The sequence below is a fragment of the Hemibagrus wyckioides genome, linkage group LG12 (assembly GCF_019097595.1).
Source record: "Hemibagrus wyckioides isolate EC202008001 linkage group LG12, SWU_Hwy_1.0, whole genome shotgun sequence".
In the NCBI taxonomy this organism is placed as follows: domain Eukaryota; kingdom Metazoa; phylum Chordata; class Actinopteri; order Siluriformes; family Bagridae; genus Hemibagrus; species Hemibagrus wyckioides.
In genome coordinates this window covers 11,327,553-11,391,049 of record NC_080721.1, presented here as the reverse complement: position 1 = coordinate 11,391,049, position 63,497 = coordinate 11,327,553, and the positions used below count along the sequence as shown (strand labels likewise).

Genomic DNA, 63,497 nt, shown 5'->3' with positions numbered 1-63,497 from the left:
GTGAATGAGTGAATGAGTGAGTGAGTGCGTGATGAGTGTATGAGTGAGTGGTGAGTGAATGAGTGTATGAGTGAGTGGTGAGTGAATGAGTGAGTGAGTGGTGAGTGTGTGAGTGAGTGATGAGAGAGTGAGTGATGAGTGAGTGAGTGATGAGTGTGTGAGTGAGTGAGTGATGAGTGTGTGAGTGAGTGAGTGATGAGTGTGTGAGTGATGAGTGAGTGAGTGATGAGTGTGTGAGTGAGTGATGAGTGTGTGAGTGATTTAGTGATGAGTGAGTGAGTGATGAGTGTGTGAGTGAGTGAGTGTGAGTGAGTGAGTGATGAGTGTGTGAGTGAGTGAGTGATGAGTGTGTGAGTGAGGAGTGAGTGATGAGTGTGTGAGTGAGTGAGTGATGAGTGAGTGAGTGATGAGTGTGTGAGTGATGAGTGTGTGAGTGAGTGATGAGTGTGTGAGTGATTTAGTGATGAGTGAGTGAGTGAATGATGAGTGTGTGAGTGAGTGATGAGTGTGTGAGTGATTTAGTGATGAGTGAATGAATGATGAGTGTGTGAGTGAGTGATGAGTGTGTGAGTGAGTGATGAGTGTGTGAGTGATTTAGTGATGAGTGAATGAGTGATGAGTGTGTGAGTGAGTGAGTGAGCAAGATCTTTCTTCCAGCACCACCTGACTGTGTGAAATTTGCCATGAGCCATTGCTTCACCACAAGTCCCAACAAGCTGTAGACCTGACAGGGGAAAAAATATTGATGGGAAAAACAAACACCAGGTCTTGATGAACTGCTCTGAATTAATGCTAGAACTTGTGAAACTCAGTAAGGAAGAAGTTCAAGGTTGCAGAGATGACATGGTGGGGCTTTTTAATAAGATGTGGCCAAGAATTAATTTATTAGCAATTTAAATATCTGGAGATCTACTTTGTGGTCATAAATGTGGGAAATGTTTTATTCTAAAAGAAGAAAGATGCAGAAATATTGACCGACTGGCCACAAGAACATAAAGACACTGGAGTTATTGGGCATGTCCATGGATATATTATTATCACAGTTCACCATAAGCAAATAAGACAGATAAGATAGAAGCCTATTATTAAAAAGATATTTAATTAATGATTTCACCCCCAGAATATTATTACAAAATGTGATTTGCTGAAAAATGCCAGATTTGTTTGAAACCACAGAATCTCTGTTTTCAGTGCATCAGCCATTTTTAAACACCGCCCCTTATGCATATGCATATCAGTTTCAGCCTATTAGTGGGAACACCATGCGCATATATAAACAAAGTCTAGAGCGTACGACTCGTGAAATTCTATCTTCTTTTCTGGCATGAAGATGAGCGTGATGACTCACCAGCATTTAAAATATCTCAGGGAGAAACATCCATTTAAGAAAACAGCATACGCTTCTGAAAATAAATAAATAAAGATAGAATACGTTTCAGGTTTTTTTCATGGCACCCTAGCAGCCTAGCTGGTTCTGTGTCAGCCGAGGGCGTGGCCACCGGGCCGACTCTTTATGTGACTCAGCTGTTCAGACATCTAGGGGAAGTTTACATTTAAAATTCTGGCATTTAGCAGACACCATTATCCACATGACTTACAGTTTACACAACTAAGCAGTTAAGGGCCATACTCAAGAGCGACATCTTGGTGGACCTGGGATTCAAACTTTCCTATCAGCGATCCAAGACCTTAACCACTAAGCTACCACATCTCCCAGTTTGTTCCACCACCTCGGTGCCAGAACAGAAAAGAATCTTGATACCTACCTCTGAACCTGAGAGACAGTGGGACCAGTCAAGCAGTGCTAGTAGATCTGACAAAGCATGGTGCAATACAGGGAGTAATAAATGCTTAGGGTAAGAGGGAGCTGGTCCATTAATAGCTTTGTAGGCAAGCATCAGTGTTTTGAATCTCTACTGGAAGCCAGTGGAGGGAGAGCTACATGTTGTGCTAGTAAAAGTCTTCGGGATGAGTAGGAGGAAGTTACTCAGCGTTCAGTGTCTAATGTTCTTGACACATTCCTCTACGTTGTTGAGTCATCTAGCTGGGTGTTATTGACACCTAAGCTGTGAGCCAGGAGAGAGCTGTTCCTTTAACAATAACAACGTTTTAATATATCTAGAACTGTGGTACAAAAAGCTGATCAAGTTCAAACAACATATGCAAGAAGAAACAGCCCTGAACAGAGGCCAGTCATTGGTCATTTATCACTTTATCCAGCGCTATTTGAATACAGTGAAGAGGCCTAAATCCTGACTGATAAATTTTATGAATGTTTTATATATATATATATATAAAAGAGAGAGAGAGGGCTAGAGACAGGGCTACAGGGCTAGAGACAGGGCTAGAGACAGAGCTACAGGGCTATAGACAGGGCTAGAGACAGAGCTACAGGGCTAGAGACAGAGCTACAGGGCTAGAGACAGGGCTACAGGGCTAGAGACAGGGCTACAGGGCTAGAGACAGGGCTACAGGGCTAGAGACAGGGCTACAGGGCTAGAGACAGAGCTACAGGGCTAGAGACAGGGCTAGAGATAGAGCTACAGGGCTAGAGACAGGGCTAGAGACAGAGCTACATGGCTAGAGACAGATCTACAGGGCTAGAGACAGAGCTACATGGCTAGAGAGAGGGTTAGAGACAGAGCTACAGGGCTATAGACAGGGCTAGAGACAGAGCTACAGGGCTACAGGGCTATAGACAGGGCTAGAGACAGAGCTACAGGGCTAGAGACAGAGCTACAGGGCTAGAGAGAGGGTTAGAGACAGAGCTACAGGGCTAGAGACAGGGCTACAGGGCTAGAGACAGGGCTAGAGACAGAGCTACAGGGCTAGAGACAGGGCTACAGGGCTAGAGACAGGGCTACAGGGCTAGAGACAGGGCTACAGGGCTAGAGACAGGGCTAGAGACAGGGTTAGAGACAGAGCTACAAGGCTAGAGACAGGGCTAGAGACAGGGTTAGAGACAGAGCTACAAGGCTAGAGACAGAGCTACAGGACTATAGACAGGGCTAGAGACAGATCTACAGGGCTAGAGACAGGGTTAGAGACAGAGCTACAGGGCTAGAGACAGATCTACAGGGCTAGAGACAGGGTTAGAGACAGAGCTACATGGCTAGAGACAGATCTACAGGGCTAGAGACAGGGTTAGAGACAGAGCTACAGGGCTAGAGACAGAGCTACATGGCTAGAGAGAGGGTTAGAGACAGAGCTACAGGGCTATAGACAGGGCTAGAGACAGAGCTACAGGGCTAGAGACAGGGCTACAGGGCTAGAGACAGGGCTACAGGGCTAGAGACAGGGCTACAGGGCTAGAGACAGGGCTAGAGACAGGGCTAGAGACAGGGCTAGAGACAGAGCTACAGGGCTAGAGACAGGGTTAGAGACAGAGCTACAGGGCTAGAGACAGAGCTACATGGCTAGAGACAGGGCTAGAGACAGAGCGACAGGGCTAGAGACAGAGCTACAGGGCTAGAGACAGGGTTAGAGACAGAGCTACAGGGCTATAGACAGGGTTAGAGACAGAGCTACAGGGCTAGAGACAGAGCTACAGGGCTAGAGACAGAGCTACAGGGCTAGAGACAGGGTTAGAGACAGAGCTACAGGGCTAGAGACAGAGCTACAGGGTTAGAGACAGAGCTACAGGGTTAGAGACAGGGCTAGAGACAGATCTACATGGCTAGAGACAGGGTTAGAGACAGAGCTACAGGGCTATAGACAGGGCTACAGGGCTAGAGACAGGGCTACAGGGTTAGAGACAGAGCTACAGGGTTAGAGACAGAGCTACAGGGCTAGAGACAGAGCTACAGGGCTAGAGACAGGGCTACAGGGTTAGAGACAGGGCTACAGGGCTAGAGACAGGGCTACATGGCTAGAGACAGGGCTAGAGACAGGGCTAGAGACAGGGCTAGAGACAGGGCTAGAGACAGAGCTACAGGGCTAGAGACAGAGCTACAGGGCTAGAGACAGAGACTGAACTGAATGTGTCTGAACATTACAATACACTGATTGGGCATAACATTATGACCAGGGCCAGGTGTCGTGAATAAGACTGATTATCTCCTCATCATGGCACCTGTTAGTGGGTGGTATATATTAGGCAGTGTATGGATCCATGAACAGGAAGTTCATTGATAAGAGCAATGCAGTGAAAGGGTTCTGGGTTATAGCAGCATCATTAGTAGGGTCAAAAACACCATTGATTAGAATAATAAACAAGTATAAAGGGCTAGACAGGGTGAAAACTGAGACTAAGCATGATTGTACACAAATACAGACCCCAGAGGAAACACAACCTCACAGTGACAAAGCATCCAGAGACTGTTTATCTACAATCAGACCCAAAGACATGACTGACATCGAGCGCCGGAGACTAGATCCACATCAGTGACATGACAGAGATGAGAAACGCTGAGAAAGACATTAGATGATCCACACTGCTTCTCCCTCCAGAATGTTCCACTTTAGCCGCAAAGACACTGATATGGAATGCTAGTCACTCCACGTACTGATAAACGGCAACCAGAAGTGGAGTAGGAACAACTACTGAGGACCCTTACAGTACAGTGACTGAAGGTCCATGTGTTTATATAACGAAGGAACAGGAAATGACCTCAACTCTGAAGCGAGAGCGCCCTCTAGCGGCTCGGAGGAAGTATAAGCCGTGATGGATGTTACAGACCGTACAAAATGCTCCACAGCAGCTTTATAATGTAATCAGGTACACAGATGTCATGGTGGTGTACCATCAAACCAGTACATTGTCTCATCGCCCTGTGGAAGAGAAGATAGTCAATATGTCTGAATGGGTGGAAAAATAACAGAGACATGCAAACACATCAAAGAGCTTAACAACAGCCTGACTCACAATCCACTGACTCACATCCTGCACAAGACATTTTCACACAATGAGCATTTCTCCCTCTGTGTGTGTGTGTGTGTGTGTGTGTGCAAACATGCTTAGGCATTGAGAGAGAGAGAGAGAGAGAGAGAGAGAGAGAGAGAGAGAGAGAAAGAGAGAGAGAGAGAGAGATTTAACAACAATAACAACTCGTCCCTGTGGTAATAAGTGAAGTTTTCCGAGTGTAATTACAGCTACTCGTTTTTCACATGCTGTAAATATGCACATAAACTAAAAACAGTACTTATTATACAGCATGCCCACACTGCACCCTGCACCCTGAACCAGGAGCAGCAGGAGATATTCGGACCTTCACTCTTATAAAGATATTTATTTTTCTCGCATTGGGAAAACATTAGCAGCATTTTAACGCTGCTTTAAGAAAACAAATATGTCTGGAGTTCCTGTGAATGTTCTCACGTCTCGTGTTTCCAGGGTGTTTCCTCTGCGTCCTTTCCGGTTTCCTCACACCTCCCAACAACATGCCGTTCAGTAGAGACTCCAGATTGCTCCTGGGTGTGAACGTGTCTCATCCAGGGTGGATTACAATATACAACGAGATTCCAGTCGAACCCACAGCCAGGATCCTGAAAGATGTGACAGAACCACAGAGCAGTCTCTCTTTGCTGCATTTGAAACTGGCCAATTGTGAGGTCAGGCATGAGGAAGATAACAAGATAGAGGTTTCCTCCGAGTGCGTTACACTAACCTGAGACCCAGCAGGAGCAGCAGCTGGATAAGAGGTGATTGGCTGGATTCAGGTGTCTCAGAGGAAGTAGGTGGCCTTCGTCTTCCCCATGGTGTAAAGCTGTGGAGGTTAATATGAAGCTCATATGAAAGCAGACACTCAGGACTTTATCACTTGTAATTGAAAGAGACAAAATTAGAGTTGGAGAAACAGAAACGAAGGAAGGAAGGAAGGAAGGAAGGAAGAAAGAAAGAAAGAAAGAAAGAAAGAAAGAAAGAAAGAAAGAAAGAAAGAAAGAAAGAAAGAAAGAAAGAAAGAAATAGACTAGGTGGAGAAACTGCGAGATAAAGGGGAAGATAGACAGGAAAAATGATGAGAGGTAGAAGGATAGAAAGATGCAAAAGACAGAAAGATAAAGAGACTTACAAAGAAAGAAAGAAAGAAAGAAAGAAAGAAAGAAAGAAAGAAAGAAAAATAGACTAGGTGGAGAAACTGCGAGATAGAGGGGAAGATAGACAGGACAAAAGAAGAGAGAGGAAGGAGGATAGAAAGATGCAAAAGACAGAAAGATAAAGAGACAAGAACAAGAATAAAACAAGAACAAATATTTTCCACAGAAATGTTTGTATCTTCAAAGTAAATGTTGATATCAAACCCATTTCTGCTCTCTGAGACGCTCCGAGTGTTTGTTCATGTAAAAAGCAGCTCAGATCTGATCTTCAACCAGTAAAATTCTGTGTAAGGTTCTCCAACAGAGGGAAAAACACACGTCTAAAACACACTGAAAGCCAACAGACTCGTTTTAGATCAGACTCACAGCCTGAACATCAATCATTTCTTTATTATAGTGATGGTCCCAGAAGTCCAGAGCGCTGGTAAAAAGAGTTAAAGGTGTTTTAATGAGTCATGTGTGTGTGTGTGTGTGTGTTTGTGTTATATCAGTGGATGTTTATTAGATTTATGACTGATTTGATGTCACCGTCATCATCACCTTCACCAACACCTCACTCTGCACTTTCCTGAATCTACTCTACATTTCTGCATACACTCTATATCTGATGACGTGCAGCAGAGAGACTGCCTGGGGGATGTAACTGAAACGTATTTCTCTGCATCTCACTCTATGTGTGTGTGTGTGTGTGTGTGTGTGTGCTACAAACCTGTCATAGCATGAATGCATTGTGTGTGAAAATAACTGTGCAGAAGTGGTAGAGCGAGGTATCTTTTGGATGTCATTTACACTCCGTTGCACAAGACCATGTGTTCGAACGTTTGAGTGTGTGTGTGTGTATGTGTGTGTGTCAGACTTTCGGGCTCGGCAGAAGTTTGAGTCAAGTTGTGTAGGATTTTAGGGATTAGTCCCTGTGTGTGTGTGTGTGTGTGAGAGAGAGAGAGAGAGAGAGAGAGAGAGAGAAAATGACACACCCTGCACAATTGGAGAGTCATAAAACACACACTCACACACATAATCCCTTTACTACATTCATATATATTTACCACACACTGACACATTTTTAGCTAAAAACATACCGCGAGGAGGAGAGAGACCGGACGAGAATGCAGAAAATATATATTTTATATTTAAGTGCACAAAAAAGAGAAACAAGATCTATAAAACGAGGTCTGTGAGGCTGTTGCGCGTGAAGAAGAAAGAAAAGAAGAAAAACGACAAGGAAAGCTTGAGAAAAAACAACCAGAACTTATCCAGAACAGTAGCACTAATGTAGCATAACATGAAACACGTGACATGTGACACGGTCACGTGACTCGCCGGGGCTGATGGGTAACATAGTTCGGCGTCGATTTTGCCGTAAGCATGAGCCTTGGGGTTTTGCGGTTATCAGAAAATAAGATGTTCTTGATTAAATGAGAACATTGTTAGCATTAGCAGGATCGTGATGGACCTTCCTTAAAGCTAGCTGTTTTATGACTCCTCTAAACCCGCGGCATAAAAAGTTGTTAGCGTTAGCCTGCGTTTATTTAAATGAGGTTTGCTTCCAGGATCACGCTCCATGAGGAAGTCTGCTACCATGTAACTAGTCACGCGGTATGAGAAACCGTGACGTGCTAACAATGCTAATTAGGCCGACGGCGCCGTTTTTTAAATTGTTTAGTCATGCAGGAGCTGTGATGGAAAAGTGAAAAGATGATCAAAACAAACCAGCCGACTGTCCAAACCACCCGAAAAACAAACAGTCACCAGGAGAAAGACGGCCGCGGCTAGCCATGAGTCGTGACAGTACGAATGCTAGCACAGTATAAGGACAGGCAAGATGATTGACAGCCACTTAGACACGCCTCTTCGTGTTGATTTTGCTGAAGAACCACAGAGACTCGAGTTCCTCCTCGGAACAGACGTGTGAGTGATGCTGAGGAACACGAGGAGAAGATATTTCTATGAAACATGCAGAAAAATCTTTAGAGTAACGTGACTAGATTTCATACAGATGATGTGGTCAGGTATAAACCTAAAACTGGACTTATTAGAGGGAGATTTTCATTCAGTGTAAATAAACGAACGATATTCAGGCTGTGAGTCTGATTTAAAACAAGTCTGTTGGCTTTCAGTGTGTTTTAGACGTGTGTTTTTCCCTCTGTTGGAGAACCTTACAGAGAATGTTACTGGTTAAAGATCAGATCTGAGCTGCTTTTTAGATAAACAAACACTTGGAGCGTCTCAGAGAGCAGAAATGGGTTTGAGATCAACATTTACTTTGAAGATACAAACATTTGTGGGGAGAAAAACTGACCGTTTTTGTTTAATTAGAACAAACTATGAATATACCATCTCTAGTAGGCTAAATAAAGACAGAACTCCTTCTAAAACACTACAAATTCTGATAAATAAAGTGTCTACTTTCATATGAGCTTCATATTAACCACCACTGTGGAGTGAGACATGACAAAGACACTCAATCATCAACATGGACACCAGAAAAACAGGGAAATTCCATATTCTGGGCGTCTGGGGGAAATGACGTAAGAAATGAAGCGACTTGTTTGCAAGTTTTTACTCTGAGGGTCGTGTGATTAGGCAGAAAGGTTAAAGATCTGGAAGACATGTTAATAAACAGACACCTGTATCGATCTATTGTGAATAAAAACATGAAAATAAACAAACAAATAAATAAATAAATAAAAATTCTGTGAGGAAAATTAGACCAAAAACATGAGACAGGAGTGAGAAATAAAAGCAGACCAGAATCCGAATATTTTATTGATCCGTTCAGAGAAACTGTTTGACTCACTGAGTCATTTAAGGAGTCATTTATTTTTTGCTTCAGCTTGTTGAAATAAAATACAATAAAATTAAATTCAATAAACTAAAATTAAATTAAATACAATAAAATCTAATTAAATTAAATTAAATTAAATTAAATTAAATTAAATTAAATTAAATTAAATTAAATTAAATTAAATTAAATTAAATTAAATTAAATTAAATTAAATTAAATTAAAGATCTAGATTTTTGCTGGATGTCTTCTCAGGGAGTTTTTCCCTTACCACCGTCGCCTATGGCCTGCTCATTAGAGACCAAAATAAACTTTAATTTTCAACTTTATCATTTTTATTCAAAGTTTTATTGATACGTTAAACATTGTTCTACGAATAAACATTTTTTATTTATTAATTCAGACAGAAACAAAGCCCTCGTCATCATCAGTTCAGACACCGAGCTCCTTTTCCTCTGAGCCGAACGTGCAACTAAAACCTGCCGTGATTTTCCTGTTCGGGTTCGAATGGACACGACGGAGATACAGAAAAGACGAACGTCGCTTATTGTCGTTTAATAACTGCTTTTCCTTCTCAACTTCTGGTAAACACTCGAGAGTTTTCTGACTGAAAGATTTCCAGCCTTCGGTCGCTCTGCACTCGGCATGCGAGCTTGTGCTGCTGCGGGGAAAAAAAAATACAGAGATGTGTTCCAACTTTGTGCTGAGAGTTTCCAGATGTGAGGAACTCTGTGTGTGTGTGTGTGTGGGTGTGTGTGTGTGTATGTGTGTGTGTGTGTCCTCTGCTCTTCTCTGGAACACTAAAGCGGAGAGAAAATAGACGGCTATGCAACTCATCCCCACCCTGTCCACATTACAGTCCCAAAGCATCGAATTACACTAGTGTGTGTGCATGTGTGTGTGTGTGTGTGTGTGTGTGTGTGTGTGTGTGTGTGTGTGTGTTTCGGCCCTCCTCCGTAGCATACTAACACTGTAGGTGGTGGGTTGTACTTTTTTTTTTGCCCGAGCGAGTGGGAGGATTCAGGATCTCAGCCAAGATGTGACAGCAGCAGAGGAAGGTCGAGCACCAAATTGCTGAAGAGAAGGAGAAAGGAGCGGCTGAAATGGCGGAACAGGTAATGCCTTTTCCTTCTTCTTCTTTTTCTCCTTCTTTTTTTTCCTTTGTTTCTTTCTTTCTTTTTTTTTGGAAGTTTACTGCTAAACTACGAGAGTGCACTGAGAGATAAATAAATAAATAAATAAATAAATTAACCAGTCTTCAAGTTGCTTGAAGAAAGAAAAGAAGGAGAAAAGAAGTTGTTGAGAGAAACAGCACAAGGTTTGAGTCAGGAATTTTTTCCCCTCAGCCGTGAAGTCTTGCTAGAATTATGCGTTAGAGTTTATTTTCTTCGGAAGAAAAAAGGTTTTTTTTCGGTCAGCGCAGCTACGTGTCACCTACAGCAGGCATGTCAGGAATTCTCTGTGGACCAGATAGAACCTGAGGACCAACGCTGCTTTGCACACACACACACACACACATGCCTGAGCTGTCCGGATTCCTTTTTTATTTATTTTTAAACACCTTTCTGAGCTTTTCCGACATTCCGATTCGCTTCCATGGAACGTTTTTTACCTGGGCTTTGATTCTCCTGTTGGACGGAGTGAGACGAGGTGAAGGTTTATCAGGAGAGTCGATGAAACTTTCGAGTCTTTTACTGGATCTGACCTTCTGCATTTCCTGAATTCATACCAATCATTTTAATTGAGGCCATATGCTCCTTCCACTGGGCGTCTCTCCATTGTGTGTGTGTGTGTGAGTGTGTGTGAGTGTGTGTTTGTGGAAACGGAAAGCATGAGGAATCAATCAGTTCATCTGCATTCCTTCATAGAACGCAGAGAGAACACGCTTCGCGCAGAGAGGAAACGGAGCCGAGGTCAAACCTGGGCAAGGAACGGGCTGTCCACTTTATTAGGAACACCCAGACACCTGGTCATACATGCGTACAGGATAAAAGTGTGCAGCTCTCTCTCTCTCTCTCTCTCTCTCTCTCTTTCTTTCTCACACACACACACTTAAATGCAGAATTATGCATTTAAGACCTTCTGGGATTTTCAGGCACGACCCTCTCCTATCTCGATCTGCTCTCGGAAAACAGTTCTGTGAGCAGAAACGTCTTGTCCATGAGAGAAGTCTGAGGTTCAAGAGGACAGGATGCTAAATAATCGCTCTTTACAGCCGCGCTGAGGAGAAAAGCAGCTCAGTTCAGCAGGTCAGGTCTGGAAGACGATGGGAGAAGGTACATATCAGGGATCTGAGGCTACACTGGGGATCAAACTGGAACAAGACTGGGAAGTTTTTCGATTTTAATCAAGTCGTAGAAATGTTCCGCTCCAAACGTGAGACAAATATCTCTAGAAGGTTAACCTGATGGATCGATAGGTCACAGGTCTGGTTTGTCCTTTCTTGAGATGGTGTAGAATGCTGCAGAAATTGATTGAGGTGATCATCAGATTATGGATTAACACACCGGATTGAACCCGAGCTGAATCTCAGAGCAGCTCACAGCTCACATGGCCTGGCCACACCCACTGACTGGAGAACCTTACAGCCGTGTTCATGTCAGTAAATAAAAGCGTTGACATTCGACACGACAATGCGAAAGTTTATTCCAAAGCCAAAGTGCAGGTTTTCTACTGACAGTGAGCTCCAGTGGGTCTTCATCTGTCTCGCCCCAAGTGTGTGTGTGTGTGAGAGGGAGCATGAGGCTCAGAGACCAGGCTCGACTGGTTTAAACAGCACCGTCTTTTCCCCTCCGAGGCCTAGAGAGTTCAGGATGTGATGTTTTCGGGCTCAGGTGTGTCCGTGGGTAAACAGTGTGCAGGGGGCGGGGCTGTCAGGGCTTGACCTGCAGGTATTACAGGTATGGTGATGCACTGAGCAGAATTTGAATGTCAACTGTTTTAAAACAGTTTTCAATCTGTGAGGAGAAGAAAGAGTATTGTGTGCGTGTGTGTGTGTGTGTGCGTGTGTGTGTGTGTGTGTGTGTGTGCGTGTGTGTGTGTGTGTGTGTGTGTGTGCGTGTGTGTGTTTCCTCAGTTGAAATGTTTCCTGCTCTATTAAACAACTACTTTTTTTTGAGATTGTGGATTCTTCATAACAGCTTTAAAACTAAATTCTCTCTCTCTGTGTTTATCTGTCTTTCTCTCTCTCTGCCTGTCTGTCTCTCTCTATCTCTCTCTGTCTGTCTCTCTGTTTTCTCTCTCTCTGTCTGTCTATCTGTCTTTCTCTGTATATCTCTCTCTCTCTGTCTGTCTTTCTCTCTGTCTGTCTCTCTTGTTTTCTCTCTCTCTCTTTCTCTTTCTCTCTCTCTCTTTCTCTCTGTCTCTTTGTATATCTCTCTTTCTTTCTCTCTGCCCCCCCCCCCACCCCCTCTCTCTCTCTGTTGTTCAGTTTTCAGACCTGGAGAAGGCCATCAACACTCTGGTCACGAACTTCCACTCTGCTTCGGCTGATAAAGGCTCCACGCTCAAGACAGATGAATTTAAGAGCCTTCTTTCCTCGCAGCTGCCCAACCTGGTCAAGGTAAAGGCCACGCCCGCTTACTTTCCTCACACACAGTCAGGGTGCGGCTGCGGCTCCCTGTTAGGAAACTCCAAACCAGCCTGTGCTCCACCGCAGGCCTGGCTGCCCTGCTCGTACATGGATATGGGTTTCAGCCTCAGTGGTTTAGACGGCGTGTGTCAGACAGCGACGCCGGAGACGGACGGAGGGAAAGGAAAGAGTTCAGGCGGGTGTAGGAGGTTCGGTTTGTGTTGCGGTCGCAGGCTGCCTCGGGAATAAAGTGGAATTTCTGGAAAGGAGGAAAAATGATAATTGCTCACAGTTTGACATGATGAAGTTTTGCGACAGGTTTATAAAACAACAGAATAAAGCAACAGATTCAGACGTCAGCGTCGGCTCTGAAGGTTAATCCTCAGAGACAGGAAACAGGAAATCAGCCGTGAGATCAGGAGACATGCCACAGCAGATTCCTCTGGAGCTACAGTGTGTTTACTGACCTCCAGTTTTCCAGAGTGTTCATTAGTTCACACTGACGCACTCTTTACTCCAACATTTTACACCTGAAACACTTTCACTCTTTTTATTAACCTTCTGTTACATGAACATTAATAACATTACGTTATTAACTCTGTATTAACTCTAATCCGGGGATTTTCGGCTGTAGGAGAACGTTAAAGTGAGGGTCAGTGTGTAACGGGTCAGGAATCAGGGCTGAGGTTAAACTACAGCTCTCTCGTCCACACCACAGAAACAGCTGAGGAAGAAAGGGCAGGAAAGTTTCAGACATTTAAACCGCTTCTGTTTATAAACTGCTTCCTGTCCGAGTCTCTCACTTCATCCTCATCTTTCTGTGGAATTTCATTCTGTACAAGTTCACTTAGGCTTCTACAGTCTGAAGAAATAAAAAAATATAGATCTAAAACTTTGTTAAACAGATAGATAGATAGATAGATAGATAGATAGATAGATAGATAGATAGATAGATAGATAGATAGATAGATAGATAGATAGATAGATAGATAGATAGATAGATAGATAGATAAAATGAAATTTGATACAGAAAGACTGAGGAAAAGCAGCAGAAGAAACAAAAAAAGTATAGAAAACAAGAAGGAAAGAGAAAAAAGGAGCAAAAAGAAATGAGAAAAGAACAGAAGCAAACAAAAAAATGAAAGGAAGAAAAACAAAACAAACAGACAAAAAGGAAAGAAAGAAAGAAAGAAAGAAAGAAAGAAAGAAAGAAAGAAAGAAAGAAAGAAAGAAAGAAAGAGAAGCCCAGGTACACTGAACACTGCCACTGCTGGATATTAATAAAGAAAGTCACTTCATACTTTCCCTCTGTTTATAGTAACAACATGTTGTGAACGTTGTGGAGCGATAAACATTGTGTATGTTGTAGAAATTGTGTTTGTTATGTTTGTTGCATAAACAAGTGAGTTATCTATCTATCCATTCACCTGTCTGTCTATCTATCTATCTATCTATCTATCTATCTATCTATCTATCTATCTATCTATCTATCTATCTATCTATCCATTCACCTGTCTGTCTGTCTATCTGTCTGTCTACCATGTCATGACTCTGTGTGTGTGTGTGTGTGTGTGTGTTCCCGTTTCAGACTGGAGGCACGGACGCAGGGTTTGGGGAAGTGCTGAAGCAGATGGGGGTGAAGGATGGAGAGGGAATATCCTTCAAACAGTTCTGGAACCTGATCCAGAGCTTGGCCACGTCCCAGTTCGGCCTCCTGAGCCACGAGAAAGTGTCCAAATGCACCTGCCTTCTACTGTGAGCCCTCGCTCTTCAGTTAGGTCAAGACGGAGGGATGATGGTTTCCATGGTTTCTAGCCAACAAATCTCTCTCTCTCTTTCTCTCTCTCTCTCTCTCTCTCTCTCTCTCAGAACACTAATTGTACGTTATTGAAAAGTTTATCTGATGATGAATTTGCTGATCCACTACAAGTCATTTCATGCCTCTTACCAAAAGTCTAAAGGGACCACAAACGTGTACTTTAATTCATGATCAAACTGGAGTTTTGTAAAAAATAAATAAATAAAAAATAAATAAATAAATAAATAAATGTTTTGTTTTCCAGAATGTTTGTACCTGAAATTGATATGGAGAGCTTTTCTACATGTAACCTTAGCGATGTACGGCGTTGTGTTTAATGTGTGTTTGTGTAACAGTGCTGTTCTCTACTTCCTGTTTTTACAATACACTACAGGTTTATACACCTGACCAGACCAGGGCTCTGACTCTTTATTAACCATTATAGATAGATAGATAGATAGATAGATAGATAGATAGATAGATAGATAGATAGATAGATAGATAGATAGATAGATAGATAGATAGATAGATAGATAGATAGATAGATAGATAGATAGATAGATAGATAGAGTCAGAAATTAATTGTCTAAGAAACATTTCTAAGGGATAATAATAATAATAAGCTTATTAAGCAAAACAGAATGTTGGCTTTTTCAAGCCTTGTTTCACTTGTTCAAGATGATGTTGTTAGGTATAAACAATGGACTTACAGTTGTGCTCATAAGTTTCCATACCCTGGCAGAATTTATGATTTCTTGGCTATTTTTCAGAGAATATGAATGATAACACAAAAACTTTTCTGAAGCCATTTATTGTCAAACGACTGTGTTTACTCTTTTTAAATCATAATGACAACAGAAACTACCCAAATGACCCTGATCAAAAGTTTACATACCCTGGTGATTTTGACCTGATAACGCACAAGTTGACACAAACGGGTTTGAATGGCTATTAAAGGTAATCATCCTCACCTGTGATCTGTTTGCTTGTAATTAGTGTGTGTGTATAAAAGGTCAATGAGTTTCTGGACTCCTGACAGACCCTTGCATCTTTCATCCAGTGCTGCACTGACGTTTCTGGATTCTGAGTCATGGGGAAAGCAAAAGAATTGTCAAAGGATATGCGGGAAATGGTAGTTGAACTGTATGAAAACAGAAAAGGGACATAAAAAGATATCCAAGGAATTGAGAATGCCAATCAGCAGTGTTCAAACTCTAATAAAGAAGTAGAAAATGAGGGGTTCTGTTGAAACCAAACCACGGTCAAGTAGACCAACAAAAATTTCAGCCACAACTGCCCACAAATAACTTCAGGTGAAATACAGGACTCTCTGAAAACATGTGGTGTGGCTGTTTCAAGATGCACAATAAGGAGGCATTTGAAGAAAGATGGGCTGCATGGTCGAGTTGCCAGAAGAAAGCCATTATTACGCAAATGCCACAAAGTATCCCGCTTACAATACGCCAAACAGCACAGAGACAAGCCTCAAACCTTCTGGCACAAAGTCATTTGGAGTGATGAGACCAAAATTGAACTTTTTGGCCACAACCATAAACGCTACATTTGGAGAGGAGTCAACAAGGCCTATGATGAAAGGTACACTATTCCTACTGTGAAACACAGAGGTGGATCGCTGCTGTTTTGGGGATGTGTGAGCTACAAAGGCACAAGAAATTTGGTCAAAATTGATGGCAAGATGAATGCAGTATGTTATCAAAAAATACTGGAGGAAAATTTGCACTCATCAGCCCGGAAGCTGCGCATGGGACGTAAATGGACGTTCCAACATGACAATGATCCAAAACACAAGGCCAAGTCGACCTGTCATTGGCTACAGCAGAATAAAGTGAAGGTTCTGGAGTGGCCATCTCAGTCTCCTGACCTCAATATCATTGAGCCACTCTGGGGAGATCTCAAACATGCAGTTCATGCAAGACAGCCCAAGAATTTACAGGAACTGGAGGCTTTTTGCCAATAAGAATGGGCAGCTTTACCATCTGAGAAGATAAAGAGCCTCATCCACAACTACCACAAAAGACTTCAAGCTGTGATTGATGTTAAAGGGGGCAATACACGGTATTAAGAACTGGGGTATGTAAACTTTTGATCAGAGTCATTTGGGTAGTTTCTGTTGTCATTATGATTTAAAAAGAGTAAACACAATTGATTGATAATAAATGGCTTCAGCCAAACACTAACCATGAGTGAAAGAAAAGTTTTTGTGTTATCATTTATATTCTCTGAAAAATGGCCAAGAAATCATAAATTCTGGGACTTGGGGCATCGGAATAGGGGGGGTTTTGTCAGGAACAGCTGGACAGTTCCCTGCCATGCCCGGAGGAGGCGCTGGCAGGTGAACCTTGGAAGCCTGCTTTATTTTTTATATTTTGTGCCACGCCTTTCCTATTGTTCTCGTTCCCGCAGTGTCACCTGTTCCCCATTAGTCCTAATGTTGTGCCCTATAAACAGGTATCCTTTTGTACCTGCCAGTCATTGTTCTATGTTCTGGTTTTTGTTCATGTTTAACATGTTTCAGGTTTTGGTTTTGTGTAGTGTCATGTCTTCGTCGTTAGGTTAGTCTACCCCATGTCCTGTGTTTACGTTAATGAAGCAGTGGTATTTGAATCCTGCATATGGGTCTAGTCCATGGTGTGCGGACGCACGCACCCCCACAGAGGTCCGGGTTCAGAGGTACATGACAGAATGACCGGCCGTGTTCTAAGACCCAGCGGGATTCCCAGCTAGTTCCTGTCTCCAGCAAGGATTTGCAGCCTGCTGCCGCTCCGCGATGGAGTTCCGCGGAGGACGACGCTTGATCCCATGTCTCAGGGGGCATCCCCCTTTTTATTGGACCCCATGGAAGTGTGGTTCCACCACCTTGCCAGCCAGGGACGCAACCCCAAGATGGAGTTTCCGTGGAGGACGTCGCTTGGCACCACAGGTGGAAGATGCTTGCCTCCCATCTCTTGCCAGGGCTGGATGTCAACTTGCTCCTGGAACCTGGGTCATCACCATAGGGGGGGGTTATGTTAGGAACAGCTGGACAGTTCCCTGCCATGCCCGGAGGGGTCGCTGGCAGGTGAACCTTGGAAGCCTGCTTTATTGTGTGTATTTTGTGCCACGCCTTTCCTTTTGTTCTCGGTCCCACCGTGTCACCTGTTCCCCATTAGTCCTAATGTTTTGCCCTATAAATAGGGATCCTTTTGTACCTGTCTTTGCTGGTTATTGTTCTATGTTCTGGTTTTTGTTCATGTTTAACATGTTAAACTTTAAATAATAATTACATGTTAAACTAATTTTTATTCTTAATTTTTATTTGTGATGCTGCTTTGTGACAACATCTGTTGTTAAACATTGTTCTACAAATAAAAATTTTTTATTTATTAACTCAGATGGAACCAAAACCATCGTCATCAATTTTGGACACCGAGCTCCTTTTCCACCGAGCCGAGTGTGCGACTAAAACCTGATACGATGGTGATACAGCATGTATGTGCATGTGTGTGTGTGTGTGTGTGTGTGTGTGTGTGTTTCAGCCCTCCTCCATAGCATACTAACACTGTAGGTGGTGGGTTGTTCTTTTCATTTTGCCCGAGCGAATGGGAGGATTCAGGATCTCAGCCAAGATGTGACAGCAGCAGAGGAAGGTTGAGCACCAAACTGCTGAAGAGAAGGAGAAAGGAGCGGCTGAAATGGCGAAACAGGTAATGACTTTTCCTTCTTCTTCTTCTTCTTCTTCATTTTTTTCCTTTCTTTTTTTTTGACTTGCTAGAATTATGCGTTACAGTTTGTTTTTGTTGGGAAAAAATAAGAGAAGGGTTTTTTTGGTCAGCACAGCTACATGTCAGGCATGTCAGGAATTCTCTGTGGGCCAGATAGAACCTGAGGACCGACGCTGCTTTGCACACGCACACACACACACACACACACACACGCCTGAGCTGTCCAGATTCGTTTTTATTGTTTCATTTATTTTTAAACAAAACTTCCTGAGCTTTTTCAACATTCCGGTTCGCTTCCATGGAACGTTTTTTACCTGGGCTTTGATCCTCCTGTTGGACGGAGTGAGACGAGGTGAAGGTTTATCAGGAGAGTCGATGAAACTTTCGAGTCTTTTACTGGATCTGACCTTCTGCACTTTATTAGGAACACCCAGACACCTGGTCGTACACACTCACACACACACTCACACACACACACGTCTGTGCCCAACACGTCGTCGTTGGTGATGCAGAATTATGCATTTAAGACCTTCTGGGATTTTCAGGCTCGACCGTCTCGTATCTTGATCTGCTAAAACAGTTCTGTGAGCAGAAACACAAACCTGCATGACCCACTGGGAAGCGCAGCACAACTCTGATGGAAATAGACCCCACCCACCATCACTTTACATTTTACCCACAATTCTCCGCTAGGAAGCGCAAGTGTAAACCAGGCATGGCAAGGCGCATAGTACAATATTAAGTAGTCCTGACATTTTGAATAAAATTGACGAGGCTTTCACACTTCACAAAATGCAGAAAACGAAGTTAGAAGACTTTTTATTCCTCAGGTTTTAACACAAACAAGACTAGCAACATAATCAAGACCAAAATTTAAAATTCCTGCTTTGAACAGCCCCTTCCGTTGCAACTAGACATGCATGTAATTCCCCGAAGTACTGCCCAACAACACTGCAGTTTCCATAAAGGAAAAATAAACATAATAAATTTAAGAAGTGCAGCTTCATACTGTCTGGCAATATTGTTGCAGCCTAAGCTTCCATGTGCACTTTATTCAGCGGAGAATTGTGGGTAAAATTGATGGTGGGCGGGGTCTATTTCCATCAGAGTCGCGCAGCGCTGCCCAGTGGGTCATGCAGGTTTGTGGTTCGAGCGGCGCTGCTCAGGTTGGTCCGTGCTGCTCGACTGAAACTGGTCCATGCTGCACTATCCACTGGGCTGCGCAAGTAAACCAGTTCGTCTCTGCACTATCCGGACTGTCGCGCTGCTCTGTCCATTGCGCCGCGCAGATATTTGGTCCGCCCAGGGCGGCTCAATCGGGGGGCGCGGTTTCGTCCCACTTTTGATGTGTTCGGCTTCCCATATACCACTATTTTTTTTGAGATTGTGGATTCTTCATGACAGCTTCAAAACTAAATTCTCTCTCTCTGTGTTTATCTGTCTTTCTCTCTCTCTGCCTGTCTGTCTCTCTTTCTCTGTCTGTCTCTCTGTTTCTCTCTCTCTGTCTGTCTTTCTGTCCCTCTCTCTCTGACTTTATCTCTTTCTCTGTCTGTCTCTTTCTCTCTCTATCTCTGTGTATCTCTCTTTTTCTCTCTGTCTCTCTCTCTCTCTCTCTGTTGTTCAGTTTTCAGACCTGGAGAAGGCCATCGCCACTCTGGTCACGAACTTCCACTCTGCTTCGGCTGATAAAGGCTCCACGCTCAAGACAGATGAATTTAAGCGCCTTCTTTCCTCCCAGCTGCCCAACCTGGTCAAGGTAAAGGCCACGCCCGCTTACTTTCCTCACACACAGTCAGGGTGCGGCTGCGGCTCCCTGTTAGGAAACTCCAAACCAGCCTGTGCTCTGAAAGAATCTGAAAGTGAGGGTCAGTGTGTAACGGGTCAGGAATCGGGGCTGATGTTAAACTACTGCTCTCTCATCCACACCGCAGAAACAGCTGAGGAAGAAAGGGCAGGAAAAAAGAACAAAAGCAAACAAAGAAATAAAAGGAAGAAAAAAGAAAGAAAGAAAGAAAGAAAGAAAGAAAGAAAGAAAGAAAGAAAGAAAGAAAGAAAGAAAGAAAGAAAGAAAGAAAGAAAGAAAGAAAGAAAGAAATGAGAAAAGAACAAATGCAAACAAAGAAATGTAAGGAAGAAAAAAAGACACAAACAGACAAAAATTAAAGAAAACATGAAGGAAAGAAATAAGGGAACAAGAAGGAAGGAAGGAAGGAATGTGAAAGTTCCAGTGTGAGAAACTGAGTGCAGGTGTTTAGATCAGAGTTGTGATGAGAGTGATTCAGGTCTGGGGATGTGAGGTAGTGCCCTGACTCGGGGGAGGTGTTAGTCAGTGGTGATGTGAGGTAGTGCCCTGACTCAATGTTGTGTTTGTTGCATAAACAAGTGTTGATTTTTTTTCTTCTTTACACTGGAGACTCCTTCCACACACGATATAAACACCTCTGTGTTATAAACCATGTCATGACTCTGTGTGTGTGTGTGTGTGTGTGTGTGTGTTCCCGTTTCAGACTGGAGGCACGGACGCAGGGTTTGGGGAGGTGCTGAAGCAGATGGGGGTGAAGGATGGAGAGGGAATATCCTTCAAACAGTTCTGGAACCTGATCCAGAGCTTGGCCACGTCCCAGTTCGGCCTCATGAGCCACGAGAAAGTGTCCAAATGCCTTCTACTGTGAGCCCTCGCTCAAGACAGAGGGATGATGGTTTCCATGGTTTCTAGCCAACAAATCTCTCTCTCTCTCTCCCTCTCTTTCTCTTTCTCTCTCTCTCTCTCTCTCTCAGAACACTAATTGTACGTTATTGAAAAGTTTATCTGATGATGAATTTGCTGATCCACTACAAGTCATTTCATGCCTCTTACCAAAAGTAGATCGTCTAAAGGGACCACAAACGTTAAAGTGTACTTTAATTCATGATCAAACTGGAGTTTTGTAATTAATAAATAAATAAATAAATAAATAAATAAATAAATGTTTTGTTTTCCAGAATGTTTGTACCTGAAATTGATATGGAGAGCTTTTCTACATGTAACCTTAGCGATGTACGGCGTTGTGTTTAATGTGTGTTTGTGTAACAGTGCTGTTCTCTACTTCCTGTTTTTACAATACACTACAGGTTTATACACCTGACCAGACCAGGGCTCTGACTCTTTATTAACTGATGGATAGATGGATAGATGGATGGATGGATGTAAGAACAAAAAACAAAACAAAGAAAAATATGAAAGCAAGAAGGAAAAAGAAACAAACAAACAAACAAACGACAAGAAACAGACAAACATAAAGAAAGCTGATAAAATATCTGGGGGTTTGATGTTATAGGAAAATAACCAATGAGGTGACGGTGTTAAGAGTTAATATTAACAGAGTAATTATTACACTTTTTTATTACACGAGCACGCGCATTCATATAAACCGTTAATTAGCAGCAGTACGACTGTAGAGCTTCTGTTACAGAAAATTAATCAACAGCTTCTGACCAATCACAATCCAGAATTCCTCTGCGCAGTTTTATAAAAACCGAATAACCACAGGGGGCGTATGAAAAGCGACACTGTCCGTGACGTCATGCCCAGGTCGTGCTCTGATTGGCTGGCTTGCACACTGGCTGTCTTAGGAAGAAGAAGACAGCCATTTTCGTGAGGTCGAAAGGTAAGTCTTTACATGTTTCTACAGACTAAATTACGAGTATTGTATTTCAGTTCAGATTTAAAGACTTACATTTCAGTAAGGGGATATTAAAGCAAAAAAAAAGAAAACACTAATGCAACTAACGTTATGTACACATACACAACACTGGCGCAGCGTAGTTAGCCCGCTCACATATATATATATATATATATATATATATATATATATATACTGACATTATGATTCAAAATAGTCACAGCTATCTTGGTAAGCATTTGGAGCTACAGATCGTGTGAGTAATTTGTGGCATGGAAGCGAGCAAATACATATCCCCACTCTACACCAGAGACCGATTAAAAAACCTGGTGGCAAACGTGGAGGAAAATATTACACACTGCCTTGGAGAACATCAACAGTGCGCAGGGATTGTGCAGGTTGTGCGCAACATGTGTTGCTACGCATGCGTAGTAAAAAAAAGAAAAAAAAAGAAAAGTGGATATATTTGCAGAGCCAAATATCAAGTTTCATGTCCATAAACATTACAACACACACACACGTGCGATTTATATTTGAATTAAAGTGTATAGAAAGACACAAACCTGGGGTGTACACTCCAAGCTTCCATGGTTTCCTATATTCTTAGGGCAGCGATTCGATATTTGACGATACCACACAATCTGCTATGATACGATATGACTTAGTGTCCTCGAACCGATATGTGATGACAGAATCCGAGCAGGTCTACCGTTCATTTCTGAATGTTAATGGCACATATCCATGTCTATAACACCACCCATATTATAACTGTTTACATGCTGCTTCTGCACATTTTATACAATAGCTGATGTGCATTTCAGACTGACCACCCACTGCTGCTATGTGTTTACAAGAAGCCCCTGCTTTCACAATGCAGAATGTATACTGGTCCGCACTATTTTGTGTGTGTTCTGTACTGTTTTGTTTTGTCTTGCACCGTTTGCACATGATGTGAGTAGGACAACTTACTTTCAGTCCTTAGCTCTGTGTTGTGTTCATGTAACTCTATGTTGTTTTATGTAGCACCAGGGTCCTGGAGAAATGTCGTTTACTGTGTCATCTATATATATGGTTGACATGACAATAAAAGCTTCTTGACTCTTGATAGAGAGTCCGAGTTCTCAGATTGTCACACCCATAGCACAAGCACGGCAGTAAAAGTACATGCAGTTATGCCAAATTAATAAACGTACATCATTTTAGAAAAACTCAGTATTCAGTGTTTGTTTTGTTATATTAAATTTAGACATTTTCTCCAGATGCCCAGACACTGCTCTGCCACTGGCTGCAAGTCACGTGACAACAAAGAGGCTCGATTAGCTGGAGTCACCTTTCACAGGTGAGTGAGAGCTCTTATTTTACCTAGATGTCAGCTTCCTTAATCAAAATGTTCATATATTTTCATTCAAATATATTTAATGTTCTACAGGGCGGAGTTTCCCTTTAAACATTGACGGACAAATGATTCGTAATCCATCTTGTCTCAAAATGATGTCTTTATGTTGACTTTTTCTAAATTTTTCAGTTGTTTCTTGATAACGTTTAGGTTGCCGAAGAAGGGAAACCCTCGCCGCACCACCTGGATTGTCAATGCTCGACGTAAAGGTCCCGGAGGAAAAGGGTTATGGGAGCCTCAGAGTGACTACATCTATTTCTGCTCCAAACATTTCACCCCTGACAGCTTCGAGCTCTCTGGAGTCAGGTGTGTGTGTGTGTGTGTTGCAGATGCACCAACTTTACCCCACGTCCAGATTTACATTCATTACAAGTGAAGCAGGATCCAGACCACGCCCACACCCACTAAAGGGTCTCATTTAGTTTTAGTTAATTTAGGTCAAATGATGCGTTAGTGAGAGCGTCAGTCTAGTCAGTTTGACAGATCAGTGATGTGCAGTAGAGCGTGTCACTGGAGCAGGAACTTAAAGGTTATCAGAAGCTAAAACACATCCTGCTGTAGTCCCTTTTACAGAAACATAGCTAAGATTCCTAAAGAATTTACTGTGGTTGAGGTCTAAATGCTTGACATCTCACTTTTTTCTCTACAGTGGATACCGCAGGCTGAAAGATGATGCGGTGCCCATGCTGGTTGAAATCATTCCTGGGCAAAAAGGCAAGTCCTCAAGAGGAAGAGGCAAAACACGGAATGAGGACAGACAGCTGAGGTATGTCTCACCTCATACCTGACTCAAAAAAATAAAGTGCTAGGTATGGCTTCTGTGTCAGCCCCAGTGAAGTGGGCGTGGCCCCTGTGTCAGCCCCCAGTGGAGTAGGTGTGGTCTCCATATCAGCCCCACTGATGTAAGCATGGCCTCTGTGTCAGTCAAATGAAGTGAAGTAGGCGTGGCCTCTGTGTCAGCCCCCAGTGGAGTAGGTGCAGTCTCCATATCAGCCCCATTGAAGTAGGCGTGGCCTCTGTGTCAGTCAAATGAAGTGAAGTAGGCGTGGCCTCTGTGTCAGCCCCCAGTGGAGTAAGTGTGGCTCCATATCAGCCTCAGTTAAGTAGGCGTGGCCTCTGTGTCAGTCAAATGAAGGGAAGTAGGCATGATCTCTGTGTTAGCCCCAGTGAGGGGGGCGTGGCCTATGTGTCATCCCAGTGAAGGTGTTGTCTGTGTGTTTGCACCAGGGAGTGTGGCATGGCCTCTGTGTCAGCCTCTTTGAAATGGGTGTGGCCTCTGTGTCAGTCTTCAGTGGAGTAGGTGTGGCCTCTGTCTTAGCCACCAGTGGAGTGGGTGTGGCCTTTGTGTCAGCCTACAGTAGAGTAGGTGTGGTCTCTGTGTTGGCTTCAGCGAAGAGGGGTGTGGCCTCTGTGTTAACCCCCAGTGGAGTAGGCGTGGCCTCTGTGTTAACCCCCAGTGAAGTGGATGTGGCCTTTTTGTCAGCCTACAGTGGAATAGGCGTGAAGGAGTAGGTGTGGCCTCTGTGTTAGACCCAAGTGGAGTGGGTGTGGCCTATGTGTGAGCCCCTCAGTTAAGTGGATGTGGCCTATGTGCCAGCCTACAGTGGAGTGGGTGTGGGCTATGTGTAAGCCCAGGTGAAGTAGGCGTGGCTTACCAATTTTTTTTTACTATTAACAAAACAGTTAATGAATCATTAAATCACCCTGAATCATCTCTATATGAAACAGCTCTGAATCAGTGTTATATTTAATCACTGACCTTTTAAATGTCATTTTTTTCTTGAACCAGCTCATTGATCACTTGTTGAGAAGCAGAGATACACACACACACACACACACACACAGTACTGATCTAGTATTTAACAGAAATCTTTATATATGACTGTGTGTATGTGTAGAAATGGATCTGATGATGTACTGTGTGTATAAGAAACATCAGAGCTACCTGTTGTTTATTTGATCTGAATTTCTCTTCAGCAGCACGAGCAGATCTGATAAAGAGAGCTCAGACGGTAAGGAGACCCAGATTAAAGTGGCTCTGGTGCACATTGTGCAAAATGCAGGAGCTGAGAGCATCAAGATCACCAAAGAAGAACATCAGAATGAAACATCTCCTCTGTTATCGTTACCTTTACAAGAACCTGCACCTGATCAATCCACTCCACCTTCTCCGTCCCGCTATATGAGGCGCCTGCCTCCACCTCCCGGCTTTTACCTTGCCAAAGAACACAGCTACGCTCAGCTCTGCCCGCTGGAGTGGCGCAAACGCTACGAGAAAGCCACGGACAATTTGGAAAAGGCGCTGCGTTTGCTCAGAGCTGCCCGTCGCCGGGAAAACCGTCTCCGCCTCACGCTGCTGCGCCTCCAGGAGAACAGACTCAAACAGACGTTATCTCAAATGCAAGATCGACGGAAGGAGAGTCACGAAAGCCAAGGCAGGTCGAGTCGTCAGAGTGGGAAGCGGGACAGATCTGGAGAAGACAGGAGTCTGGAAGTGATGGAAGAGAATGAGATGGAAGGCACGGGTGAAGAAATGGAGCTTCTTACAGACGGAGCTGCTAAGCTGAGGGACGGCGTGGAAGACGAGGAAGGCTGCTGTTTTTACTGCGGACGAGGAAGAGAGGACGAGGAAACCAAAGAAACCAGAGATCAAGTGGGATCTCAAAGAAGTGCAGCGTTCCGAGGCAGAAGAGGAAAAGGCACAAGAGAGACGGCACAGAGCTCGGCTGAATCGAAGGTCCGGTCGAAACCTCCCAGCAATCCTGAGCAACTTACCCTTCTTCACTCTCAGCCTGAAATGCTCCTGCAGATGCACACGCTTCCTGGACCTACACAATCCACAGCAACGTTCCAGGAAGTGACTTCTTCACCACAGCTCCAGCATCTCCACCTCCTGCAACCTGACCTGGGCCTTCTCCATCCAGACACGCAAACCACGGACATGAGCATCACCCAGAGCGAGGACGGAGGAGGTGGGATGTGTCACGTGTTTTTGGTTCCCGTGTCTTCTGAAACCACAGACAAGAACGGGATCGGCGTCGGTGTTGAAGGCTTGATTCCGAAAACCCAGACGATTGTGATGACGGAAGAAACCTTCCAGCACGACGTTAGCGAACAAGGAGGCGACGACATGGCGCTGAGTCCGAGTGGACTGAGGGGTAATCAGAATGACCAGCAGACAAACATCAGAGCCGCGCTGCTGGGTGGAGACGTCACACAGAGACTGAAAGAACATCTGGAAGGGTTTCAGCTGCAGCTTAGCAGTGAATTTATTGATTAGTTATGCTAATTGATTTTTGTTTTTTGTTTGCAATATTTCCTGTCTGGAGATACTTCATTAGGGAAGCCTGTATATCTGCTCACTGCAGCTATCCAATCAGCAAAGCATTAAATAATGCAGATTCACGACTTAGCGTTTACATCCAATGAGTTTCTCCTCTGAGTGCGGAACCGGGAAACAGATGATGACAGAAGATCGGAGGAGACTCGCAGAAAAGCATCACAAACACATTGAACCTTGAGGAATTCCAGTCTACAGCAGGCACCAGATCAGAAACCAGACAGTTTAAGATTCTTTTTTTTTTTTATCTTTCTTTAACGTCCAAGTCTAAGAATTTGCATGAGGAGCAGGTTTCTAGCTGTTCCTAATAAAGTGGACGGTGAGAGTACAGCCCTTTATTGTGTTGATGCGGTGCTTTTACAGAATTTTAAGGGATGTAAATTTAATATTGCATTTCAAAGGTGTTGAGAAAGCAGTCGTGAGCTAGCTGCTGATGCTTATCAACTGCAATAATTAATAATAATAATAATAATATCATCAACCTCTCAGTCTGATTCATGTCAGCATATTTGCCTATATTTGCATATTCACGTAATATTTCATAGTGTGGTGAAACAGCTAGCTCATAGATACTCGATTTAGATGTTTATCGTTTATTAAACATAAACTCTAGCATGGGTGTGGCTTCAGCAGGCAGAGAAGATGTAGCGTAACTGGTGCAATCAGAGCAAAGTGTTATTATTATTCAGCAATATTATAACAGAAGAATATTCAGTAAGAGGTATTTTAAAAAGTGTGTCAAAGCCCAGGATTGTTGTGATATAAAGATATTAATAGCTCATGAGTGTGTTTGTTTGTTTGTTTGTTTGTTTGTTTTATTTTCATAATTTGATCTAAACTCTAGTTTTATTTATAGCTGGTAGAATGTTTTGTTGTTGTGGCTGATTTTGGAAGAAAAAAAAAGTTGACTTTATAGGATGTACTATAGAGGAACAAATTATTTAATTTCTTCAAGCACTTGGTTTTGTTGATAAATAAAAAATATTTTTATACAAAGAAATGTTTTGATTCTATCTATCTATCTATCTATCTATCTATCTATCTATCTATCTATCTATCTATTGTCTGTCTGTCTATATGTCTGTCTGTCTGTCTCTATGTCTCTATCTGTCTGTCTGTCTGTCTGTCTGTCTGTCTGTCTGTGTATGTATCTACAGTGAGGGAAAAAATGATTTGATCCCCTGCTGATTTTGTACGTTTGCCCACTGACAATGAAATGATCAGTCTGTAATTTTAATGGTAGGTGTATTTGAACAGTGAGAGGCAGAATAACAACAAAAAAATCCAGAAAAACACATTTCAGAAAAGTTCTACATTGATTTGCATTTTAATAGTGAAATAAGTATTTGACCCCCTATCAATCAGAAAGATTTCTGGCTCCCAGGTGTCTTTTATACAGGTAAGGAGCTGAGATTACAGTAGGAGCACTCTCGGGGAGTGCTCTTAATCTCAGCTCGTTACCTGTATGAAACCCACCTGTCTACAGAAGGAAGCAATCAATCAGATTCCAAACTCTCCATCATGGCCAAGACCAAAGAGCTGTCCATGGATGTCAGGGACAAGATTGTAGACCTACACAAGGCTGGAATGAGCTACAAGACCATCGCCAAGCAGCTTGGTGAGAAGGTGACAACAGTTGGTGCGATTATTCCCAAATGGAAGAAACACAAAAGGACTGTCAATCTTCCTCGGTCAGGGGCTCCATGCAAGATCTCACCTCATGGAGTTTCAATGATCATGAGAACGGCGAGGAATCAGCCCAGAATTACACTGGAGGATTTTGTCAATGATCTCAAGGCAGCTGGGACCACAGTCACCAAGAAAATAATTGGTAACACACTACGCCGTGAAAGACTGAAATCCTGTAGCGCCCGCAAGGTCCCCCTGCTAAAGTAAGCACATGTACAGGCTCATGTGAGATGTGAGATGTGTGCAAACCTGGTGGCCAACTACAAGAAATGTCTGACGTCTGTGATTGCCAACAAGGGTTTGCCACCAAGCACTAAGTCATGTTTTGCAAAGGGGTCAAATACTTATTTCACTCAATAAAATGCAAATCAATGTAGAACTTTTCTGAAATGTGTTTTTCTGGATTTTTATTGTTGTTATTCTGTCTCTTACTGTTCAGATAAACCTACCATTAAAATTACAGACTGATCATTTCTTTGTCAGTCGGCAAACGTACAAAATCAGCAGGGGATCAAAACATTTTTTCCCTCACTGTATGTATGTATGTATGTATGTATCTATCTATTCATCTATCTATCTATCTAAGTAGAGAAGTAGAGAATGAGGTACAGAGACAGAGAGATAGATAGATAGATAGATAGAGAGAGAGAGAGAGAGAGAGAGAGAGAGAGATTTCACATTCCAGCATATATTATATATATAAAAAAACAAAAAATGTAGTAAATATATATATATTCTCCAGGTCATGAAGTGTGTATGCACCTGAACTTACACAAAACCAAAAGTCCTGCAACTTACACTAACCACCAGATGGCGCAACACCTCTACAAATCCATTACAAATCTTTAAAGAATAGAAGAATAGAGAATAGATGTATTTTTTAATTTTTCTGCACAGTTCCTTTTCCCAACCTTCTGATCAAACCTTTACAGATAGAGAGAGATTTAAGGCTCAGTGTACAAGTACATACATGTCCCGAGCTCTTTATAGCTGTGGGTCTAAAGTTGTATTGTAAGTCAACTACACGTTTAACGAGTCGCTAAAGGCCCGATCACACTTCTGTACATGTTCTATTCAGAGCCTATTGTAGTCGTGTTATGCATAACAGACTCCTCTGAATGAGCCTCACAGCCCCATTTCCAAATAATAGCCTGGAGTTTAATTCCAAATAAATACACAGAGCTTTTAGATAATTACGAGTCAGTGGTGAGGAGTCATGTGTCGACGTGCACGAGTCGAATCATCTGATTCACAATGAGTCGAGTCTCTAAATGATTCGTCTAGCTTATATCATATTCTGAAGATCTAAAATGGATCATTTGAAATGTCCAAATAAATAAAATAAACCGAAACAAAATAGGGAGTAAAATAAATCTGTAAACGTGTGTACATTCATCATAATCAAGTATAATAATATATATATATATATATATATATATATATATATATATATATATATATATATATATATAAATATATCCAAAATACGAGTCTGGTTTGTGAGAGAAAATAAAGTGCTGTATATTTTAAGTTTAATATATTATACAATACTTTTTTAAAAATGTGATAAATGTATATAAGAGTGACATTGTGATTTTTAAGGCATATCTTTGAGCAATAAACTTTTATAAAGAAAAGTAGGTGATGAAAATTATGAACATGATTCATATCATTGTGTTTAATTTACTTCATGGGCCATCATTTGTAATCCCACCTAATTAAAGCAAGGAATAAATAAAGAGAAATATGCTGGATGACTATTAAATCGTATTTTTGTCTGAATCTCTGAGCTAAATGACACGAATCGCTGAGAGAAAAGGATATGCGAATCTCACAACCCGCGCACGAAGTTCTGATTGGTCCGCGTAAATGGGAGGCCACGCCCACGCCCGCTCTGTGTATATAAAGCGGCTCTCAGCGCTCGAGAGCTTCACATGTTACCTGTCGGCTCTGGGTTTCGGGGTTTGTTTACTTTACAGATGGTGGTTCAGGTGGAGCCTCGTATCCGCTACAGCAGCAAGAGGATGGAGACAAATCAGCCTAAAGTGGAGGCTAATATCTTACTACTCGGAGCTGAAAATGTGGGGAAGTCTGGTGAGTTTGTGTGCTGTGTAAAAAAAAAAAAAAGCTTTTAAAACTCTGACTCGCGATATATGTGTTATTTTGCATTATCAGTCTCTACCGAGTGTTTTATCACATGCATTGTGCACAGGTCATTAAAAATATTCTTTTTTCTTTCTCTTTCCTTTCTCTTCTCAGCACTAACAGTGCGTTTCCTGACCAGAAGATTTATTGGAGAATACGGCTCTATAGGTAAGCAGCACCTTCTGGAACTCTATAGAGATTTATTAAAGTTGATGACTTCTCCCAGTTCACTAAATTATTTCCTTCTTCCAGAATCCATATACAGTCATCATGATAAGATCGACGGCCGAGACATCTGCTTCAACATCTGGGACTCCCTTTATCCACAGGTAAGAAAGCTCATTCTGTTAGTGTCTTGTGTGTATGGTTCTAGCTAACTAGATTTAAATAAGTGATGGACCGAACTTTTGCATTCTTTTAAGACTTGCGTCTGAGTCACAAATGGTTCAGTTCAGAAGAGTTGGAGATTAATTGCGTATATTAATGCTTAACCCAGGAGCTGTAGGTCAAATCAAGGTTCGCCCTCGATGTCCCTCAGGGTTCCGTGTAGAAACCAGACCAGAGTGTTTCCCTGAATGAAAGGTTAACATGTAGAATCATTTCTAAGAGAATTAATCATTCTAAAAACCAAGGTATTATAAAAACAGGCGAATATCAGTATAAATGTCTGAGAGTTAAGGTAATGATTTGGTTCAGACTTTAGTCTATTAAACTAGAGTTTAATAGAAGTCTGTTTGATAGTCTGGGTTTAAAAATGAAGTAAAGGCAACCCTGAAACAACAGTATGATGTAACAACTTGAAGGTCATCTCATTTCACAATCCTATTTTCACAGAACGCTGAAGAGGTGGGTCACATCAGCGACCGGCAGCTCCAGTGGTCCGACGGCTTCATCCTGGTCTACAGCATCTGCGACCGGGCGAGCTTCAACGTGGTGCGACAGCAGGTCCAACGCATCCGCCAAGCACAGCAGAAGCTCTCCAGCTCTGCACCGCTCATCATCGTAGGGAATAAACGAGACCTGCAGCACCGGCGTGCCGTATCCAGCGAGGAAGGCCGCCTCCTGGCGCTCTCGGCTGACTGCGGCTTCTTCGAGATTTCTGCGGCCGAAGCCTACCACGGCGTCCTCATGGTGTTCCACGAGCTGCTGGACCTGATCCGTGAGGCCAGGGCGCTCAAAAAGGGCACGGCCGGCTTCAGGGGCATCGTCAGGAGTATGTCTGCAGTATTCGGAAGGAAGAGGACCGAGTAGAACAGTTTTCTAGGAAAGAGGAACGAATACTGCGTCCACATTGGACTAAGATTATTGACTATGATATTTGGATTTGAATGCTCTGTGAATGTTCGAATTCAGAGACTCTTATCGCCGGTTCATAGGGACGATACTGTTGCCTTGTACCACAGCACTGTTAAATCCTTCAATCTGATTGGTGTTCATTTACTAGTACTTGTCTCGCAGATGTTCAACATTTTTTTAAGTACATAGAAATGGATAAAAAAGCTCAATGTGGCGACAATGAATGGAAAACTGCAGTGATGTTAGAGAAATAAATCACTGTGGCACGTTATAGGAAAGTAATCAGCTTCATTGTTTCCTTTAACCGCACAGCCCCATGGGTTCATTCTTTACATATTGTATTAAAAAAAGCCCTTCATACAAACAAGAGGCTATTTCTATGCAAAACGGACGTGCAGTGCATCATGAACTTTATCTATGAACAAACCACATCACCCCGATGACCATCCTCCCTCTGATAGCACTAGAGTTTTACACACACACAAGTTTGAATCTATTTTCTTGAACTTCACTGACTGCAGTGTGTGGAAATCTGAATCATCATCTGCCCACACAGACGAGTCGTTATTCAAAGCTCAGGATCCGCCTCGAGTCAGACGGACTCAGATAAAGCGTTGTACTCTGTTCACACTGACCGCTGAAGCGTTACGTTACTCCGTTACACCCTGACGGCTTGTAACGTCCTCGAATGAACCTATACCCAAACAGATGTGGCACAAATCAGTTTCTTTTGTGTTGCTGCTGCTCTCGTTGCTTGTGTATATTTTGTTAATAGTACAGAGAACTCTATGCTAATTTTTTTTTAAAATATAATAAAACATGAAGTCATCATGAAGTGGGGTTTTTTTTTTACACAAATAATCTACCTGGGCAAAAGAAAATATGCCATGAAATAGAGCTTATTTATAAAAAAAAATAATAAATATTACTATTAAGGCTATTTGAAGACATTTTTAATTATTTATTATGTAATCATTTAAAAATAAGTCAAATAAAACCAGAACAGAAATTTCTGTGAAACTATTTATAGTGATAAGTAATAGTAGTATTAATAGGAAGAATAATAAGAAATTCCAATAGTGATAATATTAAGAATAAAAATAAGAAGAATAATCCATAAAGTTGTGTATCTGCAAAAACCTCTCTCAAAAATATATATTTGAGAGGTTTTTGCAGAGAGCTTAAATTTCATATATATATATATATATATATATATATATATATATTTATTTATTTATTTATTTATTTATTTAAATAAATGAATATTTTATTAAAGCTGTGTGTAAGGGATATGACACACCAACTGTGACTAGACCCTGAAGTCCTGCAAGAGTCGATGATGAGGTTGTCGGGCATTGGTGTGAAGAGCAAGCTTGAGGTCAGTGATGACCCCTAACCTGACCCCACCATCACAATTCTGATAGATAGATAGGTAAACTAGATGTAATCTATGAATTAACAATATGTAAATTGTACAATTATATTAGACAGAGAAAATGTAGCAGAATGTACAGGATAGTGATACACAAGTGTCCTAGCGGTGTAGTGTAGAGGTCAGGAGATTTATGGTTGTGGGGAAAAAACAGGCCCTGAAACTGCTGGTTCTGGTGCGGATGGTACTGTATCTCCTCCTATACAAGACAGTGGTGAGACCGGCCATGCTGTATGGTTTAGAAACAGAGTCACTGAGGAAGAGACAGGGGTCAGAGCTGGAGGTAGCAGAGCTGAAGATGTTGAGGTTCTCTTTGGGAGTGACAAGGTTGGACAGGATTAGGAACGAGTACATCAGAGGGACGGCTCATGTTGGACGTTTGGGGGACAAAGTTAGGGAGGACAGATTAAGATGGTTTGGACATGTTCATAGGAGGGAGAGTGAGTATATTGGTAGGAGAATGTTGGACATGGAGGAGGTATATGGATGTAATAAATCAGGATATGAAGCTAGTGGGTGCAAGTGTTAAGGATGCAGAAGATAGGGATAGGTGGAGAGAGATGATTCGCTGTGGCCACCCCTGAAGGGAAAAGCCGAAAGAAGAAGAAGAATCATCATCATCATCATCATCATTATTATTATAAACTGAGACAAGTAACAAAGACTTAACTTTTAGTTGCTGTATCAGAGCTGTTATGGGAAATAATCAACAGGTTTGCTGAAGCGGAGTCACCGTCACCTGGCTGAAGCGGGTTATTTTCCTACAACAGCACGACTCCATCAGTCGCCCGGCCGCAGCAACACGAGGTCACGCAGCATGGAGCAGGAACATTCCAGAAATTTGTGTTTGTGTGCATAAATAAGGCTTTTATTAAAATAAATGCCCTCGCTGCGAGACAACAAGCAAGAGCCAAACCTGACATTACACCCCACACACGCTGCGTGAGAACAAGAGAGAGAAAAAAGCAGGGTCCTCTGGGTAGAACCCTCCGCTGCGTAGGCGTTCAACGGTGGAAACGGTTGGCATGGCGATGGCCACGGAAACCCTTGGCGCTGGATGCCGTTCGTCATCTTCTTACATCACAAGAGCCTACATCCAAACACAAAGCTCAAGGACACACACATCCAAATTACAGCCACACTACTCCTACACGTGCTGCGTGTGTGTGTGTGTTTATGCATGTGTGTGTGTGTGTGTTTATGTGTGTGTGTGTGTTTGTGTGTGTGTGTGTGTTTATGTGTGTGTGTGTGTGTTTATGTGTGTGTGTTTGTGTGTGTGTGGTAATTAAACAGCAAAAATGGTTTGAACTTCACGATGTTGCTGTGGAGATGTTGAATAAAATTTGTGATTAAAAAAAAGAATTCTATAGTTTTGGGAAAAAGGGAAGAAAGAAATTTATGATTTAAAAAAGAAAGAATGAAAATGTAACGTTTAAAAAGGAAAGAATTTTTTGATTTTTTGAAAAAGGGAAGGAAAAGAGTTTTTCATTTAAAAATGGGGAAAAAAAAGACATTTTTATTTAAAAAAAGAATGAAAATTATTGAAAAAATGAAAGAAATCTTTTATTTAAAAAGGGAAAGAGAGAATCTATGATTTAAAGAATTTAAAGAAAGGGCAAAAATTATCTAAAAAAAAAAAAAATTGAAAAAATCTATGAATTAAAAAAGAAAATAAATATTTTTTTATTTAGAAAATTGGAAAAAAAATGTTTTTGGTTTTAAAAAAAGGAAAGAAAAAAATATGATTAAAAAAAATGAAAATATCTCTAAAAAGAAAAAGAAATCTATAATTTACAAAAAGGCATAAAGAAATATTTTATTAAAAAAAAAAGAATGAAAGAAAATCTATGATAAAAGTGTGTGTGTTTGTGTGTGTGTGTGTGTGTGTGTGTTTTTTTGTGTGTGTGTGTTTTTGTGTTTGTGTTTGTGTTTGTGTGTGTGTGTGTGTGTTTGTGTGTGTGTGTGTGTGTGTGTGTGTGGATTAGGTCCAAAACTCTCTGATAAAAGACATCAGTTGTAAACCCCCAGAGTTTGACCCATATATTCCAGTCGCAGACTGAGTGAATTAGTGCTGGGAGTAATGGGATTAGAGAACAGGAGGTAGAGAGACACAGAGTGAGAGCAGTGTGTGTTCCTGTGTGAACTCTCACGTACTGAACACAGAGCTGCTGAATGTCAAGAGCTCTTCACTTCATTACCAAGAGCAGGAGCTGTGCTGTTTCACATTCACCTGATTTAACACACACACACACACACACACACACATACACACACACAGACACACATACACACACACAAACACACAAATACACACACTAACATGCAAATATATATACATATTTACACATATACATACACACAGAAACACATATACATACACACACATACACACACACACACTCACACACAAATACACACACACACATACATACACACACACAAATACACACACACACATACATACACACACTCACACAAATATACATATTTACACACATACATACATACATACACACACACACACACACACATACATACATACACACACTCACACATACACACACTCACACATACACATACACACACACAAATACACACACACACACACACACACTGACATACTGTATTATCACTGTCACTGAGAGACATGTTGTCCTGTGTGTTTATAAGCTCAGCACTCTCTCTTATCTCGTGTTCCTCACAGGTCAGCTTCACGGCTGCGCTGAGGAGCAGATTATTAGCCGAGGCAGGGGATTTTCGGGCCACAAAGCCTGCATGCTAAGCTAATTAGCTAGATAACTTTGGCTAACTGAAACCAAAGACTTGGTTGTGGTGGTGAAGCAGTTTGATAAATCACTGAGAACATAACAAACCTGTGTGATCAGTGCAAGCTGGCTAACTAGCAGCTACGTGCTAACTGTTAGCTGTGTGCTAATAAGATTCTCGCTAACGCTGCCTACGGTAAAGTTTCGGGTTTTCATTTATCAGAAAATTTCGTTCCATCAGCATCATAAAGAAAAGCCATTCATTCTTCTAGCTATTCCATGGGGAAAGTAATGGCACCCTATAAAAGGCGAGAAAAAAACAGAAAATAAATAAATAAACAGAAATTAAACTTAACATATCACTGTGTGGCACGAAAAATCTCCAGACTTTAGTCTAACGTATTCTCTTCGGAGGTTAAAGGTCATACGGCGAGATCGCGCGAGACTCTGACATCACATGAGCAGCACTATAAAAGAGAAAAAGGGGTGGGGCTTAAATACCACAAGCATATGTTCCCTAATTTGCATATCATGCATATAGGTAAACAAAATCTCTAAGCATTTAAATGTGTTACTTTTTGTAGTAATGATTTAGTAAATAGGATTATGTTCTAGTTAGGAAACATGTGGTGAAGACACACACACACACACACACACAGGAATTAGGAGAAATGAGGTTTTCTGCTTGTACTGATAAAAGGTGGAAATTGGATTAAAGGAGCAGATTTAATCAGAGCCGAGGAGACGGCTGAGAGAGAACAGAGACGCCTCGACCCGCCGTCACCTCATAAGAAAGTGTTAGACTCGAGCACATCTCACAGCAGCCGAGAAGAGACGAGGAAGAGCGTCCTGCCGTAACCTTTCTCCTGAGAAATTCAACATTTTACACTTCCTCCAGCAAACCGACAGAGAAAACTCAGAGTTTCACAATACAGACTGTTTAATTAGAGGTGGTGTGGTGTAACATAATGTCTCTACAGTGGCTGAGAAGTGCAAAACAAAATAATAACATAACAAAATAAGAAGTCTAAAAAATGTATTTTGTTTTCTGATTCATTATTTTTGGATTCAATATTTAGTTTCATGATTCTTTATTTTCTTTTTTTGATTTGTTACTTTGTTTTTGTTTTTACTTTTCTGATTTTTTATTTTGTTTTTTTATTTTGTTTTCTGATTCGTTATTTTGTTTTTGTTTTTATTTTGTTTTCTAATTTGTTATCTTATTTTTATTTTGTTTGCTAAAGTTTAATTTTGTTTTTATTTTGTTTTCTAATTTGTTATTTTGTTTTTGTTTTTATTTTGTTTTCTAATTTGTTATTTTATTTTTATTTTTATTTTGTTTTCTAATTTATTTTATTTTTATTTTGTTTGCTAATGTGTTATTTTTATTTTGTTTTCTAATTTGTTATTTTGTTTTCGTTTTGTTTTCTAATTCGTTATTTTGTTTTTATTTTGTTTTCTAATTTGTCATTTTGTTTTTGTCTTTATTTTGTTTTTGTTTTTATTTGGTTTTCTGATTTGTTATACTTTTAAATTTTGCTTTCTGATTTATTTTGTTTTTGTTTTGTTTTCTGATTTGTTTTCATTTTTATTATGTTTCCTGATTCGTTATTTTTTTTAAATTTCCTTTTCTGTTTTGTTATTTCTTTTGGCACGTCTCAGCTACAGAAGGTCTCTGTGTGGGTTTTATAAATCAAACCTGCTTTAAAAACCTCATGTCTTGACTTTTCTCTACATCAGAAGTGCCTCTTTTCCCTGTAGTCTGTGACCTCAGTGTAAAACAACACGTGAAGCTCAGTGACTCGAGGCTGCCCAGTTTCAGTGTGTACACGACCCCATGCAATGTGTTTAATCATCAAGCTACACGCTAAACTAGTAAAAGAATGCGGCTTTTCCTCACAAACACAAAAGTCTGTTTAATCTCACACACTGATATCTTTAATATTCACACAAATGTCTTCCCTCACAAATTAAAATCCTTTACATGGAAGGTTTTGCTTTAGGTTTTGTGCTTCAACATAAAGTATGATTGAGAGTCTAAAGTAAGCCGTAAGGATTATTAGGAAGTGAAAAAGCAGCACACACGGGAGGATTTGTGAGTTTATCGAGTCTGTTCTTTTTCCTCAGAGAAAGTACAATACGCCTCTAATGGTCCACGAAATGAGGACAGTAATCTACTTCATTCAGCCCTAAACACGAAAATCTTGCTATTTATATTTACTAGACAGTTACTATGGCAACCATAACTATGTCTTCAGGTTGTTTTTGGACGGAAAGAAAAATATACTTCAGTTACATAAGAATATAAAGAAGAAATGAACTTGAGAAGAAAAGAAAACTAAATCAAGTCGCATCCTAAGGACCTCTGTGAAGCTGAAATCTAGCTAAAGATGTTAGCTTTTCTTTCCTTTTTACACGTTTCCGTCACCTAACAGCTCGTTAGTTTTTATCCGAATGCAGCGGTGAAGCTTCTTTATGGAGGGTGCCAATAATAATGCACCTTTGAAGGGAAGTGATCATGTTGTTCTGATATTCTGTGTTATTAATGTATGTAATCGCTAAATAATCGAGGTTAGCTAGCAGTATCACTAGCATGTTGGTAGCAGCTAGCGGTCAGCATTAGCAATACATTTAGAAAAGCTGTGGAACAGATTAACTGGGAGAAAAAACACTTTGATACAGCAAACGTTCAAGTTTTAAAACTAGCTTTAGGTCAAGTAATGTTGAGCTAGCGACCTTTTTTTAGCTGTTTAGCGGTTAAAATGGGCAAGACATTAGGGCAGACATGTAACTTGTGAGTTAAAGGCTGGTTTTGGGTATCTTCTACATCTATCTATGTATTTTGTCATGTTTCGTCGCACTAGCCAAGCAACTAGCGATAAAAATAAAGCATTCAGAGTGACGTGAGGTAAACAAATTCTCACACAGGATGAATCAGACATTAAAACAAACGTAAATTTCCATGTTGATGCTAATAATGATGCTAACACCGACTGATATGAGAACAAAGATCAGAAGGAGTAGCATTCAAAGGAAAAACACAGACTTCCTTGTGAACATTAGCTGTGTATCAAAGCTCATGCTAGCACTCTGACTAGCCTGTACAGCCTGTAGCTGTAGCCTGTAGCCTGTAGCCTGTAGCAGTGAGAGGACACCGTCTGTAAAAAATTCAGAGGACGCCTCACACGTAGGTCTAATGGTACATGAGCAGTGTTGCTGAGAGGACGCCTCTGTGTGATGCTAGCCTTGACCTGGTAACAGTAAAGGAACTGGTATGTCAGGAATGCGCGTCTCTGTCTCACTCATTCTGAAGTTATTTACCTCCTACTCTGTGCGCTAATGTGACGACTGAAGCTCGTTAACATTATTGTTAAGTTAATGTTCACTGTGTTAGCTCTGCAGGGGGTTCACCAGACCTCACAGTAGACTTTGTAACCTACACGTCCTCTACACGAGTGTGTTGAGGTTAGTCATTAATCCCGTCGCTAAACACAGAGCTGGGTGATATCGCCATCGTCTGCTGCTTAGTGCGCCATCTAGAGGTAACACCACGTTACTGAGCTTTCCATTAAGCCATTAATGCAGAAATAAGATTAGTCTATTGATCAAATCAAGAGGCTAATACAGATAACGGAGGCCATCTTACACTTCTTAAAGCTACAGACGATAATAAAGAGAAAACAGAACAGAAGAAGAAAGTATCTTCTCTTATATAAATATAATGTTCTTGTGTTTCACTGACAATCCTGAAATATTACCAATCACAGCCTGGGATGATGGAATGAAAGTGTCAGTAGATTTAAAGCGAAAAAAGAAGCAGCCAATCAGGATAGAGATACAGAGTCCAGTAACAGGAAATAGAGGATTCAGGATGAATCGAGTTTTACAAAAACAGCTAAAGTGTTTATTTATACTCTGACGTGTCGGGAAGCTACTCACTGCTCGGCTTCCTCATCTGATTTATCCATGTTGTGGAGTTTGTATCATTTGCCAGTTGCCAAACTGACAGAGATAAAGAAATCTGGCTAGTCGGTCATTAGCGTTTGGTTTGCATTTCTGCTTTTTTTTTTTATTTGAAAAATAAATAAAGCATACAAAAGCATTCACTGTTTTATAGAAACATGATTTTTTATATTCACATGTTAGCATTCTGTCTAAAATACAGCTGCAGGTGTATGAAATGATAAAATGACACGATTAAGCTGTCAGTTAAAACTAAACTGGTTACACTGGAACTGGTTCATATAAAATAATGTCAATTTATAGCAACTAACAGCTAGCATAACACTCGTCAGATGCCAGCATCGTTTCCTAGCATTGGGAATCATATCTTCACACTTCTAGTTAGAATTTAGCTAACTTCTTTCATCAAAGTTTTTACGTTTTGCTAAGTAGCATAATGCGTTTAAATGTTTTTAGCATGACAGTGCTAAAGGCTAGTTATCATCTGCTAAAAAAAATGAAAAAATGTAACATTTTACTTTAAAGGAGAAATGAAATAGCGTGTTTAAAGGTTCTGTGTGTGTGTGTGTGTTTGTGTGTGTTTTCCCAGTACAAGCATATTTGACATTTAAAGTATATTAAAATAAAATCCGCAGTAAACGCTGGATGCTGCTGTGCTGAAGCTCCTGTGGTGATCACAGCGTGACGGTAATAATCACGTTTCGCTGCAGAGGGACATGTTCCAGACGTGCTGCGCCTGTTAGGCCTGATCAAAAATGTACAGGCTTCTTAATCAGGCTGAGGGGGATTTTAGGGGAGACCCTGGCAACCGCTGTGTTACTGAGTTCAACAGTGCATTAATGAGGCATTAAAAAAAAGAGAGAAAGATTCGAACCTGTCTTTAGAATGTAAAGGAGGTTTATTTTGTGGTGCTAATGTTAAATTTGGTAAAAACAAACAAACAAACAAACAAACAAATAAATAAATAAATACATTTTAAAAAATAAATAAATAAATAAATAAATATTATTTTAGCCTTTGTCATTTGTAGAAATTACTTCCTTTTTGTTTACGTCTGTGAGGCGACAGTAAAATAATTATTAATCTGTAAAAGTTTTGTCTTCCTTTTGTGCTAGCATCTAACCGTTTAATTAGCAACCAAAAAAAATGTCTCAAATTTTATTAATCTTTAACTGTTTGCTCTATGATGTTTATGTTTGAGACAATAACCATTGTAACCTTAACAGAGAGAGAAAATAGCTGCTGTGGGAATCTTTAGAGCTGCTCTAGCACAAACGCTAACAGTATTGTATTGTCTATCTATCTATCTATCTATCTATCTATCTATCTATCTATCTATCTATCTATCTATCTATCTATCTATCTATCCTTCATCTGAACTGAAAAACCGACTGTAGCCCAGACCTTCTCTAGAATTGTTTAGCTGCTGTGGGAATCTTTAGAGCTGCTCTAGCACAAACGCTAACAGACGTTTGCAGACGTTCCATTAAACATTAAAAGTAACTATAAATATATATTTTTTTAAATTTATGACTTTCTTTAAGTACTAAAATAACATTAGTGTTGACAGTTATCTGGGATTTTAAAAAGATAAAGAACTTGTCTAAAGCTCACATGCTTTAATTGGAAAATTAATTCATTTCAGGCTGCTAGCGTTAGCTCCTGATGGCGAGCGTCATCGCGACACCGCTGATTGATTTTTTTCTATAGCATCCTGCTGTGTCGTGTTTTATTCCTCACATGTTGACCTTCGTTTTTCTTCTTTGCTAAGCTGTGTGGTTTGTAAAGTATTGTGTTCTGCTATAAAGAACGCCTGTGGCTAGACGTCTGGAGTCAGTGATTCCTGTCAAGACTTCCAGTGGACATGCAGGACAAGTTATGCTAACTTTTATGCTAGCTCCTAGACTCGAATGTGATTTGAAATTTAAATTCATTGTGTTATACGGTATATTTATTAATTTGCATATATACGTAAATAAAGATATTTCTCACAGAGCTCTCTAGACCTCGGTTGTCATTCAGTATTAAAGGACGCATGATTCATCCCCATTGGGGTAAGAAAGTTCAGAGAGTGGAAATGGGTTCTTCCCTTAAGCTTCCCTGCTGCCATAGCAACAACTAGCCGCTGCCGACAGATCTGTTATTAACGTGTGTTTGATTGATTATTTAATGGAGATTCTTTCAAAAAAAATTAAATCTGGATCGTCCAGACGGATTTTAATGATTCTACATTGAATGTAAGCCATCGGTCTGAGCAGGACCATTAGATCTGTCTGAAATGTTTTGGTTTTTGGAAGCTTGTGTACTGTGCAGTCGGTGTTAAAGTTCAGGTGTAGTATGGATAGATAGATAGATAGATAGATAGATAGATAGATAGATAGATAGATAGATAGATAGATAGATAGATAGATAGATAGATAGATAGATTCCAATATATTACGTTTAATATCTATTTCTGTCTGACTGTCTGTCTATCTACTCTCTCTCTCTCTCTCTCTGTCTCTCTCAATCTCTATCTCTATATCTATCTATCTATCTATCTATCTATCTATCTATCTATCTATCTATCTATCTATCTATCTATCTATCTATCTATCTATCTATCTATCTATCTATCTATCTATCTATCTATCTATACTACATCTGAACTGAACTGGAAAACCGACTTCAGCCCAGACCTTCTCTAGAATTGTTTAGGGGAAAAGTGGACAAAGGTGAAAAAGGGACAAGAGAGGACAAATTCAGACAAAACAGGCAAAGGCGGGATACAGAACAAGCAGAAAAGCAGAGAAAGGCAACAGAAGAAAATCAGAGGAAGGTGGACAAAGATAGAAAAATGCAGACGATAATCTTAAAAATAAAGCCGCCATGAAATATGCCCTAGAAGAACCTTTTTTGGTTCCCCAAAGAACCTTTCAGTAAACAGTTCTTTAAAATGTTGCCATAAAAAAAAAGAAGTTTAATAGTCTAAAGATCATTTTTTCCACTAGCAATGGAAATGTTCCGTAAACCTTGTAAGAGCCTTTATTTGTACGTGTAAGTGTAGTGCAGGCAGGAAGAAATACGATAGATAGACAAACAACAGACAGAGAAAACAGTGAATAAAGGAGGAAGTCCAGTGGACAGATGGTGAAGGAAGGCAGGAACACAGCAGACAAAAGAAGACAAGTGGTGAAAAGAGGTTGACAAGAGTAGAAAAATAGAGGACAAAGGCTAAAAAGAGCTGAAAAGAGCTGAAAAAATCGGTCAAGGATGGACAAAGTCAGGTAAAAATTGACTGTAAGGTGCAGTAATAACTAGCGAACGCAATCCAAAACACAGGATTATCGACATTCCTGCCATAGTCCTAATGTTTCAAACGGCTAAAAGGAAGGATAATCCGGAATTTTTCCATCAATCCGCTTAAGCGTTTAACTGTTTCAAACATCTCGGCATGCCAAGGATAGAAACATGACTCCGATCTGAAGTTCTCGTTCTCGGTCATGGCTTCAGTGCTGAACCCTGAGGAAACCCCTGTGATATAAACTTTAGCTAAAATCTTGCTAATATCAGCACCAACGCTCTGGAAGGACGACGTTTCTGTCATTTCAGCAAGGATGGCTGAACTGAACAAAATAACGTCCTTGTACCTTTAGAAAGCGGTGACAATTTTGTTCTCTGGGTTTGTACAGTAGTTTCTCCAAAAAATAAACTGTAGCTCGTTGGACCACCATGGTTGCTAGATCAGCTCTACACCATAGTGTCCACACCCAATCCCACCTCCAGATGCAGTTCACATACACTTACCACGGACGAGTAAAGAAACACCTTGGTGACAAGAAAGTGCATGAACTCAAAGTTAGAGGTCTGGGCAGAACATCTGGAATAAATTAAGTAACCTCCCTCGTGCTCTGTGTGTCGAGTCAGATGATTGTGGACTTGTTAAATGATCCGTGATTAACAGACCCGACCGCCCAAGACCAGGAAGAACTGTCCGAGTTTGTTGGCTTCGTGATGGGAGTAGTGTAGAGAATAATCCCAGGAGTCTAATGTGAGAAATTTATATGAACTCTCATGAACATTTTAAAACTAATACTTGAGTTTTAATGGTATTGATTAGCCATTTAATCTGGAATCTGTAGCCAGTTTGGTGTAATGGTTTAGCTCTTTACACTCTGGATTTCTAATCATAACATAACGAGATTTAGGAGAGTATCTCCATCAGTGTTGCCAAGAACTGACCATAATGGTGACATGAAAAGGTCATCTAGCTTTGAGTTCATGCACTTGCTTGTCATCAAGGTCAGTGGGACAGTCAATGTTAATATTGTATCTGAACTGCATCTGGAGGTGGGATTGGATGTGGACACCAGGGTGTAGAGCAGGAGTGTCCAGTCTTATCCACAAAAGGCCGATGTGTGTGCAGGTTTTTGTTCCAATCAAGCAGAAGCCATACCTGATTCCACCTGCTTAATCAGCTGATCTTGGGTTTCAGTAGACTCGGGTGTGCCGTCTGCTCAGCTGGAATGAAAACCTACAGCCACACCAGCCCTTTCTGGATAAGATTGGACACTCTTGCTCTACACCCTGGCATCCACATCCAATCCCTCCTCCAGATGCAGTTCAGATACAATATTAGTTGAGCTTACTTTGAAGATTGGACATCCCTGGTAAATTTCTGAATTTCCCATCAGCCCCAGAACATCACATGTTCTCGTCAATCACATGCATCTCAGTCTCCTTTCACTCTGATTAGCACCATGATATTATTACTTCATCTCATTGTCAAGTGTTTGTTGTTTGTTGTCACACTCATGTGTTGTCACGTGTACCACAGTCTGGTTAAGTAGTCTGTAGGCTCCAGGTGTTTAAGTACCTTTGGACCAAAGATTTTGATCTTTATGATCAATCCTCAGCAATATTGATGAAGTAGAAGACAAAGAAGCCCTTATTATGGCCACACATACATTACAGCACAGTGGAATTCTTTTCTTCGCATATCCCAGCTGAGGAAGTTGGGGTCAGAGCACAGGGACAGATATGATACAGCACCCCTGGAGCAGGGAGGCTTAAGGGCCTTGCTCAATTGCCCAACAGTGGCAGTTTGGCAGTGCTGGGGCTTGAACCCTGATCTTCTGATCAACAACCCAGAGCCTTAACCACTTGAGCCTACTGAGTATGGAGAAGTCTCCCAAATCTCGTTATTATTAAAAATCCAGATTAAAGATCTAAACCATTACACCAATTTGGATTCCAGATTAAACAGCTGATCAATACCAGTGTCAGCTTTTTAACCCCAAAAGCCCCTGCTGCTCACTATAACCCCTGTATTTAAACACACTGCAGTTGATTTCTGAAGGAAAGCATGGAAAATGAGCATTGGACCAGCTGTGATTACAGTCTCAGGAGGGAGGAGAGGTGCAGGGCGCAGGGTAATTGTGTAATTACGTCTCAGTGCAGGTCAGGGTCTCTGCTGTAGGTCGTATTTTCGGGGTTTAGTTCAGCTGATATTACCAGATTTGAGAGTGTGTTGTGTGAGGAATCTACGCTTCAATAAACAATTAGGCATCATGGCATGAAATAGGTTTTTGTTCGAAACTGTTCTCCATTGGAGTTATTGTGTAATAGCTTTAGAAATGTTTCTCTGTAAGATTTTGGGTATAAATGGGATTCGGGGTGGTCCATGAAGAAAATCAAACACAGTGCACTCTCTTCTTTCTTTCTTTACTTATTTATTTGTTAGTTGGTTGGTTTGTTTGTCTGATTGTTTGTTTGATTACAGTGATTAGAAATCACAACCCATACTGAGTTTTCCTAATTTATTCATATCCAACAGGTTTCATCCAATTCCCTTAAAAACAAAGAATGGAAAAAATGGAATAAATCAGCATTTAAATAATCTTGAAATAATAATCTTAAATTCTAAATTGTTTCTAGAACATTGATGAATGGATGGATGATATATAGATGGATGGATGGATGGATGGATGATATACAGATGGATGGATGAATGGATGAATGCATGATATATAGATGGATGGATGGATGATATAAAGATGGATGGATGGATGGATGGATGGATGGATGGATGAATGCATGATATATAAATGGATGGATGGATGGATGGATGGATGGATGGATGATATAAGGATGGATGATATGTAGATGGATGAATGGATGGATGGATGGATGATATAAGGATGGATGGATGGATGATATGTAGATGGATGAATGGATGGATGGACAACATGCTACAGAAAGATCGAGATTTCACAGTGTTTGACACTTGGTTGTATTACAGCTTTCAGTTCATGTATCTTGGTTAGATAGATGATTGAATAGATGATAGATGGACGGATGGATGGATGGGTGGATAATATAAAGATGGATGGATGGATGATATATATATGGATGGATGGATGGATGGATGATATATATATGGATGGATGGATGGATGGATGGATGGATGGGAGATAGATAGATAGATAGATAGATAGATAGATAGATAGATAGATAGATAGATAGATAGATAGACTGTACATGTGTATGTGTAAAGTCTTGAACACAGCGTGTTATTACTGAACATTTTCTCCTGATCATACGTCTGGAAACGTGTCACCATGGAGACCGCAGGGGATAAGGAATGGATGTCATGCTGATAAACGGCAGCAGCAGGAACCTGAGGATGAGGATGAGTAAACTGAATATGACGTGCTACACGGTGTCCTATAACGTGTCCTGTTTAACAGCTCATACCACAGCGACTGACGCTAAAACGTGTGTTAGGACAATGGGGTTTTTTTTTTTAATGTTCATTCTCGAATGTCTCTCAATTCATGGTCCAGTCTACTCACTGTTGTGAAGCTCAGGGAGTGTGAGAATGATTCATAATGAGCAGTTACTCATATTGTAATCAGGGGTTATTGGTGCAGATGGATGATGAAGGAGACCCTCAGGTATAAAACCACCACTCCTACATCAACACACTGGCAATTACTGACTCATTTAACGGCTGGAGGTGATGGAGGACGTAACACAGACGTGACCGAGATTCTGACAAACTTCACGCTCAAGCCACTTTTCAGATCTGTAAATAAAAACATAACCATCCCATCAGCAGGTGAGAGCTTCAGGAAGCGTGAGTGAAAATGATATATATATATACTTATCCAAATGAAATGAAGACTAATGAAAATAATAGAACAATCCTGATTAGGGTGTTTCTCACGTGAAATATTTCCCCCGGGTCCTAGTACACCCCAGGTACATGGACTCCTGGGTTGTGTAGTTATAGTTCTCACACATATACATTACAGCACAGTGAAATTCTTTCTTCACATATCCCATCCTTGAGGGTTGGGGTCAGAGTGCAAGGTCAGCCATGATAAAGCACCCCTGGAGCAGGGTGGGTTGGGGGCCTTGCTCAACAGTGGCAGCTTGACAGTGCTGAGGCTTGAACCCCGATCTTCCGGTCAATGACCCAGAGCCTTAACCACTTGAGCTACCATTGCCCCATTTCACACTCTTACCTTCCTAAACCCTGCTGCAACCTTCATCTAATTTGCATATTCGTACATCAGCAACCCCGACTGAATAAAATCCAGCGCGTGATTGCTTTAAATAACGACTCGTCTCACGCTTTCACATCAGTGAGGGAAAAACAGCCGCTAATTTTTTGTCTCTTTTTCACCCCACTTGACACATTTTCCATTTCCCAAACGCTGCAGCTACTGTTTACACAACCATGTGAGGTTTCTGTGACTGTACAGAGCGTGTGATTGTCAGGAAAGACAATTCATTGTTTGAAAAGATGACATGCAGCCGGTGTTGATATCGTGACTGTGTAAATAGCAGACGCTGTTATCTAAAGGTGCTTACAGATGAGCGACAATTCAATCGAGGGTTAAATGCTTAATGGTCTCGCTCAGGGCCTCGTAAACGTCTGGTCGCAGAAATCAATCCGTATCTGAGGCACGGCAGAGTGAATATCTGAAAGCTTCATCCTCGCTGGAGGAAAATGCTGCGTTTAAGCTCAAACCACAGACCGTCGATTTATCGTGAATGAGGATCCAGTGGAATTTGTCACTGCTTTATTCAGTGATTAAACTCAGGGTCAGCTATACTATCATATCTCTTACACACACACACAGATGATGCTGACGATGCTGTGTGTGTGTGTGTGTGTTCTTCTGCTCAACAATGACATTTCTCAGAATGACTTAAAACATTGCGAATATCCAGAAAAGGAGGAAGTGAAGTACAGCGCTCAATGACTGGAAAGTGAGACAGAGAAATAAAGGGGGGGGGCGAGATGAAGAGAGAGAGAGAGAGAGACTGAGGGGGCAAGAGAGAGGGGGGTGAGTGGGGACAAAGAGATGGGAGAGTGGGAGAGAGAATGAGAGAGAGAGAGAGAGAGAGAGAGAGAGAGAGAGAGAGAGAGACAGAGGAGGTGGAAGATGCTAGAGAAATAGAGAAAGGTAATGTGATACACAGAATCAGAGAAGAGAGAGAGAGAGAGACAGAGGAGGTGGAAGATGCTAGAGAAATAGAGAAAGGTAATGTGATACACAGAATCAGAGAAGAGAGAGAGAGAGAGAGAGAAAGAGAGAGAGAGAGAGAGAGAGAGAGAGAGAGAGAGATGAGGGTGGGTAGTATGAAAGGAAACACCTTCCGGTTCAACAGATGTGCATGAAATCCACACAGAGAGAGAGAGAGAGAGAGAGGTTAATTAGTAGATCCTGATGCATTAATATGACGAGAGACCCTTCAGGTATTTACAAACACACACACAGCATAAACAAATGACTCACATGGTGGATCATTCATGAGTTTTCTATGCCTGTCATCTCTCTCTGTCATCTACCTGCACGTCCACTCCAGCTCCTAACCTCTGATTAACACATAAAGAACTTACATGTTTACTCATAGTCGAAGTCATAGTACCTAAGGTGTGTGTGTGTTTTCTGCATGTCGAAATCACCGTTCACACCTCCACCCTAAGACAATTATCACTGAATCACCTTAAATGAGTTTACTGTAGTATTCACTTATTGTTTTGAGAAAGTTTGTGCCCCCCGACCATCACACACATACAACGATCAGCCATAACATTATGACCAGTTCCAGGTGCCGTGAATAAGACTGATTATCTCCTCATCATGGCACCTGTTAGTGGGTGGGATATATTAGGCAGCAAGTCAACAAGTTGATGTTAGAAGCAGGAAAAATGGACAAGTGTAAGGATTTGAGCGAGTTTGACGAAGGGCCAAATTGTAATGGCTAGACCACTGGATCAGAGCATCTCCAAAACTGCAGCTCTTGTGGGGTCTTGTGGGGTCCCGGTCTGCAGTGGTCAGTATCTATCAAAAGTGGTTCAAGGAAGGAACAGTGGTGAACCAGTGACAGGGTCATGGGCGGTCAAGGCTCACTGATGCACGTGGGGAGTGAAGGCTGGCCCGTGTGATCCGATCCAACAGACGAGCTACTGTTGATCAAACTGCTGAATGAGTTCTGATAGAAAGGGGTCAGAATACACAGTGCAGGACGGGTCAGCGCTGTTATGGCAGCACCAACACAATATCAAACCGGTGGTCATAATGTTATGTCTGATCAGTGTACATCCTTGTTGAACATCTCATCCCAGATTTATTCTCTCTGTTTGTTCGTATAATCTTATAACTCTCTTCTTATTACACTGGGTATGTACAAAACGGAGTGTAAGGTAGTGTCCCTGATCAACCTCTGAAAAGATTTGTGTTACTTGTTCAAATATTGCGTTTGTGCGCCCTCTAGTGGACACATGGTTCATTTCAAGAGGGATCTTTTTACCGGCTTATTCGATATAAATTACCGTGACTCGGGTTGTTACTGACGCTCGAAGACTCACAACCTGATAAAACTGTTTATTAGCTACAAAGCTACAATCACTTACACTGCGATTTTATCGCTGCAAACCTCCAGTCGCTTTTCTATGAAGTCATGAGGATGCGAGCCTACTACCGGTTGCCATAGTGATAGCACGGCTATCAGCAGGTGGCGCAATTAGCATGGCACTATTTATTAATATAAAATAAATTTCGCACTGCGTTAAAGAGCACCTTATTTATTCAGTTTAACATACAGTTCAGTTTCCCCCTTTTAAATGATTATATTAACTGTAAATAAAGCTAAAAATATATAAAAGTCAAATTTCTCGATATCAGGCAAGTTCCGCTCATTTAGGCTGTGAGAGAAAAGCCACGCCCCAAGCTGAAGATAATTGCTCAGCCCCGCCCCCTTTTTCCCCTTAAATGGCGTATTTAAGAAGAGTCAGGAGTGTCTGTGTTATTATTGCAAACATGACTCCCTGTAACAGGACAAGACATGATGGAAACAAACTCTCTAGTAGCTCTAACAAGAGAAGTCTTTATTTTGTTATTCACTCAGGATTAAAAACCTTTTAACATAAGCCGATAAGACGCTTGTGAGATTTCATCAGAGGATGAAACTCAAAACATTCCATTACAGTGGATCAGATCTACATTAACATTTATTTTTGTTTATCATCATACTAAAATAAAAGCTTTACGTGTCCGAACGCCGCACCCCATCGAAGCGGATAGGATTCGGGAGTCGGCTCTGATTGATGAATCGAAGATGAATGAATCAGTAACCTGTTGCACATCAAAAAACAGGGTTAAAGTACAGTCTCAGTGCGTCTCCTCGTCTATTTCAGACGGACAGTATGTTCGTGTTAGAATAAAATCAGTAGAGTGACTTAACACCACTGTATAAGTGTAGGGAAGGGTTTAGTAACTGTTTAGGGAACTGAACTTTCCGTGGTACATATGTATAAAAGATGTCAGCTTGGGGAAACAAGAACCTCGAGCAAATAAACAAACACAAAATATACATCATAAGCCTATTACACTCATATCACTATATAAACCTTTTATCCTGGTTTACAGTAATCATGATTTATTTATTTTTACACAACTGAATCGGTCACTCTCACACCGACCGTCTCCTCAGACGTGAACTAATACACCGTGTGTTCTGGCTTTTAGGATTTAGAGATCATACACAGATAACCGATGATGTAGAGACACTGACCAAACCCAGCAACATCTTTCTGATTTAAAAAAAACCAGCACTAATTTACTCTGTGGTCAGTGTAGGAATGCGTTGTAAGAAAATAATCAGTGATGCAGCGGAGTTACTCTTACCATCCTGACACACTTACACACCACTTTACCACAAATAATAATAATAATAATAATAATAATAATAATCTGTGATGGAAAACTTCCAAGATTTCCAAAAAATGTATTGTTTCCAAATCCGTTTACATTGACGAGTCCATGTGTATGCTGTTACTATAGCAACAATAACGTATTAGAACTGTTACAGTGGACGGTAATCACAGCCTTCTGACCAATCAGAATGGAGAATTCAACGGTGTGGTATTTATAGAAAATAATACGGGATGTTTAGGAATTATGTGACGTGTCAAGACGTGAACGCTTCTTTTTTATAAGTGTTAACCTTGTAATTCTATCAGTTTCAGTTCATGCTTAAGTCATAGTATAGCAAATGCAAACACACACACACACACACACACACACACACGCTTCTCATTTTGCGCTCCATCTCCCCTCACAGTTAGTTGTTGCATCATCAGTAGACTCTGAGGTGATTGGTCAATCTGTTTGTTTCCCACAGCAGCTCAGTTCAGACTCGGCGCTGGATCAGGACGTGACGCGACAGGTTGGTTTAGGGTTTGAGTTTGAGCCAGGGGTAGAGGACGGTGAGGATGGACAGAACGGATGAGGTGAGACCACAGGCCCCTACGAACCCCGGGCCGGTTTGATAGAGGCCCAGTTTGTCCAGCGGGATGAAGACATCGCACAGGTTCTTGAGCGTGTCCAGCAGGAGCGGAGGGTTGCTGCGGAGGACGGCAGTGAGGAGACGCAGCTGCTGCTGAAGCCTGGCTGTGCATACGGACGTGCAGGAGGACGGGGCAGAGGGGGACTGGCCGTTCTCTACAGCGCCCGAGAGATGAGCTTTGGCCGAAGTGTTGCGCCGCTCGCGCTCCATCAGACCGTAGATCTCATACATGTCACGGGTCAGGTTCAAGATGAGCGCAAACAAGTAATATCTAAAGAGAGAGAGAGAGAGAGAGAGAGATAGGGAGGGGGAGAGAGAGAGAGAGAGAGATAGGGAGGGAGAGAAAGAGAGAGATAGGGAGGGGGAGAGAGAGAGAGAGAGATATTGAGGGGGAGAGAGAGAGAGAGATATTGAGGGGGAGAGAGAGAGAGAGAGAGAGAGATAGGGAGGGAGAGAGAGAGAGAGAGATAGGGAGGGAGAGAGAGGGAGAGAAAGAGAGAGATAGGGAGGGGGAGAGAGAGAGAGAGAGATAGGGAGGGGGAGAGAGAGAGAGAGAGATAGGGAGGGAGATAGAGAGAGAGATAGGGAGGGAGAAAGAGAGAGAGGGAGAGAAAGAGAGAGATAGGGAGGGGGAGAGAGAGAGAGAGAGAGAGAGAGATGGGGGGAGTGAGAGAGATAGGGAGGGATAAAGAGACAGAGAGTGAGAGATAGGGAGGGGGAAAGAGAGAGAGAAAGAGAGAGAGAGAAATAGGGAGAGAGAGGGGGCGAGAGAGAGAGAGAGAGAGAGAGAGAGAGAGATGAGAGAAGGGGGAGAATGGGGGGGGGTGAAAAATCGGGGGAGAGGGGGGGATTGGGAGGGAGAGGGAGAGAGGATTAAAGAAAGGGGGGAGAATGAGAGAGAGGGAGAAAAAGCAAGAGAGGAGAGATGGGAAGAGAGAGAGCGAGAGAGAGAGAGAGAATAAAACTAAAGGAAAAATAGGGGAATAAAAGAAAAAGAAAGACGAAAAGAAAAGCAAAGTCACCTGAATGACCTCTGACTCCACTTGTCCTGGTCGAGTCGAGGCAGCAGCCCCGTCTTTCCGGCCCACAGCAGGTTGTCGCAGGCGAAGTACATGGCTCTGTTTAAGTGGGAGACGGTGATGCAGAGCCGCAGCACGCAGTCGGAGAGATGAACCGCTCGCTTGGCCGCTTCTAGAGACTCGGCTGAGTTTCCCAACCGCATCACTGAACACGCGGAAATACACACACACACACACACACACACACACACACACACACACACACACACAGCTCAGTTACAGACAACACCATGACTGTGGGCGAGACTGAGAACAGTACCGTGTTTAAAAACATCAGATTTATGCTACAGTGTGATCATCAGCTCTTATTATACTGCAGTCACAAACACACACAAACAACAGTGCACAAATTTAAACATTTGGAAATAATTTTAGAGGGAAAGAAAGGAAAAAATAATCATTTTTTAGTTACTTTAGGAGAGAGAGAGAGAGAGAGAGAGAGAGAGAGAGAGAAAATTCAGAAGGATGGAAGGAAGAACAGGAAGGATGTTCTCAAAGAAGTGATGAAGGAAGTGGACCTGGTTTTTAGTTATATAGTTAACATCTGAAGCAGTTGTTCCCTGAATGGGAAATGTTAAAGGAGATGAGGACGAGAGGCTGCGAGTATCTGAGTATGAGAGGACCTGAGTATTTGAAGATGTGAGTATCTGAGTACGAGAGACGTGAAGATGCGAGTATCTGAGTACGAGAGACGTGAAGATGCGAGTATCTGAGTACGAGAGACGTGAAGATGTGAGCGTCTGAGTACGAGAGACGTGAAGATGTGAGCGTCTGAGTACGAGAGACGTGAAGATGTGAGCGTCTGAGTACGAGAGACGTGAAGATGTGAGCGTCTGAGTACGAGAGACGTGAAGATGTGAGCGTCTGAGTACGAGAGACGTGAAGATGTGAGCGTCTGAGTACGAGAGACGTGAAGATGTGAGCGTCTGAGTACGAGAGACGTGAAGATGTGAGTGTCTGAGTACGAGAGACGTGAAGATGTGAGTGTCTGAGTACGAGAGACGTGAAGATGTGAGTATCTGAGTACGAGAGACGTGAAGATGTGAGTGTCTGAGTACGAGAGACATGAAGATGTGAGTGTCTGAGTATGAGAGATGTGAAGATGCGAGTGTCTGAGTATGAGAGATGTGAAGATGCGAGTGTCTGAGTATGAGAGATGTGAAGATGCGAGTGTCTGAGTATGAGAGACATGAAGATGTGAGTGTCTGAGTACGAGAGACATGAAGATGTGAGTGTCTGAGTATGAGAGATGTGAAGATGTGAGTGTCTGAGTACGAGAGACATGAAGATGTGAGTGTCTGAGTATGAGAGATGTGAAGATGCGAGTGTCTGAGTATGAGAGACATGAAGATGCGAGTGTCTCAGTATGAGAGACGTGAAGATGTGAGTGTCTGAGTATGAGAGATGTGAAGATGCGAGTGTCTCAGTATGAGAGACGTGAGGACGTGAGGGACGTACGTTTCCTGCTGAGACTCAGATGAGCTTCCAGCTGCTTGATGGTTGTTAAAAGTTGAGCTGCAGCTCCTCCTTTCTGCAGCGTGTATCCGAGCAGTGTGCAGGCATACTGTGCAGCCCTGTACACAACACACACACACACACACACACACACACCACACACACACACACACACACACACACACCACACACCTGAGCATGTAATTCAGTACCCTAATACCCAGCGTGTTAGTGGAGGTTAATCCGGGAGCTCTACAGGACTGGGAGAACGTGCTTCAGAGCTCCAGTCTGTCCAGTGTGCTTTTCTTACTGTCCCCAAGCACTGTGACCATGTGGTCATTAATACAACAGACTGAAGGGAACCATTGAACCCTCTGTCCTGAACATTTCAGTGTTTCTCCTGCTCTAACACACCTGATACTAAACCCACCTGATACTAAACCCACCTGATACTAAACCCACCTGATACTAAACCCACCTGATACTGAACCCACATGATATTAAACCCACCTGATACTAAACCCACCTGATACTAAACCCACCTGATACTAAACCCACCTGATACTAAACCCATCTGATACTAAACCCATCTGATACTAAACCCACCTGATACTAAACCCACCTGATACTAAACCCACCTGATACTAAACCCACATGATATTAAACCCACCTGATACTAAACCCACCTGATACTAAACCCACCTGATACTAAACCCACCTGATACTAAACCCACCTGATACTAAACCCATCTGATACTAAACCCACCTGATACTAAACCCACCTGATACTAAACCCACCTGATACTAAACACGTGATATTAAACCCAACTGATACTAAACCCACCTGATACTAAACACATCTGATATTAAACCCAACTGATACTAAACCCACCTGATACTAAACCCACCTGATACTAAACCCATCTGATATTAAACCCACCTGATACTAAACCCACCTGATACTAAACCCATCTGATACTAAACCCACATGATATTAAACCCACCTGATACTAAACCCACCTGATACTAAACCCATCTGATACTAAACCCACCTGATACTAAACCCACATGATACTAAACCCACATGATATTAAACCCACCTGATACTAAACCCACCTGATACTAAACCCATCTGATATTAAACCCACCTGATACTAAACCCACCTGATACTAAACCCACATGATATTAAACCCACCTGATACTAAACCCACCTGATACTAAACCCATCTGATATTAAACCCACCTGATACTAAACCCAACTGATATTAAACCCACCTGATACTAAACCCACCTGATACTAAACCCACCTGATACTAAACACATGTGATATTAAACCCAACTGATACTAAACCCACCTGATACTAAACCCATCTGATACTAAACCCACCTGATACTAAACCCACCTGATACTAAACCCACCTGATACTAAACCCACCTGATACTAAACCCACCTGATACTAAACACGTGATATTAAACCCAACTGATACTAAACCCACCTGATACTAAACACATCTGATATTAAACCCAACTGATACTAAACCCACCTGATACTAAACCCACCTGATACTAAACCCATCTGATATTAAACCCACCTGATACTAAACCCATCTGATACTAAACCCACATGATATTAAACCCACCTGATACTAAACCCACCTGATACTAAACCCATCTGATACTAAACCCACCTGATACTAAACCCACCTGATACTAAACCCACATGATATTAAACCCACCTAATACTAAACCCACCTGATACTAAACCCACCTGATACTAAACCCACCTGATACTAAACCCACATGATATTAAACCCACCTGATACTAAACCCACCTGATACTAAACCCATCTGATATTAAACCCACCTGATACTAAACCCATCTGATATTAAACCCAACTGATACTAAACCCACCTGATACTAAACCCACCTGATACTAAACACATGTGATATTAAACCCAACTGATACTAAACCCACCTGATACTAAACCCATCTGATACTAAACCCACATGATATTAAACCCACCTGATACTAAACCCACCTGATACTAAACCCACCTGATACTAAACCCACCTGATACTAAACCCATCTGATATTAAACCCACCTGATACTAAACCCACCTGATACTAAACCCACATGATATTAAACCCACCTGATACTAAACCCACCTGATACTAAACCCACATGATATTAAACCCATCTGATATTAAACCCACCTGATACTACACCCACCTGATACTAAACCCACCTGATACTAAACACATGTGATATTAAACCCAACTGATACTAAACCCACCTGATACTAAACCCATCTGATATTAAACCCACCTGATACTAAACCCACCTGATACTAAACCCACCTGATATTAAACCCACCTGATACTAAACCCACCTGATACTAAACCCATCTGATACTAAACCCACCTGATACTAAACCCACCTGATACTAAACCCATCTGATATTAAACCCATCTGATATTAAACCCACCTGATACTAAACCCATCTGATATTAAACCCACCTGATACTAAACCCACCTGATACTAAACCCACATGATACTAAACCCACCTGATACTAAACCCACCTGATACTAAACCCACATGATATTAAACCCATCTGATATTAAACCCACCTGATACTAAACCCACCTGATACTAAACCCACCTGATACTAAACCCACCTGATACTAAACCCACATGATATTAAACCCACCTGATACTAAACCCAACTGATACTAAACCCACCTGATACTAAACACATGTGATATTAAACCCAACTGATACTAAACCCACCTGATACTAAACCCATCTGATATTAAACCCACCTGATACTAAACCCATCTGATACTAAACCCACATGATATTAAACCCACCTGATACTAAACCCACCTGATACTAAACCCACCTGATACTAAACCCACCTGATACTAAACCCACATGATATTAAACCCACCTGATACTAAACCCACCTGATACTAAACCCATCTGATATTAAACCCACCTGATACTAAACCCATCTGATATTAAACCCAACTGATACTAAACCCACCTGATACTAAACACATGTGATATTAAACCCAACTGATACTAAACCCACCTGATACTAAACCCATCTGATATTAAACCCACCTGATACTAAACCCATCTGATACTAAACCCACATGATATTAAACCCACCTGATACTAAACCCACCTGATACTAAACCCATCTGATATTAAACCCACCTGATACTAAACCCACCTGATACTAAACCCACCTGATATTAAACCCACCTGATACTAAACCCACCTGATACTAAACCCACCTGATACTAAACCCATCTGATACTAAACCCACATGATACTAAACCCACCTGATACTAAACCCACCTGATACTAAACCCACCTGATACTAAACCCATCTGATATTAAACCCACCTGATACTAAACCCACATGATATTAAACCCACCTGATACTAAACCCACCTGATACTAAACCCATCTGATATTAAACCCACCTGATACTAAACCCACATGATATTAAACCCACCTGATACTAAACCCACCTGATACTAAACCCACCTGATACTAAACCCACCTGATACTAAACCCATCTGATACTAAACCCACCTGATACTAAACCCACCTGATACTAAACACACGTGATATTAAACCCAACTGATACTAAACACACGTGATATTAAACCCAACTGATACTAAACCCACGTGATATTAAACCCTCTGTAAGCCCGTGCAGGACAGACTTCACTAGCCCCAGGGTCAATAACCTGTACTCTGTATAGTGCAATTAATACCCATTTTGGGACGGTCGCTCATGTCCAGTATGAGATTTAATGAATATTTGGTGAATATTGGATAAATATTGGATAAATATTTGGTGAATATTGGATGAATATTGGATAAATATTTGGTGAATATTGGATGAATATTGGATGTAAAGTGAGTTATTTGTTGTTAAAAGTCGTGCAGTTTTCTCCCAGTTCCTCACCTGAACACTCGCTCTTTAGCCTGACTCTGAGCGCTGAATCTCACCCACGTCTCCATCAACTCTGCCTCTTAACTCACCGAAACTCGCTAAAGTGCGCGGATTTTCAGACTTCAAACTCAAACAAGGAACGTTTAAAGATAATAAAACATTTAAACTCCTAATTCATCCGTGCAGTCGGCTGATATTCCAATGATTATACAGTAAACAACCTGGTTTTGTTGCGCATTGACTTCCGGATTACGGCGAGCGCAGGGGAACAAAGTCGTTTCGTTTCTTGCGCGCCTATAATGTAAAAATCATCTTTTTTTACAATTAACTACAACTACCAACAACCAACAGTTAAAATAAAGAAAGAATTCCATATATAAACATAGCTTTTCAGTCTATAATAATCTACCTGGAAATAATAAAAATTTGAATCATTGAAAAATGGGGGGGGCTCTGCTGTGAAAATGTATTGGCACCCCTGTCTTTTTCGTAATTGGCTCTGGGTTTTGTATATTCGTCACATTTAAATGGACTAAACTCCTCATACAAAACAGTTAATGTAAATGTAAATGATCACTTCATTTATTGAAGGAAAAAGGTTATGCAACAAAAAAAAATCAAAAAGTAATTACACTCCCTTAAATACACCGATCAGGCATAACATTATGACCAGTGAGAGGTGAAGTGAATAGCACTGATGATCTCCTCATCATGGTACCTGTTAGTGGGTGGGATATATTAGGCAGCAAGTGAACATTTTGAACACCACAACGAGTCTGTGGTGATTGGTCCCCAGATCGCGATCCAATCCAGCTTCTGTAGGATGTGCTGGACAAACAAGTCCAATCCGTGGAGGCCCCACCTCGAGAACTTACAGGACTTAAAGGAACTTCTGCTAAAATCATGGTGCCAGATCCCACAGCACACCTTTAGCGATCTAGTGGAGTCCATGCCTCAAAGGGTCAGGGCTGTTTTGGCAGCAAAAGGGGGATTAACACAATATTAGACAGGTGGTCATAATGTTATGGCTGATCAGTGTATAATAACTGGTTGTTGGCACCTTGGAGCAACAGCTGCAACTAAACACTGGTGATAACTGGAGGAATTTGAGTCCAGTCCTCTTTACAGACCTGCTTATGCATCTCACTGGAGATCAAGTCATGACTAAACCACTCCAAAGCCTTAATTTGTTGATATTGTTTGTAATTTGTACTTGATTTGTTAATGAATTTTGGATCCTTGTCTCAGTGCATCATCTAATTCTGCTTATGCTTCAGATCACAGACTGATGACTGGCCATTCTCCTTCAGGACTTTCTTATAGAGAGATGAATTCATGATTATGTCAATTATGAGAAGTCGCCCAGGCCATGATGCAGAAAACCATCCCCACAGCATCATGCTACCACCACCATGTTGCACTATTGTTATGATATAAACAGCCCTTAATTATTAAACTACCACCACCATGTTGCACTATTGTTATGATACATCATAACAGTGAAACATGTAAACTACCCCTTAATTATTAAACTACCACCACCATGTTGCACTATTGTTATGATATAAACAGCCCTTAATTATTAAACTACCACCACCATGTTGCACTATTGTTATGATATAAACAGCCCTTAATTATTAAACTACCACCACCATGTTGCACTATTGTTATGATACATCATAACAGTGAAACATGTAAACTACCCCTTAATTATTAAACTACCATCAATGTGTTTCACTGTTATTATGATGTAAACAACCCCCTTAATTATTAAACTACCACCACCATGCTTCCCTGTTATGATGTAAACAACCCCCTTAATTATTAAACTATTAAACCTCCCATGTCAAAGACCCGGGTTCGAGACCTGCTTGGAGCGGTTACAAGTAGGACCCGTGAGGGTTACACTGGTGCCGTGACCCGGATGGGAGTGAAGTTTAGGGGGGCGAGTGTAACGGAGGCCAGTGGTAGGTGTTGTGCAGGTAAACCTCACTCCACTGATCTCAAGAGGCATGCTAGTGGCTGCAGTCTTTAGCCTCCTTGTTAGAGTGCCCGCCTCCCATGCCAGAGCCCCAGGTTCGAGTAGGCCCCGTGGGGGTTACACTACCACCACCTTGTTTCACTGTTATCATGGAACGCTCTGTTCGCTTTGCACCAGATGTAACAACATCCTTATTACAGCTGATTGTTATAAATAAATATATTATTTGATTCGATCGCTTCATATCGATCATTGTCCTTTTTTTATTTTTATTTATTTTATTATTTTTTAATACAAATAACAAAACCACAGACTGCTAGATAAACTTAGCTACGCCCATTTTATTCAAGAATCTCTGATGAAAATAAATTAAGGAAAATATATGATAGTATTCATGATCACACAATTCAGAGAAAGAAAAACAAATTAAACCATTCTCACAATGAAACAAAAAAATAATAATAATAATCAGACCTTTCGATTTGTAATTGCACAACATGGACGAAAAGGGGGGGGGGACACCTTTGTACGCCATCTAACACACACACCGAATAGCCGACAGGCTGCGCAAGGAGCTGGTACTAATCCCTAGAAACCTTGCTGTCGTGCGGTGTGACGACTCTCGCCGTGACTAATCCCCCAGACGTGTCAGATGAGTTCCAGTGTGTTTGGATGAATCACGCCTTTTAAACAAATGCTGTTTGTTATTAAAACAAATAAAAGCGAACGCCAAGAAGCTACCATTATACCAGAATCCTAATCTTTAGAGTTTACAACATAACATACCACAAGCTGTGTGCTGTGACTTTCCCAGTGTGTGTGTGTGTGTGTGTATCCAAAAATAACACTACTTTGCAAATGAGCCTCAGGCCAAATGACTCTCTACTTCCTATTTAAGTGCACAGGGTTTGATATGGTGGCTTCGACGCCGTACTCCAGCGCTCTGTAGGGAGCCGTTTAGGACATAAAAAAAGATCGACAGCATCCGAGCGGCAAACCTCTGACCTGCATCTGCACAACAAAAACTAGAACCAGCACGCAAGAAAACGTTACGTAATCCTTCTTGATATTCTTCTACATACCCACCTTCCAGCTATTGAACACATCCTGTGTATTACTTCATTATTTAATCTCTCTCTCTCTCTCTCTCTCTCTCTCTCTTTTCCTCACATGCTCTAAACTCTCTAAGGCTAATCTGAAGCCTGCTCTGAACTACACACGGTCAGGGTCTGAAATGGTTCTCCGTCTTGGTTCTCCACCATGGCAGTTGGGGGGTTTTTTTCCGGGTTTTTCTGAGGTTTTCAGTTTTGATTTTCCTGGAAATGAGGAAGTGCAACAAAAACTCAGCGCTGAGAACTTTCTCTGCTGCCTCGATCCATGGTCAATTCTGCACCAGAAGTTCATACTAACAAGTGTAGTTTGTCTCTAGTGTGTGTGTGTGTGTGTGTGTGTGTGTGGATTGATACTGCTGTTACGTTTGGATGTGTTGGGTTTTTTTTAAGCTCTCATAATAAAAACTATAAGCAAGCATTGTTGGATGATTAGCAGAGCAAGCTAACTGCACACAGCTTAACACCCTCAGTACATGTGATAAGAGGCTGTAAATGACAGGATAAACTGAAACATATGTTGAATAACTGAATCATATGTTACAGTGAATGACTGAATCATATGTTGAATCACTGAATCATATGTTACAGTGAATCACTGAATCATATGTTGAATCACTGAATCATATCACAGTGAATCACTGAATTATATGTTGAATCACTGAATCATATGTTGAATCACTGAATCATATGTTACAGTGAATCACTGGATCATATGTTGAATCACTGATTCATATGTTACAGTGAATCACTGAATCATATGTTGAATCACTGAATCATATGTTACAGTGAATCACTGAATTTTATGTTCAATCACTGGATCATAGGTTACAGTGAATCACTGAATTATATGTTGAATCACTAAATCATATCTTACAGTGAATCATATGTTGAATCATATGTTGAATCACTGAATCATATGTTGAATCACTAAATCATATGTTACAGTGAATCGCTGAATCATATGTTGAATCACTGAATCATATGTTACAGTGAATCGTTAAATTATATGTTGAATCACAGGATCATATGTTACAGTGAATCACTAAAATGATTTAAGAAGATTTCAGGAAATGGTCTATGTGGCTGATCTGTTTCTTTTCATCCACCATTTTGTATTTAGCCTTTATAACTTTGTGATGACTGGAATGTGTTTTATCAGGGTTCAATATGTTGTGGTTTACTGCCACAGTGGAGAAAAATGCTGTCATTTCAGACCCTGTGATAAACTCCCTCACTCTTTATCAGTTCCTTAGCATCTCCACTACCTTCTGATTTCATCCTATTGGTTAAGAATTGGAGGTACTAGAGTTCTCCTGAAAGTCAGCATCAAAAGCTATGCTCCCTGTAACTAAAGTCAAGTTTAATACGTTTCACTAGATACAGTATTATGAAGAATTCCTTCTCAGGTAAAGATAACAGTGAGTAGCCGGTATAGCGTGGCTGTGAGTGTGTCCTGCACGTCGAATGCTGGTGTCTGATCCAACAAAACCGGTACACGATTCAGAGTGCTTAATCAAAAAATAAATCAGATTATAAACTAGCAGGTTAACAGTTCACGCACCACCTCTCGAGGGTGGAGGTAACAGGGTTACGGACGAGAACACTGGAGCAGTAACTTCATCTTTTTCGCCCCTCAGCCGCTTCAGTTCTCGGAGTGCTGTTTCTTGCGAAAGGGCGCTTTAAAGCGGCTCCAGAGCGATCGGCTGCGTCGCGTCTTTCTCTCGCCACTGCGCACCGCCTCTGCCTCGCGCTGACGGATCTGACGCACCAGAGCGACGAAAACTTCATCAATGTAGTAACGGAAGGCTGCTGAGGTCTCGAAAAACGGACACTGGAACTCCCTCGCCAGCTCGTTTCCCTCCTCTACTGACACCTGGTGGAGAGGAGGACATGTTAATAAAAAATTATAACACATAAGAAAATCAGTGTGTAAGTCTTAGTAAATTAAAAGACACAATTAAAGAAGGCAACAACTGAACTCGGTTTAATATTTCACTATTCCGAGTGTGATTCAGGATTGTCTTTAGATTTCATTCTCCTTCAATGAGCTATGCCTGCGTAACCGGAATTTTCTTCCACACCCATAAACCTTCCAGTAATTTTACAATGTCGATTTTTCGGTTTATTTCTACAGTCACAGCTGAGAAAGCTGAGCACGCAATTTGCCAAAACTACACTACTACTTCCTGTATAAACAAAACTTGGGTGTTGCCAAAGCCGGAAATTGTGTAACGTGTTTAACTTGCTTTTATTTGGAAATCTGGAGCGCTCTTAACCATCAGAGGCAATGAAGATAAAGAAATCATTGTGAGATCAAGTGACCTACAGAGCAGAACAAGACATCATGTAGATTAGATCTATGTACATTGGATCGGAACCAGAAATGAGAGGCACACAGACCACGCCTCCTTCACTGCTTCTGAATCACAGAGGCCACACTTCCTTCACTGT

At 41.4% G+C, this 63,497-nt stretch overlaps 6 protein-coding genes across 9 annotated transcripts in view; 4 read left to right on the top strand and 2 right to left on the bottom strand.

Moving 5' to 3' along the window:
• Window positions 1-9,812: 9,812 nt before the first annotated feature.
• Window positions 9,813-14,601, top strand: LOC131362562 (protein S100-A14-like). Its single transcript, XM_058404643.1, has 3 exons — window positions 9,813-9,934; window positions 12,250-12,381; window positions 13,979-14,601. Exons 1-3 carry the CDS (start codon window positions 9,923-9,925, stop codon window positions 14,147-14,149), a joined length of 315 nt encoding a protein of 104 aa, XP_058260626.1. The 5' UTR covers window positions 9,813-9,922; the 3' UTR covers window positions 14,150-14,601.
• Window positions 14,602-17,734: 3,133 nt separating this feature from the next.
• On the top strand, window positions 17,735-21,040 carry LOC131362563 (protein S100-A14-like). Its single transcript, XM_058404644.1, has 3 exons — window positions 17,735-17,892; window positions 19,535-19,666; window positions 20,418-21,040. The coding sequence occupies exons 1-3, from the start codon at window positions 17,881-17,883 to the stop codon at window positions 20,580-20,582; spliced, it is 309 nt and encodes a 102-aa protein (XP_058260627.1). The 5' UTR covers window positions 17,735-17,880; the 3' UTR covers window positions 20,583-21,040.
• Window positions 21,041-21,481: 441 nt separating this feature from the next.
• thap7 (THAP domain containing 7) lies at window positions 21,482-27,271 on the top strand. Of its 4 annotated transcripts, none has more exons than XM_058404642.1 (5): window positions 21,482-21,557; window positions 22,832-22,911; window positions 23,119-23,274; window positions 23,618-23,734; window positions 24,946-27,271. In XM_058404642.1, exons 2-5 carry the CDS (start codon window positions 22,832-22,834, stop codon window positions 26,246-26,248), a joined length of 1,656 nt encoding a protein of 551 aa, XP_058260625.1. In that variant the 5' UTR covers window positions 21,482-21,557; the 3' UTR covers window positions 26,249-27,271. The 4 variants fall into 4 exon arrangements, with proteins under 4 accessions (XP_058260625.1, XP_058260623.1, XP_058260622.1 ...); XM_058404640.1 differs by having other exon boundaries at window positions 21,492-21,557; window positions 23,098-23,274; window positions 24,949-27,271; XM_058404639.1 differs by having other exon boundaries at window positions 21,494-21,557; window positions 23,098-23,274.
• A 2,650-nt stretch (window positions 27,272-29,921) lies between these two features.
• zgc:64022 (Ras-related and estrogen-regulated growth inhibitor-like protein) lies at window positions 29,922-32,273 on the top strand. Its single transcript, XM_058404488.1, has 4 exons — window positions 29,922-30,091; window positions 30,257-30,310; window positions 30,395-30,471; window positions 30,977-32,273. Exons 1-4 carry the CDS (start codon window positions 29,932-29,934, stop codon window positions 31,391-31,393), a joined length of 708 nt encoding a protein of 235 aa, XP_058260471.1. The 5' UTR covers window positions 29,922-29,931; the 3' UTR covers window positions 31,394-32,273.
• Window positions 32,274-49,961: 17,688 nt separating this feature from the next.
• On the bottom strand, window positions 49,962-58,220 carry pex11b (peroxisomal biogenesis factor 11 beta). The gene is made up of 4 exons (XM_058405341.1): window positions 57,966-58,220; window positions 53,980-54,095; window positions 52,465-52,666; window positions 49,962-51,713 (listed from the first exon to the last, which is right to left on the bottom strand). The coding sequence occupies exons 1-4, from the start codon at window positions 58,019-58,021 to the stop codon at window positions 51,329-51,331; spliced, it is 759 nt and encodes a 252-aa protein (XP_058261324.1). The 5' UTR covers window positions 58,022-58,220; the 3' UTR covers window positions 49,962-51,328.
• A 2,035-nt stretch (window positions 58,221-60,255) lies between these two features.
• rit1 (Ras-like without CAAX 1) overlaps window positions 60,256-63,497 on the bottom strand; it is an 8,829-nt gene continuing 5,587 nt past the window's right edge. The window contains exon 6 of the mRNA XM_058405087.1: window positions 60,256-62,919. Coding sequence (XP_058261070.1) covers window positions 62,689-62,919 — 231 coding nt within the window. The 3' untranslated portion in view covers window positions 60,256-62,688. The remainder of the gene's footprint in view (window positions 62,920-63,497) is intronic.

What these genes read in the sequence shown, in the direction of transcription:
- LOC131362562 (XM_058404643.1), top strand. An exon ending in AGCTGCCCAACCTGGTCAAG is followed by an intron (nt 12,382 to 13,978) that starts GTAAAGGCCACG and finishes TTCCCGTTTCAG; the next exon opens with ACTGGAGGCACGGACGCAGG.
- LOC131362563 (XM_058404644.1), top strand. An exon ending in AGCTGCCCAACCTGGTCAAG is followed by an intron (nt 19,667 to 20,417) that starts GTAAAGGCCACG and finishes TTCCCGTTTCAG; the next exon opens with ACTGGAGGCACGGACGCAGG.
- thap7 (XM_058404639.1), top strand. Translation starts at nt 22,832, where the DNA reads ATGCCCAGACACTGCTCTGCCACTGGCTGCAAGTCACGTGACAACAAA. An exon ending in GCTGGAGTCACCTTTCACAG is followed by an intron (nt 22,912 to 23,097) that starts GTGAGTGAGAGC and finishes TAAATTTTTCAG; the next exon opens with TTGTTTCTTGATAACGTTTA. An exon ending in TTCGAGCTCTCTGGAGTCAG is followed by an intron (nt 23,275 to 23,617) that starts GTGTGTGTGTGT and finishes TTTTCTCTACAG; the next exon opens with TGGATACCGCAGGCTGAAAG.
- zgc:64022 (XM_058404488.1), top strand. Translation starts at nt 29,932, where the DNA reads ATGTTACCTGTCGGCTCTGGGTTTCGGGGTTTGTTTACTTTACAGATG. An exon ending in TGGAGAATACGGCTCTATAG is followed by an intron (nt 30,311 to 30,394) that starts GTAAGCAGCACC and finishes TCCTTCTTCCAG; the next exon opens with AATCCATATACAGTCATCAT. An exon ending in GGGACTCCCTTTATCCACAG is followed by an intron (nt 30,472 to 30,976) that starts GTAAGAAAGCTC and finishes CTATTTTCACAG; the next exon opens with AACGCTGAAGAGGTGGGTCA.
- pex11b (XM_058405341.1), bottom strand. Translation starts at nt 58,021, where the DNA reads ATGGAGACGTGGGTGAGATTCAGCGCTCAGAGTCAGGCTAAAGAGCGA. An exon ending in GCTAAAGAGCGAGTGTTCAG is followed by an intron (nt 54,096 to 57,965) that starts GTGAGGAACTGG and finishes TGTTGTGTACAG; the next exon opens with GGCTGCACAGTATGCCTGCA. An exon ending in TCTGAGTCTCAGCAGGAAAC is followed by an intron (nt 52,667 to 53,979) that starts GTACGTCCCTCA and finishes CCGCGTGTTCAG; the next exon opens with TGATGCGGTTGGGAAACTCA.